This window comes from Rhinoderma darwinii, chromosome 3 (assembly GCF_050947455.1).
Source record: "Rhinoderma darwinii isolate aRhiDar2 chromosome 3, aRhiDar2.hap1, whole genome shotgun sequence".
NCBI classification, from domain to species: domain Eukaryota; kingdom Metazoa; phylum Chordata; class Amphibia; order Anura; family Rhinodermatidae; genus Rhinoderma; species Rhinoderma darwinii.
The window spans coordinates 398,521,921-398,594,009 of NC_134689.1; the positions used below are offsets into that span (position 1 = coordinate 398,521,921).

The window sequence follows — 72,089 nt, forward strand, 5'->3', positions numbered from 1 at the left end:
CGGCTCCTGATCCTCTTATTACCCTGTAACATCTTATTACAGTAACCCGGCTCCTGATCCTCTTATTACCCTGTAACATCTTATTACAGTAACCCGGCTCCTGAGCCTCTTATTACCCTGTAACATCTTATTACAGTAACCCGGCTCCTGATCCTCTTATTACCCTGTAACATCTTATTACAGTAACCCGGCCCCTCATCCTCTTATTACCCTGTAACATCTTATTACAGTAACCCGGCTCCTGATCCTCTTATTAGCCTGTAACATCTTATTACAGTAACCCGGCTCCTGATCCTCTTATTACCCTGTAACATCTTATTACAGTAACCCGGCTCCTGATCCTCTTATTACCCTGTAACATCTTATTACAGTAACCCGGCTCCTGATCCTCTTATTACCCTGTAACATCTTATTACAGTAACCCGGCTCCTGATCCTCTTATTACCCTGTAACATCTTATTACAGTAACCCGGCCCCACATCCTCTTATTACCCTGTAACATCTTATTACAGTAACCCGGCTCCTGAGCCTCTTATTACCCTGTAACATCTTATTACAGTAACCCGGCTCCTGATCCTCTTATTACCCTGTAACATCTTATTACAGTAACCCGGCTCCTGATCCTCTTATTACCCTGTAACATCTTATTACAGTAACCCGGCTCCTGATCCTCTTATTACCCTGTAACATCTTATTACAGTAACCCGGCCCCTCATCCTCTTATTACCCTGTAACATCTTATTACAGTAACCCGGCTCCTGAGCCTCTTATTACCCTGTAACATCTTATTACAGTAACCCGGCTCCTGATCCTCTTATTACCTCTGTAACATCTTATTACAGTAACCCGGCTCCTGATCCTCTTATTACCCCTGTAACATCTTATTACAGTAACCCGGCTCCTGATCCTCTTATTACCCTGTAACATCTTATTACAGTAACCCGGCTCCTGATCCTCTTATTACCCTGTAACATCTTATTACAGTAACCCGGCTCCTGATCCTCTTATTACCCTGTAACATCTTATTACAGTAACCCGGCTCCTGATCCTCTTATTACCCTGTAACATCTTATTACAGTAACCCGGCTCCTGATCCTCTTATTACCCTGTAACATCTTATTACAGTAACCCGGCTCCTGAGCCTCTTATTACCCTGTAACATCTTATTACAGTAACCCGGCTCCTGATCCTCTTATTACCCTGTAACATCTTATTACAGTAACCCGGCTCCTGATCCTCTTATTACCTTGTAACATCTTATTATAGTAACCCGGCTCCTGATCCTCTTATTACCTTGTAACATCTTATTATAGTAACCCGGCTCCTGATCCTCTTATTACCCTGTAACATCTTATTATAGTAACCCGGCTCCTGATCCTCTTATTACCCTGTAACATCTTATTACAGTAACCCGGCTCCTGATCCTCTTATTACCCTGTAATATCTTATTACAGTAACCCGGCTCCTGATCCTCTTATTACCCTGTAACATCTTATTACAGTAACCCGGCTCCTGATCCTCTTATTACCCTGTAACCTCTTATTACAGTAACCCGGCTCCTGATCCTCTTATTACCCCTGTAACATCTTATTACAGTAACCCGGCTCCTGATCCTCTTATTACCCTGTAACATCTTATTACAGTAACCCGCCTCCTGAGCCTCTTATTACCCGTGTAACATCTTATTACAGTAACCCGGCTCCTGATCCTCTTATTACCCTGTAACATCTTATTACAGTAACCCGGCTCCTGATCCTCTTATTACCCTGTAACATCTTATTACAGTAACCCGGCTCCTGAGCCTCTTATTACCCCTGTAACATCTTATTACAGTAACCCGGCTCCTGAGCCTCTTATTACCCTGTAACATCTTATTACAGTAACCCGGCTCCTGAGCCTCTTATTACCCTGTAACATCTTACTGCAGTAACCCGGCTCCTGATCCTCTTATTACCCTGTAACATCTTATTACAGTAACCCGGCTCCTGATCCTCTTATTACTCCTGTAACATCTTATTACAGTAACCCGGCTCCTGATCCTCTTATTACCATGTAACATCTTATTACAGTAACCCGGCTCCTGATCCTCTTATTACCCCTGTAACATCTTATTACAGTAACCCGGCTCCTGATCCTCTTATTACCATGTAACATCTTATTACAGTAACCCGGCTCCTGAGCCTCTTATTACCCTGTAACATCTTACTGCAGTAACCCGGCTCCTGATCCTCTTATTACCCTGTAACATCTTACTGCAGTAACCCGGCTCCTGATCCTCTTATTACCCTGTAACATCTTATTACAGTAACCCGGCTCCTGATCCTCTTATTACTCCTGTAACATCTTATTACAGTAACCCGGCTCCTGATCCTCTTATTACCATGTAACATCTTATTACAGTAACCCGGCTCCTGATCCTCTTATTACCCTGTAACATCTTATTACAGTAACCCGGCTCCTGATCCTCTTATTACCCTGTAACATCTTATTACAGTAACCCGGCTCCTGATCCTCTTATTACCCTGTAACATCTTATTACAGTAACCCGGCTCCTGATCCTCTTATTACCCTGTAACATCTTATTACAGTAACCCGGCTCCTGATCCTCTTATTACCCCTGTAACATCTTATTACAGTAACCCGGCTCCTGATCCTCTTATTACCATGTAACATCTTATTACAGTAACCCGGCTCCTGATCCTCTTATTACCCTGTAACATCTTATTACAGTAACCCGGCTCCTGATCCTCTTATTACCCTGTAACATCTTATTACAGTAACCCGGCTCCTGATCCTCTTATTACCCTGTAACATCTTACTGCAGTAACCCGGCTCCTGATCCTCTTATTACACTGTAACATCTTATTGCAGTAACCCGACTCCTGATCCTCTTATTACCCTGTAACATCTTATTACAGTAACCCGGCTCCTGATCCTCTTATTACCCCTGTAACATCTTATTACAGTAACCCGACTCCTGATCCTCTTATTACCCTGTAACATCTTATTACAGTAACCCGGCTACTGATCCTCTTATTACCCTGTAACATCTTATTACAGTAACCCTGCTCCTGATCCTCTTATTACCCTGTAACATCTTATTACAGTAACCCGGCTCCTGATCCTCTTATTACCCTGTAACATCTTATTACAGTAACCCGGCTCCTGATCCTCTTATTACCCCTGTAACATCTTATTACAGTAACCCGGCTCCAGATCCTCTTATTACCCTGTAACATCTTATTACAGTAACCCGGCTCCTGATCCTCTTATTACCCTGTAACATCTTATTACAGTAACCCGGCTCCTAATCCTCTTATTACCCTGTAACATCTTATTACAGTAACCCGGCTCCTGAACCCCTTATCCCTGTAACATCTTATTACAGTAACCCGGCTCCTGATCCTCTTATTACCCCTGTAACATCTTATTACAGTAACCCGGCTCCTGATCCTCTTATTACCCCTGTAACATCTTATTACAGTAACCCGGCTCCTGATCCTCTTATTACCCTGTAACATCTTATTACAGTAACCCGGCTCCTGATTCTCTTATTACCCAGTAACATCTTATTACAGTAACCCGGCTCCTGAGCCTCTTATTACCCTGTAACATCTTATTACAGTAACCCGGCTCCTGATCCTCTTATTACCCCTGTAACATCTTATTACAGTAACCCGGCTCCTGAGCCTCTTATTATCCTGTAACATCTTATTACAGTAACCCAGCTCCTGATCCTCTTATTACCCCTGTAACATCTTATTACAGTAACCCGGCTCCTGATCCTCTTATTACCCTGTAACACCTTATTACAGTAACCCAGCTCCTGATCCTCTTATTACCCTGTAACATCTTATTACAGTAACCCGGCTCCTGATCCTCTTATTACCCCTGTAACATCTTATTACAGTAACCCGGCTCCTGAGCCTCTTATTATCCTGTAACATCTTATTACAGTAACCCGGCTCCTGATCCTCTTATTACCCTGTAACATCTTATTACAGTAACCCGGCTCCTGATCCTCTTATTACCCCTGTAACATCTTATTACAGTAACCCGACTCCTGATCCTATTATTACCCTGTAACATCTTATTACAGTAACCCGGCTCCTGATCCTCTTATTACCCTGTAACATCTTATTACAGTAACCCGGCTCCTGATCCTCTTATTACCCTGTAACATCTTATTGCAGTAACCCGGCTCCTGATCCTCTTATTACCCTGTAACATCTTACTGCAGTAACCCGGCTCCTGATCCTCTTATTACCCTGTAACATCTTATTACAGTAACCCGGCTCCTGGTCCTCTTATTACCCTGTAACATCTTATTACAGTAACCCGGCTCCTGAGCCTCTTATTACCCTGTAACATCTTATTACAGTAACCCGGCTCCTGATCCTCTTATTACCCCTGTAACATCTTATTACAGTAACCCGGCTCCTGATCCTCTTATTACCCCTGTAACATCTTATTACAGTAACCCGGCTCCTGATCCTCTTATTACCCTGTAACATCTTATTACAGTAACCCGGCTCCTGATTCTCTTATTACCCAGTAACATCTTATTACAGTAACCCGGCTCCTGAGCCTCTTATTACCCTGTAACATCTTATTACAGTAACCCGGCTCCTGAGCCTCTTATTACCCTGTAACATCTTATTACAGTAACCCGGCTCCTGGTCCTCTTATTACCCTGTAACATCTTATTACAGTAACCCGGCTCCTGATCCTCTTATTACCCTGTAACATCTTATTACAGTAACCCGGCTCCTGAGCCTCTTATTACCCAGTAACATCTTATTACAGTAACCCGGCTCCTGAGCCTCTTACTACCCTGTAACATCTTATTACAGTAACCCGGCTCCTGGTCCTCTTATTACCCTGTAACATCTTATTATAGTAACCCGGCTCCTGATCCTCTTATTACCCTGTAACATCTTATTACAGTAACCCGGCTCCTGATCCTCTTATTACCCTGTAACATCTTATTACAGTAACCCGGCTCCTGAGCCTCTTATTACACTGTAACATCTTATTACAGTAACCCGGCTCCTGATCCTCTTATTACCCTGTAACATCTTATTACAGTAACCCGGCTCCTGAGCCTCTTATTACCCTGTAACATCTTATTACAGTAACCCGGCTCCTGGTCCTCTTATTACCCTGTAACATCTTATTACAGTAACCCGGCTCCTGAGCCTCTTATTACCCAGTAACATCTTATTACAGTAACCCGGCTCCTGAGCCTCTTATTACCCTGTAACATCTTATTACAGTAACCCGGCTCCTGGTCCTCTTATTACCCTGTAACATCTTATTACAGTAACCCGGCTCCTGATCCTCTTATTACCCTGTAACATCTTATTACAGTAACCCGGCTCCTGATCCTCTTATTACCCTGTAACATCTTATTACAGTAACCCGGCTCCTGATCCTCTTATTACCCTGTAACATCTTATTACAGTAACCCGGCTCCTGATCCTCTTATTGCCCTGTAACATCTTATTACAGTAACCCGGCTCCTGATCCTCTTATTACCCTGTAACATCTTATTACAGTAACCCGGCTCCTGATCCTCTTATTACCCTGTAACATCTTATTACAGTAACCCGGCTCCTGAGCCTCTTATTACCCTGTAACATCTTATTACAGTAACCCGGCTCCTGATCCTCTTATTACCCTGTAACATCTTATTACAGTAACCCGGCCCCTCATCCTCTTATTACCCTGTAACATCTTATTACAGTAACCCGGCTCCTGAGCCTCTTATTAGCCTGTAACATCTTATTACAGTAACCCGGCTCCTGATCCTCTTATTACCCTGTAACATCTTATTACAGTAACCCGGCTCCTGATCCTCTTATTACCCTGTAACATCTTATTACAGTAACCCGGCTCCTGATCCTCTTATCACCCTGTAACATCTTATTACAGTAACCCGGCTCCTGATCCTCTTATTACCCTGTAACATCTTATTACAGTAACCCGGCCCCACATCCTCTTATTACCCTGTAACATCTTATTACAGTAACCCGGCTCCTGAGCCTCTTATTAACCTGTAACATCTTATTACAGTAACCCGGCTCCTGATCCTCTTATTACCCTGTAACATCTTATTACAGTAACCCGGCTCCTGATCCTCTTATTACCCTGTAACATCTTATTACAGTAACCCGGCTCCTAATCCTCTTATTACCCTGTAACATCTTATTACAGTAACCCGGCCCCTCATCCTCTTATTACCCTGTAACATCTTATTACAGTAACCCGGCTCCTGAGCCTCTTATTACCCTGTAACATCTTATTACAGTAACCCGGCTCCTGATCCTCTTATTACCTCTGTAACATCTTATTACAGTAACCCGGCTCCTGATCCTCTTATTACCCCTGTAACATCTTATTACAGTAACCCGGCTCCTGATCCTCTTATTACCCTGTAACATCTTATTACAGTAACCCGGCTCCTGATCCTCTTATTACCCTGTAACATCTTATTACAGTAACCCGGCTCCTGATCCTCTTATTACCCTGTAACATCTTATTACAGTAACCCGGCTCCTGATCCTCTTATTACCCTGTAACATCTTATTACAGTAACCCGGCTCCTGATCCTCTTATTACCCTGTAACATCTTATTACAGTAACCCGGCTCCTGAGCCTCTTATTACCCTGTAACATCTTATTACAGTAACCCGGCTCCTGATCCTCTTATTACCCTGTAACATCTTATTACAGTAACCCGGCTCCTGATCCTCTTATTACCTTGTAACATCTTATTATAGTAACCCGGCTCCTGATCCTCTTATTACCTTGTAACATCTTATTATAGTAACCCGGCTCCTGATCCTCTTATTACCCTGTAACATCTTATTACAGTAACCCGCCTCCTGAGCCTCTTATTACCCGTGTAACATCTTATTACAGTAACCCGGCTCCTGATCCTCTTATTACCCTGTAACATCTTATTACAGTAACCCGGCTCCTGATCCTCTTATTACCCTGTAACATCTTATTACAGTAACCCGGCTCCTGAGCCTCTTATTACCCCTGTAACATCTTATTACAGTAACCCGGCTCCTGAGCCTCTTATTACCCTGTAACATCTTATTACAGTAACCCGGCTCCTGATCCTCTTATTACCCTGTAACATCTTATTACAGTAACCCGGCTCCTGAGCCTCTTATTACCCTGTAACATCTTACTGCAGTAACCCGGCTCCTGATCCTCTTATTACCCTGTAACATCTTATTACAGTAACCCGGCTCCTGATCCTCTTATTACCCTGTAACATCTTATTACAGTAACCCGTCTCCTGATCCTCTTATTACCCTGTAACATCTTATTACAGTAACCCGGCTCCTGATCCTCTTATTACCCTGTAACATCTTATTACAGTAACCCGGCTCCTGATCCTCTTATTACCCTGTAACATCTTATTACAGTAACACGGCTCCTGAGCCTCTTATTACCCCTGTAACATCTTATTACAGTAACCCGGCTCCTGATCCTCTTATTACCCTGTAACATCTTATTACAGTCACCCGGCTCCTGATCCTCTTATTACCCCTGTAACATCTTATTACAGTAACCCGGCTCCTGATCCTCTTATTACCATGTAACATCTTATTACAGTAACCCGGCTCCTGATCCTCTTATTACCCTGTAACATCTTATTACAGTAACCCGGCTCCTGATCCTCTTATTACCCTGTAACATCTTACTACAGTAACCCGACTCCTGATCATCTTATTACCCTGTAACATCTTATTACTGTAACCCGGCTCCTGATCCTCTTATTACCCTGTAACATCTTATTACAGTAACCCGGCTCCTGATCCTCTTAGTACCCTGTAACATCTTATTACAGTAACCCGGCTCCTGATCCTCTTATTACCCTGTAACATGTTATTACAGTAACCCGGCTCCTGATCCTCTTATTACCCCTGTAACATCTTATTACAGTAACCCGGCTCCTGATCCTCTTATTACCCCTGTAACATCTTATTATAGTAACCCGGCTCCTGATCCTCTTATTATCCTGTAACATCTTATTACAGTAACCCTGCTCCTGATCCTCTTATTACCCTGTAACGTCTTATTAGAGTAACCCGGCTCCTGACCCTCTTATTACCATGTAACATCTTATTACAGTAACCCGGCTCCTGATCCTCTTATTACCCTGTAACATCATATCACAATAACCCGGCTCCTGATCCTCTTATTACCCCTGTAACATCTTATTACAGTAACCCGGCTCCTGATCCTCTTATTACCCTGTAACATCATATCACAGTAACCTGGCTCCTGAGCCTCTTATTACCCCTGTAACATCTTATTACAGTAACCCGGCTCCTGATCCTCTTATTACCCTGTAACATCTTATTACAGTAACCCGGTTCCTGATCCTCTTATTACCCATGTAACATCTTATTACAGTAACCCGGCTCCTGATCCTCTTATTACCCCTGTAACATCTTATTACAGTAACCCGGCTCCTGATCCTCTTATTACCCCTGTAACATCTTATTACAGTAACCCGGCTCCTGATCCTCTTATTACCCTGTAACACCTTATTACAGTAACCCGGCTCCTGAGCCTCTTATTACCCTGTAACATCTTATTACAGTAACCCGACTCCTGAGCCTCTTATTACCCCTGTAACATCTTATTACAGTAACCCGGCTCCTGATCCTCTTATTACCCAGTAACATCTTATTACAGTAACCCGGCTCCTGATCCTCTTATTACCCTGTAACATCTTATTACAGTAACCCGTCTCCTAATCCTCTTATTACCCTGTAACATCTTATTACAGTAACCCGGCTCCTGATCCTCTTATTACCCTGTAACATCTTATTACAGTAACCCGGCTCCTGATCCTCTTATTACCCTGTAACATCTTATTACAGTAACACGGCTCCTGAGCCTCTTATTACCCCTGTAACATCTTATTACAGTAACCCGGCTCCTGATCCTCTTATTACCCTGTAACATCTTATTACAGTCACCCGGCTCCTGATCCTCTTATTACCCCTGTAACATCTTATTACAGTAACCCGGCTCCTGATCCTCTTATTACCATGTAACATCTTATTACAGTAACCCGGCTCCTGATCCTCTTATTACCCTGTAACATCTTATTACAGTAACCCGGCTCCTGATCCTCTTATTACCCTGTAACATCTTACTACAGTAACCCGACTCCTGATCATCTTATTACCCTGTAACATCTTATTACTGTAACCCGGCTCCTGATCCTCTTATTACCCTGTAACATCTTATTACAGTAACCCGGCTCCTGATCCTCTTAGTACCCTGTAACATCTTATTACAGTAACCCGGCTCCTGATCCTCTTATTACCCTGTAACATCTTATTACAGTAACCCGGCTCCTGATCCTCTTATTACCCCTGTAACATCTTATTACAGTAACCCGGCTCCTGATCCTCTTATTACCCTGTAACATCTTATTACAGTAACCCGGCTCCTGATCCTCTTATTACCCTGTAACATCTTATTACAGTAACCCGACTTCTGATTCTCTTATTACCCTGTAACATCTTATTACAGTAACCCGGCTCCTGATCCTCTTATTACCCTGTAACATGTTATTACAGTAACCTGGCTCCTGATTCTCTTATTCACCTGTAACATCTTATTACAGTAACCCGGCCCCTGATCCTCTTATTACAGTAACCCGGCTCCTGATCCTCTTATTACCCCTGTAACATCTTATTACAGTAACCCGGCTCCTGATCCTCTTATTACCCCTGTAACATCTTATTACAGTAACCCGGCTCCTGATCCTCTTATTACCCTGTAACACCTTATTACAGTAACCCGACTCCTGATCCTCTTATTACCCTGTAACATCTTATTACAGTAACCCGGCTCCTGATCCTCTTATTACCCCTGTAACATCTTATTACAGTAACCCGACTCCTGATCCTCTTATTACCCTGTAACATCTTATTACAGTAACCCGGCTCCTGATCCTCTTATTACCCTGTAACATCTTATTACAGTAACCCGGCTCCTGATCCTCTTATTACCCTGTAACATCTTATTACAGTAACCCGGCTCCTGATCCTCTTATTACCCCTGTAACATCTTATTACAGTAACCCGACTCCTGATCCTCTTATTACCCTGTAACATCTTATTACAGTAACCCGGCTTCTGATCCTCTTATTACCCTGTAACATCTTATTACAGTAACCCGGCTCCTGATCCTCTTATTACCCTGTAACATCTTACTGCAGTAACCCGGCTCCTGATCCTCTTATTACACTGTAACATCTTATTGCAGTAACCCGACTCCTGATCCTCTTATTACCCTGTAACATCTTATTACAGTAACCCGGCTCCTGATCCTCTTATTACCCCTGTAACATCTTATTACAGTAACCCGACTCCTGATCCTCTTATTACCCTGTAACATCTTATTACAGTAACCCGGCTACTGATCCTCTTATTACCCTGTAACATCTTATTACAGTAACCCTGCTCCTGATCCTCTTATTACCCTGTAACATCTTATTACAGTAACCCGGCTCCTGATCCTCTTATTACCCTGTAACATCTTATTACAGTAACCCGGCTCCTGATCCTCTTATTACCCCTGTAACATCTTATTACAGTAACCCGGCTCCTGATCCTCTTATTACCCTGTAATATCTTATTACAGTAACCCGGCTCCTGATCCTCTTATTACCCTGTAACATCTTATTACAGTAACCCGGCACCTGAGCCTCTTATTACCCCTGTAACATCTTATTACAGTAACCCGGCTCCTGAACCCCTTATCCCTGTAACATCTTATTACAGTAACCCGGCTCCTGATCCTCTTATTACCCCTGTAACATCTTATTACAGTAACCCGGCTCCTGATCCTCTTATTACCCCTGTAACATCTTATTACAGTAACCCGGCTCCTGATCCTCTTATTACCCTGTAACATCTTATTACAGTAACCCGGCTCCTGATTCTCTTATTACCCAGTAACATCTTATTACAGTAACCCGGCTCCTGAGCCTCTTATTACCCTGTAACATCTTATTACAGTAACCCGGCTCCTGATCCTCTTATTACCCCTGTAACATCTTATTACAGTAACCCGGCTCCTGAGCCTCTTATTATCCTGTAACATCTTATTACAGTAACCCAGCTCCTGATCCTCTTATTACCCCTGTAACATCTTATTAAAGTAACCCGGCTCCTGATCCTCTTATTACCCTGTAACACCTTATTACAGTAACCCGGCTCCTGATCCTCTTATTACCCTGTAACATCTTATTACAGTAACCCGGCTCCTGATCCTCTTATTACCCCTGTAACATCTTATTACAGTAACCCGGCTCCTGAGCCTCTTATTATCCTGTAACATCTTATTACAGTAACCCGGCTCCTGATCCTCTTATTACCCTGTAACATCTTATTACAGTAACCCGGCTCCTGATCCTCTTATTACCCCTGTAACATCTTATTACTGTAACCCGACTCCTGATCCTCTTATTACCCTGTAACATCTTATTACAGTAACCCGGCTCCTGATCCTCTTATTACCCTGTAACATCTTATTACAGTAACCCGGCTCCTGATCCTCTTATTACCCTGTAACATCTTATTGCAGTAACCCGGCTCCTGATCCTCTTATTACCCTGTAACATCTTACTGCAGTAACCCGGCTCCAGATCCTCTTATTACACTGTAACATCTTATTGCAGTAACCCGACTCCTGATCCTCTTATTACCCTGTAACATCTTATTACAGTAACCCGGCTCCTGGTCCTCTTATTACCCTGTAACATCTTATTACAGTAACCCGGCTCCTGAGCCTCTTATTACCCTGTAACATCTTATTACAGTAACCCGGCTCCTGATCCTCTTATTACCCCTGTAACATCTTATTACAGTAACCCGGCTCCTGATCCTCTTATTACCCCTGTAACATCTTATTACAGTAACCCGGCTCCTGATCCTCTTATTACCCTGTAACATCTTATTACAGTAACCCGGCTCCTGATTCTCTTATTACCCAGTAACATCTTATTACAGTAACCCGGCTCCTGAGCCTCTTATTACCCTGTAACATCTTATTACAGTAACCCGGCTCCTGAGCCTCTTATTACCCCTGTAACATCTTATTACAGTAACCCGGCTCCTGAGCCTCTTATTATCCTGTAACATCTTATTACAGTAACCCAGCTCCTGATCCTCTTATTACCCCTGTAACATCTTATTACAGTAACCCGGCTCCTGATCCTCTTATTACCCTGTAACACCTTATTACAGTAACCCGGCTCCTGATCCTCTTATTACCCTGTAACATCTTATTACAGTAACCCGGCTCCTGATCCTCTTATTACCCCTGTAACATCTTATTACAGTAACCCGGCTCCTGATCCTCTTATTACCCTGTAACATCTTATTACAGTAACCCGGCTCCTGATCCTCTTATTACCCTGTAACATCTTATCACAGTAACCCGGCTCCTGAGCCTCTTATTATCCTGTAACATCTTATTACAGTAACCCGGCTCCTGAGCCTCTTATTACCCTGTAACATCTTATTACAGTAACCCGGCTCCTGGTCCTCTTATTACCCTGTAACATCTTATTACAGTAACCCGGCTCCTGAGCCTCTTATTACCCAGTAACATCTTATTACAGTAACCCGGCTCCTGAGCCTCTTATTACCCTGTAACATCTTATTACAGTAACCCGGCTCCTGGTCCTCTTATTACCCTGTAACATCTTATTACAGTAACCCGGCTCCTGATCCTCTTATTACCCTGTAACATCTTATTACAGTAACCCGGCTCCTGAGCCTCTTATTACCCAGTAACATCTTATTACAGTAACCCGGCTCCTGAGCCTCTTACTACCCTGTAACATCTTATTACAGTAACCCGGCTCCTGGTCCTCTTATTACCCTGTAACATCTTATTATAGTAACCCGGCTCCTGATCCTCTTATTACCCTGTAACATCTTATTACAGTAACCCGGCTCCTGATCCTCTTATTACCCTGTAACATCTTATTACAGTAACCCGGCTCCTGAGCCTCTTATTACACTGTAACATCTTATTACAGTAACCCGGCTCCTGATCCTCTTATTACCCTGTAACATCTTATTACAGTAACCCGGCTCCTGAGCCTCTTATTACCCTGTAACATCTTATTACAGTAACCCGGCTCCTGGTCCTCTTATTACCCTGTAACATCTTATTACAGTAACCCGGCTCCTGAGCCTCTTATTACCCAGTAACATCTTATTACAGTAACCCGGCTCCTGAGCCTCTTATTACCCTGTAACATCTTATTACAGTAACCCGGCTCCTGGTCCTCTTATTACCCTGTAACATCTTATTACAGTAACCCGGCTCCTGATCCTCTTATTACCCTGTAACATCTTATTACAGTAACCCGGCTCCTGATCCTCTTATTACCCTGTAACATCTTATTACAGTAACCCGGCTCCTGATCCTCTTATTACCCTGTAACATCTTATTACAGTAACCCGGCTCCTGATCCTCTTATTACCCCTGTAACATCTTATTACAGTAACCCGGCTCCTGATCCTCTTATTACCCTGTAACATCTTATTACAGTAACCCGGCTCCTGATCCTCTTATTACCCTGTAACATCTTATTACAGTAACCCGGCTCCTGAGCCTCTTATTACCCTGTAACATCTTATTACAGTAACCCGGCTCCTGATCCTCTTATTACCCTGTAACATCTTATTACAGTAACCCGGCCCCTCATCCTCTTATTACCCTGTAACATCTTATTACAGTAACCCGGCTCCTGATCCTCTTATTAGCCTGTAACATCTTATTACAGTAACCCGGCTCCTGATCCTCTTATTACCCTGTAACATCTTATTACAGTAACCCGGCTCCTGATCCTCTTATTACCCTGTAACATCTTATTACAGTAACCCGGCTCCTGATCCTCTTATTACCCTGTAACATCTTATTACAGTAACCCGGCTCCTGATCCTCTTATTACCCTGTAACATCTTATTACAGTAACCCGGCCCCACATCCTCTTATTACCCTGTAACATCTTATTACAGTAACCCGGCTCCTGAGCCTCTTATTACCCTGTAACATCTTATTACAGTAACCCGGCTCCTGATCCTCTTATTACCCTGTAACATCTTATTACAGTAACCCGGCTCCTGATCCTCTTATTACCCTGTAACATCTTATTACAGTAACCCGGCTCCTGATCCTCTTATTACCCTGTAACATCTTATTACAGTAACCCGGCCCCTCATCCTCTTATTACCCTGTAACATCTTATTACAGTAACCCGGCTCCTGAGCCTCTTATTACCCTGTAACATCTTATTACAGTAACCCGGCTCCTGATCCTCTTATTACCTCTGTAACATCTTATTACAGTAACCCGGCTCCTGATCCTCTTATTACCCCTGTAACATCTTATTACAGTAACCCGGCTCCTGATCCTCTTATTACCCTGTAACATCTTATTACAGTAACCCGGCTCCTGATCCTCTTATTACCCTGTAACATCTTATTACAGTAACCCGGCTCCTGATCCTCTTATTACCCTGTAACATCTTATTACAGTAACCCGGCTCCTGATCCTCTTATTACCCTGTAACATCTTATTACAGTAACCCGGCTCCTGATCCTCTTATTACCCTGTAACATCTTATTACAGTAACCCGGCTCCTGAGCCTCTTATTACCCTGTAACATCTTATTACAGTAACCCGGCTCCTGATCCTCTTATTACCCTGTAACATCTTATTACTGTAACCCGGCTCCTGATCCTCTTATTACCTTGTAACATCTTATTATAGTAACCCGGCTCCTGATCCTCTTATTACCTTGTAACATCTTATTATAGTAACCCGGCTCCTGATCCTCTTATTACCCTGTAACATCTTATTATAGTAACCCGGCTCCTGATCCTCTTATTACCCTGTAATATCTTATTACAGTAACCCGGCTCCTGATCCTCTTATTACCCTGTAACATCTTATTACAGTAACCCGGCTCCTGATCCTCTTATTACCCTGTAACCTCTTATTACAGTAACCCGGCTCCTGATCCTCTTATTACCCCTGTAACATCTTATTACAGTAACCCGGCTCCTGATCCTCTTATTACCCTGTAACATCTTATTACAGTAACCCGCCTCCTGAGCCTCTTATTACCCGTGTAACATCTTATTACAGTAACCCGGCTCCTGATCCTCTTATTACCCTGTAACATCTTATTACAGTAACCCGGCTCCTGATCCTCTTATTACCCTGTAACATCTTATTACAGTAACCCGGCTCCTGAGCCTCTTATTACCCCTGTAACATCTTATTACAGTAACCCGGCTCCTGAGCCTCTTATTACCCTGTAACATCTTATTACAGTAACCCGGCTCCTGATCCTCTTATTACCCTGTAACATCTTATTACAGTAACCCGGCTCCTGAGCCTCTTATTACCCTGTAACATCTTACTGCAGTAACCCGGCTCCTGATCCTCTTATTACCCTGTAACATCTTATTACAGTAACCCGGCTCCTGATCCTCTTATTACTCCTGTAACATCTTATTACAGTAACCCGGCTCCTGATCCTCTTATTACCATGTAACATCTTATTACAGTAACCCGGCTCCTGATCCTCTTATTACCCCTGTAACATCTTATTACAGTAACCCGGCTCCTGATCCTCTTATTACCATGTAACATCTTATTACAGTAACCCGGCTCCTGAGCCTCTTATTACCCTGTAACATCTTACTGCAGTAACCCGGCTCCTGATCCTCTTATTACCCTGTAACATCTTACTGCAGTAACCCGGCTCCTGATCCTCTTATTACCCTGTAACATCTTATTACAGTAACCCGGCTCCTGATCCTCTTATTACTCCTGTAACATCTTATTACAGTAACCCGGCTCCTGATCCTCTTATTACCATGTAACATCTTATTACAGTAACCCGGCTCCTGATGTTCTTATTACCCTGTGTCATCTTATTACAGTAACCCGGCTCCTGATCCTCTTATTACCCTGTAACATCTTATTACAGTAACCCGGCTCCTGATCCTCTTATTACCCTGTAACATCTTATTACAGTAACCCGGCTCCTGATCCTCTTATTACCCTGTAACATCTTATTACAGTAACCCGGCTCCTGATCCTCTTATTACCCTGTAACATCTTATTACAGTAACCCGGCTCCTGATCCTCTTATTACCCCTGTAACATCTTATTACAGTAACCCGGCTCCTGATCCTCTTATTACCCCTGTAACATCTTATTACAGTAACCCGGCCCCTGATCCTCTTATTACCATGTAACATCTTATTACAGTAACCCGGCTCCTGATCCTCTTATTACCATGTAACATCTTATTACAGTAACCCGGCTCCTGATCCTCTTATTACCCTGTAACATCTTATTACAGTAACCCGGCTCCTGATCCTCTTATTACCCTGTAACATCTTATTACAGTAACCCGGCTCCTGATCCTCTTATTACCCTGTAACATCCTATAACACTAAGCCAAAATCTGAAAATGTTACTGTAAATCCGCGCTTTATCATTTTCTTAGTTTCTTGCTTCAGTTTTGCATAATGATAGAATCTCGGTTGAGTTTACAATAATCTTTGAGCTTTTGAAAACAAGAGAAATCTGCCATTGTTTTGTGGTCTGGGAAAAGCATGAGAGGGGTCAGAGGAAGTGACATTCCACCCTACCACACCACCCTCTCCTGAGTCTGCAAAATTCAGACAAGGGGGGGAGCAGGATGTAAGAGGAAGGCTTCCAGCTTAGTAGGATAGAGGGAGGAAAAGTGAGACAAGTAAAAAACAGGGATCAAAGGTAACGGGGACATCATCTACATTTCCTTCCAAACACCGGCTCACACAGCTGCGTCTCTGTGGGGTGTAAGTGTGGGGTACGCATTGCCGACATTAACCCTTGTCATGGATGTTTATTAACTTCCTTTCAAACCTTACCAAATTCTGGCGGGTGATGTTGGGAAGTGAGGCGATGAGGTGAGGAAAGAGTCTATGTGTATAATTTGTGGTGAGTCCCTCTCATATGCAATAACTGTACTATTTATGACTTTACATATAAGGTTATAATAGGGTATTCATCGTAGTCTTTGCAGGGTTTAGTAGCTCATTTGTGTGTGTTTGCTAAGATCCATATCCGCAACCCTGCTCTTGTACAATTGCACCTGTTGTTACAGAAATGCACTTCTATTTGTGACCCAAAATGGTAGATACCGAACTGCAAAATATTGGTCTTTCTGATGGGTGGTGATGGAAAGTAATCGTTTCAGGTTTTTGACCCACAAGTCATTTCATAGGACAGAATTTTCCCACCACAGACACTGATCATATATTGAATACCACTGGGACCCCACCAATGACTTGAGCAATGGCTTGAGCATTTGGGTCTGTCTTGCAGTTGATACACACCCCCAGGTTAGGAGTGGTACTGCGTTCTAGGCATCAGTGGGAGTTTTGGTGGTGAGACCACCATAAGTGATCCTACTGGTATGCTAGAGATGTCTATGGTAGCAAAAATAAAGTATTATTAAGTTGAAGGATCTATAGAGCACTATTTGGGAATAGAAATGTATTTAGTACAAAAGTTTAATATTTTAGTACAAAATGTATTTTGTAAATACAAAAATGTAAATATCACAAAACTAAATTTACTGTCATAAAATATTATGTGCCACAGAATTTTTATCTGTTTTACAAAAAAAAAAAAAAAGTGATACTTTACGGGTCACAAAATTGTATTGTGTGATTTTTTTTTGTGGTATTGTGTTTTTAGTATACATTTTGTTCAGTTGTTTGTTTGTTTTTTGTGCTGAATGTAAACCATCACCTCCTCTATTTGTCTGCATTCGTTTTGTTGCATGAGAAAGATCATATGAGAACGTTTGGAAGACATTGGGAGAGGGCAATGTCTTCCAAATGTATGGCTTGCTATATGTTTCCTTTACATACTACAGAGACGTGCAAAGGAAGCTGCCCATGATCAAGTGTTCCTATAATGAGTCCTTCACTAAGCCTTCAAACAAGGCAGGAAATACTTCCGTATGGGAAGTAAGTGAATCAAACTCAGTCCATATAAAGAGAAGCTGAAGCCGGCTGTAGAGATTTATTTTTTTGCTTTTTTACACTACTAGTCCAGTCAAATGTAATGCAAATTTCCTGTACTGTTTCTAAGCCGCAACAATATATTATGTGCAAAAAGATCTCTGCTACAAAAATTATTTTATCCTGTATCACAAAATAACATTTTGTGCTACAAAATAGTAATGTGTATTAAAATGTGGTATTTGTATAGTATACATATAGGATAGTATTCTGAGACACATAATTGAATAATCATATATACTTTTATGCGGAAGAATCAATAGCAAGAGGTTTAGCATAGGGGGTGCGAAATAACATCTGAGTGGGCCCCAACCCAGTGGGCCCCCCAATGCATGTTTACAACCACATCTGGCGGGGTCAGGCTTATAGCGTCGTTTGCTGTGCTACACTTTCTGTAAACTTACATGGAAGTGAATGGATGTTACAGAAACAGTGTAGCTTAAAGGGAACCTGTCATCAGCATTTCACCTATTGAACTTATGGATTCACCTGGATTAAACTGTATCTGCGTCCTGAGGATGCAGATACAGTTGAAACAGGGACATGCCACCGCTGGGGAACTTGGACCACCCTTTTCCCGCCCGCCCTCGCACTAGCTACGCCTCTGCGTTTATGTGCTTCTGCTGGTAATGCTGACATCTCTGGAAAAAATTGTAAGGATTAATTTATGGAGTACTAGCTAAGTGAGATTGAGCCCCATATGTACAGTACCAAAGAGCAAACGAAATATACACTCTAGCATAAACCAAAAATTGGTGGGTGCTATCCTCAGAGGAATCTTGACAAAAAACCTCAAGCAAGCATCAGACCACGATCCAAAGGAAGAGGCAGCACTCCAGTAGTATAGAAAAATCTCAAAATTGATTCACCCAACATACAGGCAACGTTTCACCTTCCCATTGAAGGCTTGACAATGCCTTCAATGGGAAGGTGAAACGTTGCCTGTATGTTGGGTGAATACATTTTTAGATTTTTCTATACTACTGGAGTGCTGCCTCTTCCTTTGGATCGTGATATGTACAGTACCAAATAACAGAAATATCAGGCACTGTGCATAGTATATAACACTAGACTGTCAAAGGTATATGCCGCCAACAATCAAAGACTATATTCCGCCACCTACAAAAGACTGGACACCATGTGCATTGTATAATCTATTTGGCAAGTAGGAAGGAATACATTTTGTCTATAATATTAAGAAGTTCTGAAGCTTTTAAAACTCCTGGTAATGTGCTGGTCACACTTTAGATTAGCAGCTTACTGGAAGCAAAGATGGCTTGTTGATTGGAATACCCTGGATCCACTGTTTTCATCGGGCAAGCCACATTTTTACGCATGAACAACGGGCATCGATGCCTCCTCTATAAGGTAAGCATGTTACATAAGTACATTTGATGCAGCCTCTATACAAACTAGGAATAAAGGGTGAATCTACTGAAGGCCCTCTGGCAATAGCCATTGGCATATAACCTTTGTACCCGGGGACTAAGCTCAGTATTTCATGGATGTAAAAGCTGGATGATAGACAAATGGGTCAAAGAATAGTGTTGCCTAAATTAAAGGGAAACAAACAAGTGGATCCTTGACCAAATTAAGAAGAACCTTCCAAAGATAACCAGACTGAAGTTGTATATCCACCTGGACAAACTATGAATTGACCCAACTTAAGGGGAAAAGGGTGAAGAGGAAGGAGGAAGACCACCACGATGGATGGAGGAAAGCAACGAAATCATGAAGAAGTTATTGAAGTTATCCTGAAACATGGGCATACCTATAAAGGGTGCAGAGATAGCAGTCACACGCAGGCCCTGGTACCTAAGAGCGAGAAGATACACCAGGATTATAAATGGCACATGGTAGGTGGGGGGCCTGTTACAGATTTTGCATTATGGCCCAGGAGCTTCAAGTTAGGCCTCTGTTCCAAGATATGGCCCGTTTGTGCATCACTTTACCCCATTCTATACCCATAATGGTGGAGGAGGTATGGACTTTTGGGCTGTATAGAAAACGTACAAACTTGTCACTGTGCAAAAAGCCTTTACAGGTATTGAAAATGAACAATCTTAAAAATTTAGGCATGGGAAACAGATATCTATCGGTAAGTATCTGATGCCTTCATAGAGACTTGCCAAATTTTTGTGCCGCTTGCCCAGAGTGGGTGACAGAGAGAAACAGAGATCTCAACCAACATGCAGAAGTTCCAGCACTGTGACAGAGAAACCTGGTGGCCCAGACAAGACCGGACATTGAGGAGAAATAATATTCATAGGGGAACCAAGATTCGTAAGTGACCTGAAGGTAACTGATAATAATAATGAGATCATGCGCTGGGTCTCTGTTTTATTTGTTTGATGATTCGAGAACCATTTGAGAGTGTTGAGACAACTATTACCAGGAGTAACGGCAATTTTTTTTCCACCATTGAATGACCAGGTAGCTCTCTTCATCCCTTATTACAATTAAGAGCAGATAATAAGAGGAATGTATCTGCACGACACCTTGTAAGTCTGTAATTCTGTACTCAAAGACTCTGCAGCTACTAGCAGTCTCTCTGTTTTTTCTAGAAAGCCAAAATGTTTGGTGATCTCGGCTCACGTAGCAGTCTGTCTCTGGACCTTGACATGAGTTGGGGGATTGTCTTACAAGCGTATCGCTGCCTCACAAATGATGATGAAGATTCCAGATACAAGGTGAATGTCTAGTTTCTCAGCATTGTAATTAAAGTTGTGTACCTTCCATAGTCATAGTCAAGTACTTGCTGCACGCAACCCTAACTAGAAGTACCAGTATGTTAGCCAATTTATGAGTTGACCAGTCCATGATGTTATGGAGAATTGTGGCAAACTTGCCAAGAGTATCACAGACACTACTCTACCCATTAGGTTCATAGTTGTATTGCAATGGTTCCTTCAATAAGTCTACAGTGTGTTGCACACATCTAGTTGAACGTTGTCCTGAAGGTCATATGTGGTAAGAAGCCCTTCCAACACTTGAGACACCATCTGTTCTGAGACATACAGATGTGCCGTCAGCATATTGGATCTCCAATTCTTACTGACTCCTATGAATGATTAGTCTTTTTCCACACTAAAGTCCTCTGTGCTAAAAAGGACACTGGCTCAGTTGGGGTTGAAGGATCAAGAAGAATTTAGAGACTTTTTGAAGGGTTGCAAGCAATAAAAAGATGATCATGCATGGTTCAGTTCTCGGCTCCCTCATGGCACTGGTCCAATACATGGGCAACTTTAAGGTAGGGTAATATGAAATATACACTAAAGAGGATATGGCATAATGACAGACATATTTAGACAAGGGCATCTACTGGAGGCCCTAATAGGTACAAACCTGTGGGAGATCAGGGTGGGCAAAAGACACCGCGTGATATGTTAAAGGCCATGTGTCCTAAAATAATGGTTGTAATGGCAATAATGGTTGCCTTAACTAGACAAGCCCTTTAATTGCCTTACTATGTGTGTGTGTGAGAGATAGTAAGATTGTGAGCCCTTGGGTACAGGGACGGATGTTATTAACTATAATCTGTGTACAGCGCCTCGGAATATCTTGATGCCATATTAATAGCAAGTAATAAAATACAGCTATTGAAACCGACTCTAATCATAGCCGTATGAATACTCCCATTAGACTCATACAAGTACTCCCATTAGAGGAGTACAGGTATCTCTGTGCACATCAGTACTCCTGCCCCAGAGACGCTTATCACCCCCAGCCACCATTGATATGAGTCTGCCGTCATGCCTGGCTGGTCTGTATGATCTGTACAGTACATTTATTCACAGTGTGACTTTGGTTTTGCTTTGAATTTCCGTGTTTTGGCAACAAATAGGATGAGATTCTTGTGTATACATAAAATAGAGCAGAATTCGGACGTCATCAATCACAATAGCAGCCATCATATCTCCAGTGGTACAGAAGAAGTGATATGTCCTTTTTAAGATGTTGGATTGTTGCTGTTGTTTTTTTTTGCGGGGACGGGTATGTTGTTGGTGGTCATGATAAACTCAGTTACAAATAAAGGAGATGACCATTTTATTTTAGGATGTTTATCGGATGGCTTACTGAAGAAATGCTGGTGGGCACCTCCATTAAATGTCTCTCTGATCCCCTGATTGGTGGGACTAAGGATTGAACACACTGTAAATTGTTGCCCCTGAGCCCTTTTGGCCATTCAGAGGCACTTAGAAAGCTTCAGCTAGAATGAGAAAAAATGTAAGCCCTTTTGGCAATTCTGATTGGCTGACAGGGATCGGCATACTATAAAACCGTGTAAAGCCGCAAAGAGACAACATCTTAAATGGGTTTTCTGGGGTGTTGACAGGCATTAGATAGGTGGGGGTCCATTCACTTGAATCGGACGGATATGCGGAGAGCTGCAGTACCAAGCACAGCCACTACAAAATGTACGGCGCTGTCCCTGGTAAACAATGAGGTGCCCCTTCACAGCTGATTATCGGGAGTTTCGGGAGTCGAACTCCATCAATCTTATATTGATGGCCTATCCTAAGGACCTCTTTAAGCCAGTCATACACATTAAATAGCTGTCAGTTATGGGGAGAGGAAGACACGCTGCTGTCAGAGACCACTCATGGGATAGGCATGCTGACTTCTGCCACCAGGGGACAGTCGGCAGGCCCTTATGCACATTAGCTTGTTTTCTGATCCTGAATGTGGTGGTACTACAAGTTCCAAAACCCTTGTCAGCGCCTTAGCACCATGGTACATATAGCTACAACACAGGAACTATAAATGTTATGCATGAGTATTATTGGCATCAATAATGATAATAATGTTAATATATATCTACAATAAAATTCCTTTAATCCGGCATCAATGGGACCTGATAGGTGGAGAATTATCAGATATACTGGATTACTGGACTGCTTCTCTTTTTATGAAATTCTGCATTATATTGCAGTTCTGCGGCAGATTAAAGGAATACATATGTGAAATTTTTATACACACACGTATATATTATGCACTCACAAATTAAGGTAATAATAGGTTATTATTATCGTCTCCGCACCCTCCCCCACATTACGTGTGTTTAGAGTTAACTATTCCACTAGAACTCTGTAACCTTGTAGTGAACTTTGTGATATGAGAGAAGCACCGTCCTCCTTCTCTCTTTCCTTGCTACGTCTCCTCTGTCCTCTTCCTCTACCCTCCTATGATATCCTATGTCCTCCTGTCCATAACTAGTTTCCCTCTGCTCCGCTCTCAGGATCCCCCAGCGTTGTCTATGATCTCCCTTCTTCTCCCTTCCTTATCTACTACCCCTATGTTCTCCTCTACTCTCTCCTCCCAACTTCCCAGTTCTCTCCTCCCCATTCTCCTCCCTTCTCTCTTTCTCTGGAGGGCTGGGATTTAATCCCTTGATGATATCAGTCTGAGGATTTCAAAAGAAAGAAACTTTCCACAACAAGGCTGACCACAGCTAAGGAGAGAGGGGACGTCAAGGGCAGCAAGAAAGCGAGAGAGAAAAAGTATTGTAGAAGTTTTCTGCTGGAGACATTGCGAAAGACAAAGGTTGGAATACAGGTGCAATCTGGAAGACTGCGGAGAATACGGATCATTCAGAAGACAAAAAAAAAAAAAAACAAGACCAGGAAAAGTCAACGTGACGGAAGAATAGAGAAGAGAAGACAATTAGCAAGTGACACTAACGAAAGTAGACATGGAGGAACTGCTTAGTATCAGAGGCAATGCAAGGATCTAGTCTTTGGATACAGACAAGGATCAGTTTGGAGATCATGGGATCCATAGACATTATGTGAGGTCAAGAAGGATCAGTTGTGTCTTCTCCTAGACATCTTCTTCTCGAACTAACCTGGATTTATGGGTGGTGATATCTCTGGCAAGAAGAGTCTACAAAGGAGTATAATATTGTGTGGGATCAATAATCATTAGCCAAAAATTTCCATAGGATTAATTTTTGAACTACAGAGGAGAAGTGGATTTACTATCTTGCTCTACAGTTTGTGTGGTCTCGCTTCGACCTGTCATCTCTGGCCGTCTCTTCTTGTTTGTCTGATCTAAACCTGTCTCATATCCCCCACCCCTTCCCAATCTTTCCTTAACTGCCAGGATGGCTCCACCAGGGCAGGTGACACCATATTCTTATACTTTGTGTCTCTTGTTGTGACGTTACGTCCGAAAGGAGATATTAAAAACCCAAATGTCAGACGAAGAGCAATTTCCCGGGACAAAGCCCACTCGTGCCATGGGCAAGGAGATCACTATGGTACAGTGTAGCGTTTTATCACTTTGGTATTCTGTATGAATAGATGGTGGCCCTCAGAGCTAGCGCTGGATGGCTTTTAACTTATTTTTCCTTTTTTTTTCTTCTATAAATGAAGTATATAATCTCAGATGAGATTCATATCGATATAGTCCTATGGCATGATTGCCGGTTTACATTGGCCTGCACAGGAAATTGATATTGGCCATAATGGCAGGCGACCGAAAACATTTTTGAATCATGTCCTGTTAAGTTGCCGACTGGTGGAACGGTTCTCCAGTGGTCAAATATGGAGGAGATAGGGCTATTATCGATTTTATATCTAATTCTGTTTTTTAGTTCTTTGCTATCATGTTAACTAACAATATGTGTATAATTGTGGATTTTTGTGTATAATTTATCTACTGTGAAATCACTGCTTATTCATTGCTGTAGTCGGGGTGTACATTGAGGAATCGGGGCCACACAACAAATATAACGATGGGGCACCTTTTTTGTGCTTACACACACCACCACAAACCATCCTTGGGCAGGAGAAACTTGTGTGTCCACCATAAATGAAAGACTGGTGGTGTATCCCTCTGAATGGTTCCCCTCTATGCCGACATTTCAGGGACTGCAGAGGGGAACCCGTTTATGTCCACAACATCCATGATGAAGTGGAATGAGATCCCATTACAATCCTGCCCCTGAGGATGTATACCTTGTATGGCCTTAGTGGAGCCACGGTCCCAGCCCCCACAGATCTCGGATCGGCTGGATCATCATCTATAAATCTGATAATGTTTCCTGGATTAAGTATTGATATTAGGAACATTTTTTACCAAAGAAAGCGCTTTTCCTTTAGGTTGTTCCTTAAAGTTCACTTGTCATAAGACAAGTGCACGTTACAGAGGGACACCTTCATGATATCCCTAAAGAGTTAAACTTACATACACTTAGAGTGCCCACTGTGCAGCCCCCAGAACTTGAGTTTTAGGGCGCTGTCATTTTCTTCCACCATAATGGGGGAACTTGAAGCTCCTGGGCCCCATTGCAAAATCTATAACCACCCACTATGTACCATTTATAACACTGGTGTCTTCTTATGTGGCAGTAAGGCCTTTGGACCCCCTCAGGCTCCATGGCCCAGGCGCAACTGCTACCTCTCCTCCCCATATAGTTACACCCCTGCATGTCTGCAGCACTCCTCAAAAGTCCCTGACAAGCAGGGCCCTCACCTGAGACTTGACCTCATCGTTCAAATTAGGTGAATAGCAGATACAGCTCAAGGAACCCCAGAATTCAAGTTTTGGGGGCTGTACATTATGATTATCCTGAGTTACAGTCTGTATTGTGGTTCACAATTCTGCAGGCTTCAGAGCTGAAATCTCTCACTACTGGGAAGTGTTGTCTTTTCACCAGAAACTGTACAGTAACCTGATGTAGTAAAAAACTAACGTCTCCCTAGGAGAAAAGCTTGTGCGTCTGACAACAAGCTTGCAGGCTGTTTCCAATTACAACTTTCATAATGGTGAATGCAGCTCTGGAATAAAATACTTGTAATAGAAGTAATGTAATGTTTAGACATCGTGATTCAATTATTTATGTAGATTATATCTGTATATAAATTCTAAAGTGGTGTTTAGACACGGACATCTGCCTTAACGCTCTAAGGATATCATGTATCTCTATTTAAAGTGAACCGTCTCATAGGAAGTTTCACTCTAAAGGGGTTATCTAGTTAGGAAATCCCATTTCATACACCCTTTTAGGGAATTCTGAGTTAATAGGGGGGCTCCCCCATTCAGGACCCTCATACCTTGGCCAGGTTGGAGAGCAGTTACAAAGAGCGTTTCTCTCTCTGGAGGACCTGTCTTGTCCTGTATTACACAGATAACACATTGATATGAACAGGTACTGTGTAATACTTAATTTCTCCTGTGGCGGCGCTGCAGAGAAAAAGAACACTTACTGCCTGGTTTTTCCCACAGATTACAGACTGCAGGGGTTCCAGCAGGAAGACACTCTGTGATCTGCATTTTGTTGATAAGAGAATACAGCTAGAGAAATCACTGAGGTATGAGGCTTGTGGTGCATTTTACTTTAAAGGGGTTGTCCACTTTGGACAAACTCTTTTTTGTTAGAAGAATTACAGAAAATAAGATGATCACAGGGTATCCTGCTGCTAGGACCCCAGTGATCAGCTGTAATCTGTGGGGGAACCTGGCAGCACATGTTCAATTTTCCTGTACCGCCACCACAGGTGACTTGAAGCAATGCACTGTTCCTGCTAAAATCAATGAGCTAGCCATGTAATATATAGACGTGCTTGGTCCTCCAGAGAATCAGAGAGATAGAGACACCCACAGGCTAATAGATGAGGGTACTGAACGGACTCTATTAATGAATGACAGCCATAGGTGACAATTTATGGTGAAGGAAATATGATGAGCTTTCTTAAAGGATTTTTACACAAACTCCATGTATCATCTATTCACACCGATCACTAGCGCCTAGGTTCTCAGTGTCCCATTCCTCCTCACTAGCAATTTACACAGTGAGAAAGAGTTTTAGTGAGTGCTTTTACTCGGCTGTTTCCATAACCCACAAAGAGTTGTATGGAGTTGTATTTAGCATGGACCCCTGTACTAGCGATCAGTGGAGCCCCCTCTGGTTAGGTGATAAACATGGTAGAATTGAGCGCGTAGAGGAGAAAGAGGGTGACATGAGTAAGGACTGGCGTGTTGAGTCCTGGAATTAACTGGCGTGTTGAGTCCTAGAATGGACTGGTGTGTTGAGTCCTGGAATGGACTGGCATGTTGAGTCCTGGAATGGACTTGTGTTTTGAGTCCTGGAATGGTCTGGCATGTTCAGTCCTGGAATGGACTGATTTATTTAATATATAATTTGGTGTATGCATCTGGGCCTGGTGAGTTAATAGGGCGTCCTAGAGATAGAACAGAAGGAGGAGGAGGAGGAGGGGGACCTGACCAAACCGGACAAGTGACTTTAGATTTGGAAAGATGAGGAGAATTAACTGTTTAATCACCTGGTGAGAACGAAGACCTTATTATTACAGAGGAGGGATGAAGCCTATCATAGAATTATTTGTCCACACAACATGACATGACAGACCGGTTGTATAGAAATAAAGCCTCCGGCCGGATATTCACCCTGAACTTGTTCTCTTCCCTTCTCAGAATCCTCAGCAGGAATGGGGGGAGGAGGTGGAAGAAGGAGCAATCTATGGAGTGACCCTGAGGAGAGTGAGGACAGAGAGCCCCTCCGGAGACTTCCTGGTAATAAGGGGGGGGGGGGGGGCACCGTGTCTCTCATTCAATTCCTAAACTCTTTATTGTTTGTCTCTTCTTCTTGTATATCCTCCCTGTACCCCTCTGTACTAATTCATATATCCGGCCTGTACCCCTTTGGAATTAATGTATATCCACCCTGTACCCCTTTATAATTCAAGTATATCTGGCCTGTACCCTTTATAATTCATGTATATTCGGCCTGTACCCCCTTTATAATTCCTGTATATCCGGCCTGTACCCCCTTTATATTTCATGTATATCTGGCCTGCACCCCTTTATAATTCATGTATATCCGGCCTGTACTTTTTTGTAATTCATGTATATTCTTCCAGCCTGTACCCCTTTTTTACTTTCTGTATACCCTTTCTGTACACCTCTATGCTTCATGTATATTCTACCTGTATTCACTTATACTTGCGTATTTTGCATATACCATTTATTTTTCATGTATGCCTTTTCTGCACTCCTTTATACTTCCTGTATTAACCCCTTCATATTTCATGTATTTACTTTATCTCTAAAGTATATCGTGTTTGCACCCCGATCCTGTCTGTACTCCTTAATACTTAATGCATATTCTGCCTGTACCGCTCATTTTTCATGTATACACGTTTTATACCCTTTATACTTCACAGGTATATCTCATATACCCCTATATAATACCTGTACTATATTTTACTGCATGTATATCCTGCCTGTACCATTTCATAGTTCGTGTATATCCGGTTTGTACCATTTTATGCTTCATGTATATCCTGTCTGTACCCCATTTCACCTTTTGTACATCCTTCCTGTACAGTTTTCCGATTTTCGTTAATCCTGCTGACTGTTTCCCTATATACTTGATATCTGCACAACACACATAAAACCTAATATGATGTGAGACTTCCAGGTGTGATGTCACCCCTCGCCCTCTGTCTTGTCATCTGTCCACATTTCTACATACAATATATCCTGTAATGAATGGCAGTGACACGCGGCATCTGGTGGAGATCCAGCTGTTAGGCCTGACATAAAACCCAGATGTGCCGGATCCGGGCAAAAGTCGTCTGAGGCATACATGACCCGGAGATCAAACAGAACTGGCAATGACCGGAAATATTTGGTTGGTTTAAATTGGCTCTTAACCTAAGGCCGAATTCAGACGACTGTAGTGTACGTCAGTGTGACGGCTGTTAAAACAACGGCCGTCACACGGACACATGTATTTCAATGGGGCCGTTCACACGGCCGTTGTTTCAACGGACCGTGTGAAGGGTACGTTGAAAAATAGAACGTGTCCTATTTTCTACCGTTTTCACAGATCCTTTGATACACTCAAGTCTATGGTGATCTGTGAAAACGGAGCCGCACGGACCCACTCGGACGTGAAAACCAGCCGTTTTTCACGTACGAATTTGCACTTGTTCATGTGAACCTGGCCTTAAATTAAGATTTATATGCACAATGCAAATTCCAGCTATAATCACACCCGATACGTGCTGGATTAATAGATATTCTGGATTATCGGATGGGAAAAGAAACATATGTAAAACTCAGTTGACTTTTTGCTGGACTGAATGCCGGATTAAAGGCATTTTTACTATATATATATGAGATTAAGGAGTTTGTACAGGATTAGAAAAACATGGCTGATTTCTTCCAAAAACAGCACCACACCTGTCCGGAGGTTGTGTGTGGTATTGCATCTCAATTCCATTCAGTTTAATGTAGCTGAGCTGCAATACCAGACGCAAACCTTGGATAGGTGTGGCACTGTTTTTAGAAGAAAGCTGCTATGTTTTTCAAAACTTGTACTGCCTCTTTAAATGAGTGGTTTATTCTCTCTTGATTTCACCCAGGATCCATAAACAGCTCACATCAATGTGTCAATGAAAAACGGGCACCCCTCATTTCTGTTTTTTTATTTTTTATCTCATTACTATAAGTGATACCTGATCCCCCCCTGCTCACATTTATTCTGCTTTTCTGGTCTTTCCTGACTTTTATCTGTTCTTCCATCCACCACCGCTGTGGTTCCTCCTCCCTCCGGCCTTCATTCCTCCTTATTATCCCAACACTTGTCACCCACTTTCACTTCCTTAATACAAACCTGTAATTATTTTTGCATAAATCAGCAGTTAATGTGAATTCATGGAACTGTGTAATAAATCTTATTAAGGAAAAGTGAAAATGTCCTCATTTTATAGCATCCAGTAGTTTTCCCTGCCCACAGACTCTCTGTAGATGTCAAGAAACTTATAAGGGTATGTTCACACGGCAAACTAAAAACGGCTGTAAAATACGGAGCTGTTTTCAGGGGAAAAGCGTTTTTTGATGCGTTTTTTACGTACGTTTTTGGAGCTGTTTTTCTATCGAGACAATGAAAAACGGCTCCAAAAATGGCTCAAGAAGTGACCTGCACTTCTATTTACAGGGCGTTTTTTTTATGCACTGTTTCTACAAACAGATGCGTAAAAAAAGCTACGTCGGAACGAAACGCCGTTTTTCCTTTTCGAAATCCATGGGCAGATGTTTGGAGGAGTAGCGGAATGAAAACCGCCTGAAAATAAGCCGTGTGAACATACCCTAATAGATAATCAGAGGTGCAGCTAGGCTTTCCTTCGACCGGGGGCAAAGATTTAGTGTGGCAACCCCCCCATACCTAATATTGTCCCCCTTCCCCATAACATGTAAATGAACATATAAAATATATATCTGACAGTAAAGCATAAATACTACACTATACCAGACCCCACAATAAATTTAGACCCAAAAATTAATCCAGAACTCAGACAGCAGCCCAGATCCCCAAATAAATCAAGACCTGACCCCCAAATTTATTCAGACTCAACCCCAGACTAGACAGCTAAATAAATTCAGACCCCAGACCAGAACTCAAAGTTATTTCAAACCCCGGACCAGAGCCCTATATTAATTCAGACCCCAGAGCCCCTAAATTAATTCAGATGCCAGACCACCGCTGGTACCCCCACCGATCCATTCCAGGGAGCCCCATAGGAATGTAGCGTTACTGCGCATGCTTGGCCACTGCTATATTAATTTCTATGGGGGTGCCGAATATAGCTCTTGGCAGCCCCATAGAGATAAATGGTCGAGCATGCGCACTGCCGTTCTATTCCTATGGGGCTCCCAGGAACGGCATAGTAATCCATTCTCGTGATCGGTAGGAGTCCCAGCGGTCGGACCCCATCGATCAGATATTTATCACCTATCCTGTGGATAGGTGATAAATATTGATTATGGGAAAACCCCTTTAATTTAGACCCCAGACCAGACAAAAACAAAAATTCATAGCCCAGACCATACTGAGCTCGCTCCTAGATCCTTTTCAGCTCTGAGCGCTACTGCACTGGGCCTTGACACCGTCCAGCGCCCGGAGCTATAGAGGAGACAGGAGTGAGGAGGGTAAGTATACCGGCCATTATCTGCTGGATTAATCAATAGGTCATGAATGATTTTTTTAAAACGAGGTGGGGGCCAATTTATATTCTGCAACTGGGGCAAGGGCCTCGGTAGCCACGTCTACTCTAATATCCTGCAGATAATTCCTCCAAGATACTTGTTCCGAGAAACATTCCAAGTTATTTAACAATCCCAAAAGTAAAACCCAGCACATGCATTCATTGCTGATTTCAGATTATCAACAGGACAGGTTCCATTAGATCAAAGTGTCCATAAGATGACAGCAAAAATACGCCACTATTTCTTAAAGGGTACATGTCATCTGGACAGGCCCCCTTTACATGACACCATCTGAACAATTAAAGTTGATCTAGTTGGTTAAAATTTCGGAAAAACTATCTGTTTCTTAGGCGTCATCGTTAGAGAAAAGTTGGTCATGTGATCCTTTTCCGGGTCACAGAGGGGAGGGTCATATGTGGTAAATGTTCATTTTTACCCCTCTTTCAGAGCTTATTTGATAAGTGAAAATTTTGTAATGCTGAAGTACCCTTGTGATAACTCCGGAGGCGCACTAATTTTTCTCCACTCCGTCTGTGGTGGGTAAACATATTTTGTTCACACTGGCAGAATTTACATACAAAGGGAACTTTAAATGAAGAGGTTCTTTAAATAGAGTACATGCCGTAGAACCCACTGGTGCTGGTTAAGGGCCCATTTCCAGAGCATGAGGTGCACCATAAATCAATACCTATACCAAGTTTATAGATCTCAGCCTATCTTCTTAATTTTAAATTGTTTTTGTTCTCCTGTCTTGACCTGTTGGCTCATTTTCTACTTGTTTAACCTACTCCAATTGCCCTTAGGACATCCCATCATCTCCTGGTTATGTCCATTATAAGACGTGTAAGGTCCGCAGCCTCCGTGCTGGGACTTTAGAGAAGCTGGTGGAGAACCTCCTGGTGGAGTATCAGGGAAGTGATCTGGGCTATGTGCCAACCTTCTTGACCACCTACCGTGCCTTTACCTCACCTGAAAAGGTCCTGGAGCTTCTATTAGACAGGTGATGGCAAAAAAGACTGTTCTTTTTTTCTCAGGACATTTTTCTTAGTCCTTCTTATCTTACCTGAGATGTCCTTCTTGCATCCATATCATTTTTTATATTGTCTTCTTAATTCTCTGTCATTGGGTAGGTTGGGTAAATCCAAGTGACATCATAACAACATTGTATAAGGATAACAATATAGATAAATAAAGATGAGCACCAAAAAGACGAGAAGTACCGGCTAGGGTACTATATCACGTATGATCCCAACCTCTCTTCCCTCCTTCACCATTCTGACTTATTGTTAAAGTTCTACAAAGATGGAGGCCACAGAAAGCAGAAGTATTTTCCATAAATCCCACATATTTACAGGTTTGCCCTACCCAGTTGTGATATTTTTGCTAGTAGGCCCGTCAACTGAGACTTGGCACCTGGTTACCTAGCTAAACACCAAGAAGGTTGTCAGTAAGGATCATTCACACCTTATCAGTGTTGGACTGTGGTTCCTTGAACCCACCCAAAAAAATTATACTGAGGGGCCACCCTCCGTCTATACAGATCATGTGCTGGTCCACTTGCATCATAGTATAGTCAATAAGGTCCAATAGGTTATTTGTAAACCAACCCAGAAGAAATTGACCATAGGGGCAGGTGATGGGCTCCAAAGTTAGCTCCAAATGGGGTTGTCCAACTGTACGTTTGAGGCCCATTATTGTGTCAGAATCTGACCCCCTAGAATCTTGTGGGCCAATCAGATCCACCTAGTGGTTTCTATATGTCTTTGCATGAACCACAGAACACTACCCCTAATGGTTTTGTATCAAGTATTTTACCCTTGACTTGGACCTAATCCCACTTCCCAATTCGAGTTTCTTAGATTTATAAATCCAATTTTGTGATCCACCCGCCATATATATACATTGGGCAGAACCAATTGCAGTGTTGGTATTTGCTTTGAATCAATGTGAATTAATGGCTGGCAGATTGGCCAAATTGGCTACTTGGGTGGATTACCCATCTCTAGATCTTGACAGATTGGTGAAACGCATTGGGTCTTCTTGTGTATCAACACTGCCTTAGTGGAAAAACGTATCAAAGAGAAGAGGCAGCACTCCAGATGGAAGATATCAAAAAGCGTTTTTTATTCACCCATATGTGAAAAGGTTGGCAGCTTTTTGACATCTTCCATCTGGAGTGCTGCCTCTTCTCTTTGATTCGTTTACATTTGAGGGATTCACAAGTCGGATTCCTGGAGGCTGGCAACCAATCGACCCGTGTGAGGTCTAGGCTTACTGTGCTGCTCTTATCTTCAATTTTAGATTAGTGAAAAACGTGATATTGTATCCTAAGGGAACCATTGTCCACGTATATTTTAGAAAATTTAATCTGAATAATTTCTTCTTTAGGCGTCTTGAAAAGGTTGGTGACAAGGAACCTGCAACGCTTGGCAGTCCAGTCCCAGACACTCTATCTGTCCAGAGGTGAGTGGCACATATATTTTGTACACTTATACCACACAAGGTTTCGTCAATTTTTACCTGTAGGAAAAGTTTGGGAGTTTTCCTAATGGGGTAATGCACCCTAAAATTATCTCCTAACATCATAGCGATCACTAACGATCCTCAAGCTCAAAGGGTCTGCCTTACCCAAAACACTTCAGGCACAAACCATTCAAGCCAGGGCTGAATTAAGGTTGAAGAGGCCACTTGGCAAAAAATTTGGTAGGAGGCCCTGTCCCACCACTTGGACCTGGATCCCACCTGAGTTATGAAACAGATGAGTCAGTGACCCCCCTAGACTTCAACATAGAGAGCATGGCCACCTATAAATTTCTTCTCAACTGGATTAGATCACTGGACAGCCGTCAGGGAAGGTGGGTGGTAGAGCTCCGCTCGGTCCCAAGGTGGTGGTACCCTATGTGCCTTCCCTATAATCAGGTCCGGGTTCAGCTTGTAGATGTCAAAAAAGCTATTTCTTGTCCCAGAAACTGAAGCCAGGTGGAGTCTGGAGCACAACTAAGCTTCATATTGGTTCAGGAGCACAGGAAGGTCAGAGGTACATTTTAGAAATTGACCGGGAAAAAAACAAAATAACCAAATGAGAAAGTTGTGTTCCCTTCATCTTAGAGTGGTACGTGGTGTCCTCCAGACCTGGTTAGAAAGACACCCTCAAGACTTCCGAGATTCTCCACAGTGTTTGCAGTTCATCTCCTCTTACCTAAGTCAAGACAGTCGGGAAAACCCCAGCCAGCTCCTTCGCCTCATAAAGAGCTTAGAAGAAGAAGGAGATCAGGATTCTTCACCAAAAGGTGAGACCAACCTCCTAATACAAAATTCATATATCTCAGACAGAGGCGTAACTTGAAGATCCTGGGCCCCAATTCAAAATCTATAACAGGGCCCCCACCTACCATATATCATTTGTAATAATGGTGTCTTCTTATGTGGCTGAGGGGAATTTGGGCCTCCTCAGGCTCTAGGGCCTGGGTGCGACTGCTACTTCTGCACCCCCTATAGCTATGCCCCCAATGTCAGAATCTCTTCTATAATACTGACTTTTTCTACTTATTCAGATTGGAGATCTATCACTCGACCAGCAGAGGGCGACTGTAACACCTCCGGAAATGCCACATCTTTATTATCATACCAACCCCAGGAAGTGGCAGAACAACTTACATTGATAGATGTGGTAAGTACATACTATATGCGTATTACCGCTACATGAGTTGTTTACATACAGCATACTTGTAGATGGGCAAATCACGACATGGTCAAACCGAATTGGCCACAAATTTTGCCCTTAGAGGCTTATTTAGTGCTGGTCTTATATTACAAAGTATTTTAATAAACTTTATAAAAGAAAAATCTTTAAATGTACATATGCCATTCTCCGTAGAGAAAGATATGGGATCCCTCACTGATTGTTAGAGACCTTAGGGCTCATACATAGGAATTATCTTATATAACAGCTCATCCCTTATCTTTCTCCAGGATCTGTTCCAGAAGTTGCAGTCTTGTCATTGTCTTGGGAGTATTTGGTCTCAACGTGACAAAAAGGAGAACAGACATGTTGCACCAAGCGTCCGAGCCACCGTAGCCCAGTTCAATGCAGTAACAGCCTGTGTGACCGCGTCCGTCCTGAGCGACATCCAGATGAAGCCACAGATGAGAGTGAAAGTGCTGGAGAAGTGGATCTGTATCGCACAGGTGTGACCAATGTACAAGGAACAGGGTGACATGAAAGGAGCTATGTGACATATTCTGCTCCTCCCACCACAGGGGGGCACAGTCAGGATGGAGGAGCTATGTGACATATTCTGCTCCTCCCACCACAGGGGGGCACAGTCAGGAGGGAGGAGCTATGTGACATATTCTGCTCCTCCCACCACAGGGGGGCACAGTCAGGAGGGAGGAGCTATGTGACATGGGGTCTGTTTCTCCCACCACAGAGGGGCACAGTCAGGAGGGAGGAGCTATGTGACATGAGGTCTGTTACTCCCACCACAGGGGGGCACAGTCAGGAGGGATGAGCTATCTGACATGAGGTCTGTTTCTCCCAACACAGGGGGGCACAGTCAGGAAGGAGGCGCTATGTGACATATTCTGCTCCTCCCACCACAGGATGACAGAGACATGAGGGTGGAGCTATGTGACATATTATTCTCCTCCCACCACAGGGTGACATAGAGAGAAGGGAGGAGCTATGTGACATGGCATCTGCTCCTCCCACCACAGGGTGACATAGACAAGAGGGAGAAACTATGTGGCATGATTCTGTCCCTCCCACCACAGGGTGACACAGACAGGAGGGAGGAGCTATGTAACATGGAATTGCTCCTCCCACCACAGAGTGACGCAGACAGGAGGGAGGAGCTATGTGACATGGAATTGCTCCTCCCACCACAGGGTGACACAGACAGGAGGGAGGAGCTATATGACATGGAGTCTACTCCTCCCACAACAGGGTTACAGACAGGAGGGAGGAGCTATGTGACATGGAGTCTCCTCCCAGCACAGCGTGACACAGACAAGAGGGAGAAACTATGTGTCATGAGTCTGTCCATCCCACCACAGGGAGACACAGACAGGAGGGAGGATCTATGTGACATGGAATTGCTCCTCCCACCACAGGGTGACACAGACAGGAGGGAGGAGCTATGTGACATGGAGTCTCTTCTCAGCACATGGTGACACAGACAGGAGGGAGGAGCTATGTCACATGGAGTCTCTTCTCAGCACAGGGTGACACAGACAGGAGGGAGGAGCTATGTGACATGGAGTCTCCTCTCAGCACATAGTGACACAGACAGGAGGGAGGAGCTATGTGACATGGAGTCTCCTCTCAGCACATAGTGACACAGACAGGAGGGAGGAGCTATGTGACATGGAGTCTTTTCTTTTCCAGTACTGCAGATTTCTACGTAACTTCTCCTCACTTAGAGCCATATTGTCGGCCCTTCAGTCAAATTCGATCTACCGCTTGAAGAGAACATGGGCGGCAGTGAGCAGGTAATTACTGGGGCACTGCCACTTATACATTGCTGAGTGTGCACTTACTAAGATTAAAGTGAATTTATATGAATTAACCCTCCAGCATGGATAACTATAATTTACAGAATTAGAGAAGAATTCCAACAAGTTCTATCTAAAAACACATTAATAAATAAAGAGATAAAAAAAAATGTAAAATATACTGAGTTATACGCAGTGGATTTTACAGACCATGACATTTGCAACAACTTCTGCGCCGGTTTCCCCATGTCAACACTTCCTGCCCCTCTTCTCTAGTGATTAAGGGAGGCTAGATCTCAGAAACCAATCAGATTCTACTTTGCTAGAAAAATGACAGCATTTGATTGGTTGCTATGGGAAATTGCTGTGCAATTTTTCTGTGCTAGAGTCCCAGTGTCCTTATGGCAACACTGAGCTGCCAGAGCAAGGGGATGGAAGTGTTGCCATGGGAAAACAACTGTAGAAGCTTCCCACTTTTTATTTCTTAAAGAAGCAGTAGACATGTTTTTAGGACTGCATCTATAGAGAACCATTAGGCACTACCTGCACTTTAAGACAATGATTCGGTAAAGATCCAAGTACGATTAGGTTAGTTGCAGATTCACCAAAGCCTCCAGCTGGTTAAAGCCCCCTTTCTAAGTTTGTGCAGATCTTCCCCCCTCTAGGAGAGTTAAGTTGTCACATGACTGTGTGACGTAAGTGGGAGGAGTCTGACACATTTGTTACTGTTGGAATATAGGTGTCAAAGAGATCCACAAGCTGCTACATTGTAGAAACCATACTGTAACAGCAAATACTGTACAAAGAGCACAAAGCCTTTACAATGTACAGGGGAGGAACACATACAAACACTTCTTAATATTGATTTCGGACTGGAGTTTTCCTTTAAGACGTCATTTTCGACTTAAAGGGACCGAGACTGCCTTTGAGGTAGAGTCCTTTTTGCTCATCTGTAATCCATTCCTTCTCTCCTGCAGAGACAATCTGAACATCTTTCACAAATTATCAGCCATTTTCTCAGATGAAAATAACCACGAGATCAGCCGGGAAATCTTGACCAAGGTAAATCTATATATACATATATACAGATGGCTACGGCTTTTACGATTCATTGCCTAAGCTGCATTAAAGGGTTGTCTGAGGCTAAATAGAGGATCTGTGTTTTTTCCCCCAGGAATAGCGCCTCTCATGGGCTGTGTTTGGTATTGCAACTAGCTAGTTCAGGCGGACTCAACACATGAGTGGCCGCATAGAGTGTTAGAATAGCTGAACCCGTCGCAATTATTTATTCAATTCACTCTAAAGGTGGTCATACAAAGTGGACTAATATTGGCCGAACTCTTCGATTTCAGTGGGACCGACCGACTATCTAATGTGTTTCTCAGGTTTGCCCATGCAAATCCACTTAGGCAATATTCACTCTACCATTATGGTTTCATTCATAACAGAGCTGTGACATAAACATTTTTTGGATGGATCCTGACGGATCTCATATATTTATAATGAGCTTCTTCAGTGCTCTGGTACAGCATAGTCTATTGGATGTCCTTTTATTAAAAAAAACAGAGCACTGGCAAACTCTGATATAAGTCAATAGTATTCATTGGCCAATCAGCAGCCAGTTAAATGTATCCTTTACTCCCTGTGCCAGTCTCACCAGTCATAGATCAGCACTGGAGGGGAGAAGTCGGCCGGAGAGTTTATCTATATATATATATATATACACAGTAAATTATTCTTCTCATGTTTTCTTTCCTCACTTTTTACAACAGGATGAGATACCGCTTCGCAGGACAAACAGTGCACGTAATGAGCCCCGCCCACTTCAGAGGTCAGCGTCGCAGGTCCGCTCCACGGTAGGTCGGAGAAATAACACAGCTCTTACACGGTTGGCTGCTGTTCAATTCTGGTGTGACATGGAAATTAGTAACTAGTCTTGTTGTATAATATTAACTCTTAGCGACAGCTTTATATGCCCTGTGAGAGAGCCAAAGTTCACACAGGGCAGCTGCACATTAAAAATTACACCTGTGTCAGTAAATTGTATAAGGTTCCAATAGTCCGCCACACCCAGGGCCACATGATGCTGGACTATCATAATTTCTGTACTAAGATTCTGAAAAAAGAAAGAGAAATCTAACATGTTCCTGAGCCCAGGAGCTTGCACTCTAATTCTCTCTTTTTCACGTGCACGTGTGGGTTAGAAATTCCGTGGACCATGAGAAAATTTAATGTCCATACTTCTCATAGCAGCAGCTGAGAAACAAAGCAGATAAGTTTAAGGGGTTCTCCGCTTTGGACAATCCCTACTTGTTAGACGGGTCCCTTGTCAAGGAGCAGATCACAAAGTGTCCCCCTGTTGGGACCCCCAGCGATGAGTTGTAATCTGTGGGGAAACCTGGCACTAAGTGTTAAATTTCCCTGCAGCGCCTCCACAGGAGAAATGAAGTATTACACAGTGTCCATTCATATCATTGAGTTGTCTGTGTAATGCAGGACAGGTCCTCCAGAGAGAGAAAGGCGCTCTCTGCTCTGGCCAAGAGATGAGGATCCTGAACAGAGTACCCCTCCCCCTCTATATGTCTTATAACGGCATCTGTTACGCTGGTTCGTGTCATGAAAAGGCAGGAACAGTCAAGTCAATATCTAGCGTATGGTCAGCTTTAGGTATATTTGGCCACCAATATGGCCTCCATTTCCTGTTTGCCTAACTTAGATATGCAGCAATAGAGGAGCAGGAGACACATCACTGAATACCTAAGCAATTTTGTCATTTAGGATTGAGGGAAAGATGGGTAATGGTATGGCCATATTAATTGCCACCCACCGTTACCAGAAACCGAGATAACTAGGAAATATTTGAATAATTATTTTTTTTATGAACATGGACTTATATGTACTGTGAATTTTTCCGACTTTAGGGTTAAATGCTCTTTAAAGGCTATGTCCACCTTCGCAACCATGTCTTTTTTTATTGTTCCATTGCCTCTAAAATGAAGCAACGTTGTAAAGGCTCTTGATTAAAAATTTGCTTCCGTATTAGATCTACAGCTCCTAAACTGACGTATGCGTCTCCAAGCTGAGAGACTACAAACAAACCCTGTCTTGTCTGATCCTACAATCCTGCTAACCTACCAAATGTATGTTAATAAGTAGGGGAGAGATGGAGGTGAGTATGACTGCAGAATCAGACTACACAGTTTTTGTTTGTAGTCTGTTACCATGGAGACATACACTACCGTTCAAAAGTTTTGGGTCACCCAGACAATTTTGTGTTTTCCATGAAAACTCACACTTATATTTATCAAATGAGTTGCAAAATGACTAGAAAATATAGTCAAGACATTGACAAGGTTAGAAATAATGATTTTTATTTGAAATAATAATTTTCTCCTTCAAACTTTGCTTTCGTCATAGAATCCTCCATTTGCAGCAATTACAGCATTGCAGACCTTTGGCATTCTAGCTGTTAATTTGCTGAGGTAATCGGGAGAAATTTCATTCCATGCTTCCAGAAGCCCCTCCCACAAGTTGGATTGGCTTAATGGGCACTTCTTGCGTACCATACGGTCAAGCTGCTCCCACAACAGCTCTATGGGGTTGAGATCTGGTGACTGCGCTGGCCACTCCATTACAGATAGAATACCAGCTGCCGGCTTCTTCCCTAAATAGTTCTTGCATAATTTGGAGGTGTGCTTTGGGTCATTGTCCTGTTGTAGGATGAAATTGGCTCCAATCAAGCGCTGTCCACAGGGTATGGCATGGCGTTGCAAAATGGAGTGATAGCCTTCCTTATTCAAAATCCCTTTTACCTTGTACAAATCTCCCACTTTACCAGCACCAAAGCAACCCCAGACCATCACATTACCTCCACCATGCTTGACAGATGGCGTCAGGCACTCTTCCAGCATCTTTTCAGTTCTTCTGCGTCTCACAAATGTTCTTCTGTGTGATCCAAACACCTCAAACTTTGATTCGTCTGTCCATAACACTTTTTTCCAATCTTCCTCTGTCCAATGTCTGTGTGCTTTTGCCCATATTAATCTTTTCCTTTTATTAGCCAGTCTCAGATATGGCTTTTTCTTTGCCACTCTGCCCTGAAGGCCAGCATCCCGGAGTCGCCTCTTCACTGTAGACGTTGACACTGGCGTTTTGCGGGTACTATTTAATGAAGCTGCCATTTGAGGACCTGTGAGGCGTCTATTTCTCAAACTAGAGACTCTAATGTACTTGTCTTGTTGCTCAGTTGTGCAGCGGGGCCTCCCACTTCTCTTTCTACTCTGGTTAGAGCCTGTTTGTGCTGTCCTCTGAAGGGAGTAGTACACACCGTTGTAGGAAATCTTCTGTTTCTTGGCAATTTCTCGCATGGAATAGCCTTCATTCCTAAGAACAAGAATAGACACATGAAAGCTCTCTTTTTCTAGCCATTTTGAGAGTTTAATCGAACCCACAAATGTAATGCTCCAGATTCTCAACTAGCTCAAAGGAAGGTCAGTTTTATAGCTCCTCTAAACAGCAAAACTGTTTACAGCGGTGCTAACATAATTGCACAAGGGTTTTCAAGTGTTTTCTAATCATCCATTAGCCTTCTAACACAGTTAGCAAACACAATGTACCATTAGAACACTGGAGTGATGGTTGCTGGAAATGGGCCTCTATACACCTATGTAGATATTGCATTAAAAACCAGACGTTTGCAGCTAGAATAGTCATTTAGCACATTAACAATGTATAGAGTGTATTTCTGATTAATGTAATGTTATCTTCATTGAAAAAAACTGTGCTTTTCTTTCAAAAATAAGGAAATTTCTAAGTGACCCTAAACTTTTGAACGGTAGTGTATGAGCTGTAGACACAAAATGGTAGGACATTCCTAATCAAGACCATTTGCAAAGCTGCTTAATTTTTTTTTTCAGATGCATTGTGACCATAAAAAAAATTTTGGACTGCGAAGGTGGACGTAGCCTTTAAGAGACTTGGATTTCTTTTACCTATAAGCTGTAATGCTGAATTACACTTTATGACAGTGGAATCAGAGACCAGAAAAAATGATTACACCAAATCCCTCTCTATTCTACCAAGCCATCAGTTTTATATACACCCATCCTATACCCTATCTCTGCAGAACAATGTGTATGACAATCTCACCCATGCTCACCCTTTTCCATTTTTTTTCCCCATAACTGAAATATCTGTTGAAAAATTAAAGCCCATATCTACTGCAATAACTACATACACATAGTTGAATAGGTATTACAGGTTATTTTAGTGTATCCTGTAGGTTGTGAGTATTCAGGATACTTAGCAACCACTTGACTTCCTGTCTGTGTGACCACCATTGGCGTACACGTAGCTGTGTGTACTGTCGTGGTCACAGGAAGTTATATCTGTTCTACAATAAACGGGCAGTGCCAAAATCTATCCAACACTGTAGAGCAGTGGTCTCCAACACGTTGCTCTCTGGCTATTGAAAAACTACAACACCCAGCATGCTCTGGCAGGTTAAAGTCCAGTGCTGTAACGTATTTTGGCACAATGAGTAGGAAGTTCTATGGGGGTTGGTATTCCAAGAACGTAGCTCCCGGTCTCTGATCAGACCATTTCCTTGCCCCTACGTTATATCAGCCAGTTCTTCCGAGGCTCCTTATCTCAGTAATCTAATCAGATTTAACATCTTGAGAAATATGTCTCCACCTTACGTTGCACTGTGGACTTCACCTGTTCCTCTTCCCCCTTGCGTTGTGAGCTCGCTGTGCCTCACACTCATGGTACCACCAGAATACCCCCTTAATCATGCTAACTGCCCCACACTAATGGAACCATCAGAGTTCCCCCATTAATAATGCCACCAGAATGCCCTCATCAGCAGTTCTATCAGGATGATTTGATTAACAGTGCCATAAGGCCCTGTTCACACACAGTTTTTTTCAGACACGGAAAATCAGCGCCAAAAACGTCCGAAATCGCACCCCATTGTTTTTAATGGGAGGCAAAGGCGCCTTCTCCCGGGCGTTTTTTAGCCTCTCGCGGGAAAAAAAGTGACATGTCCTTTCTTGCCACGGTACCGCCTCTGATCTCCCATTGAAATCAATGGGAGGCAGAAAAAACTCATGGCTCTTGATTCCGAGTGTTTTTCGTGGCGTTTTTTGCCCGCGGTCCTTGCAATAGCTTCAATGGTCACGAGCAAAAAAATGCTGCAAAAATCACATGGCAAATTGCGGCTAAAAAGCGTAGGCAGGTCAAAATCTACCCCAAAATTCCTGATGGAATTCGGAGGCAGATTTTTTCTGCCTGCAAAAAAGCTCAGTGTGAACAGGGCCTAACAGTAACAGCCAAAAGACTCCATACTATTGATGGCCACAGGACCTACATAACAATGACAGCCTTAAGACCTACAACAAGAGTGACAGCTACAGGACCCCATAACAGTGACAGCCCCAGGACCCCCAAAACAATGACGGCTGCAGGATCCTCATAACAATGATGCCTGGAGGAGCCTTATAAAAGTGACAGTCCCAAATACCCATAAAAGTGACAGCCACAGGACCCCATAACTGTGATGGCCACAGTACCCCTATAGCATTGATGGCTGCAGTACTCCCATAACAATGACGGCTGCAGGACACTCATAACAAGGACAGCCACAGGACCTTTAGTATCAGTGACAGCCACAAGTAACCATAACAGTGACAACCACAGGACCTCATAACAGTGACAGCCGCAGTACCCATAATAAGTGACAGCCACAGACTTCGGGTAACAACCACAGAACCCCAATAAGTGACAGTCACAGGACCCTCAATAACAGTGACAGTAACATTGTACCAGTAAAAAATTCAGCCTCAAGGCTTGTAGATCTTGGCAGGCCTTGGCGGATGTAACAGTGTGGTACAAGTGGTGCCAGCTTGGCGGATTCAATGCTGGAGTGCCTTACTTGTATTATCTTCTCATGCTCTTCTGCATGAGTGGGAGGCATCCAAAACAAGTCTGCAAACTATAGAGAATTATATAGCAAATATGACTACTTCTGTATATGTATAGAACTTACATAAATACATTTATTCAAGTGGTTGCTAGGGCAACATGAACTAATAAACCCTACAGTATACACAACGAGGGCTGTAAGAAGTCAGATAAATCTGTAAATATCTATATCTCTGATAAAGCGCTCAAAATCCCCTGTATAGTCATGGAGTTAAATGATGCTATTCTGTGTGCCTGCATCCGCCACTAGGGGGAGCTTAGGAGTTTATTGCATACTGTGTTATTGTTGAGTTCTATGAGTAAATATTATGCAGTAATCGCCCGCGCTCCCTCTAGTGGTGGCTGCAGGCAGCCAGAATTTTATCATTTTACTCTATGGGGAATTTATCAACCTTTCTACGCCAGTTTTCTGTGTTCCAAATTGCGACTTTTTACTTTTTTATGCCACCCTCGCCACTTTTGTGAAAAGGGGTTGGGGATTTGAAAAAGAGGCGGGACACAGCGCCCTGACAAATTCATGCCAAAAAATTGGCATACATTTCAGTGGAAATCTGGCGTAGACTTCACTGTGTGGGGGCTCTTGCCCCTCCAGATTGGACTACCCTCCCATAAGACTACTAACCCCCATCAGAAAATCAAATAATTAAAAAAAATTATACTCAACTTTTCCCCGGGTCCTCTCAGGCTCCCTCAGAATGCTGCGGCTCATACAAGGTCCTGACATCGGGCAGCATCAGGACATTGTATGTGACATAGCACTGATGACGTTGAGGGCTGTGTCGCATATAAGGCTGTGACGCTGCTCGGCGTCAGGACCTTGTATGAGCCGCGCGACATGAGGGAGCCTGAGGGAATCTGGAGGGGAGAAAAGGAGCGGTGAGGTGAGTATATTTATTTTTTATTTTATGTGCAATGGAGGGGGATGAAATGGATGGTGCTCAGCCCAAGAAATTTGACTACAATTGTTGCACGTGTGCATCTTACTCCAGTGGAACAGATAGCTAAGACTGGAGTATGAAATGCCAGTCTATCTGCCCCAATGTCTATACAGGGAAGTTGGAGCTCTGTATTGGAAAAACAGAACACTGACCGCTATAAAGATCTATTAAAAAATAGTCGCAACATTTCGGACCTATTTAGAAAAAAATGGTGTTCAAAGGTGGACATTCCCTTTAAGTCATAGAAATTAAAATAGATCTCAATCATTCTTATTTTAGAGACCAGCTCAAGGGACCGTCCCTTATCTCGGGACGTTTCTAACAGACCTTGTTATGCTGGACACAGCACTTCCTGACTATGTCGAGGTAAGACCGTATTGATTATGTCTATAGTACTCAACCATCCTTCATCCCCTCCTCCGCTTACCTTCTTTCTTCTTCGCAGGGTGGGCTGATAAACTTTGAGAAGAGGAGAAAGGTAAGTCTTGTCCCACACTGAAATATAATACCATGTATACTCACAACCTTCAAGTCCCAAGAGCTCACACTTTACTGTTTCCAGGAGTATGAAGTCTTAGCTAAGGTCCAGAAACTCCAGCTCACGTGTCGTCATTATGTTCTGACGCCAAAGCCGGAAATCTTACAAGCATTTTACACCCATCGTCAGCTGACTGAGGACCAGAGGTGAGGAGCACCAAGTTTTGTTTATCTTTGGTTCAACCTTTCAAGGGACAATGAAAATGTAAAAGTGCTCGGGATGGAGAACCTTCAGTGCCCCTTCAGTCGCCAACCCTACTAAAAGGCCTCAGAGGGTGTTAAAGGCTGTGTCCAATTTCTCCAGTGAATCTAAACTACAAAAAGGTTAAAATGAAGCAACTTTGCATATAGTCTTAATTAACAAAATCCTGCTGTTTTGTGTCTACAGCTCCAAATCAGATTTGTGTCTCCATGATTACAGACTACAAACTAACCCTGTGTAGTCTGATACTGCTTCCATTTGTGCCCTACTTCTAGTATGTGACAGGGTAACACATGACTGCTGGATCAGACTACGCACAGGGTTTATTTGTAGTCTGTAACCATGGAGACACATAGGTCTGCATAGAAACTGTAGATCTTTTATCATATTTCCTATGTTGCCTCCTTTTTTATGCATTGTTGCAATTAACAAAATTGGTTGCAGAAGTGCTCATTCCCCATAAGTTCTGAAAGGGTGCCTGTACTACATGATACTACTAACTCAGGCTTCCCTTAAAAAGGAATTTTCCCCTAAAATTAAAAAAAACAACTGCATGAGCTGAAGTTCTGCGTCCCCTTCATTGTTTGTTTGGGCACATTTGCTTGTGGCTATGTCTGGTACTGAAGCTCAGTCCCATTGAGCTGCTGTGAGCTGCAGTACAGGACACAACCACAACCAAACGTGCGGCGCTGTGCCCTCACCGATCAGATATTAAATGAAAACAATTTGAAGAAGTTAAAACATTTTTTTACAAAAATGAAATATAATGAAAATAATCATAAAATATGACAATATTAAATGCAAAAAAATAATGTATAAATATGACAAAAATACATAATTATATAAATATAAAATAAAGTATGACAACATAAAAAACTAAAATAAAGTAGACAAAAATATTACAAAAGTATGACAAAAATACATCCTAAGGGTAGACCATCAATATTACAAACCTAGAAAACAAGTTTAAATTTCATTGTCACCCAGTTTTTCCAGAAAAAGCCTTTAGGCCCCAAGTACAGGACTGTAAAATCACCCGTAATTACGGGCCCATTCCTTTCTATGGTCGAAGGAAACACCTTCCCGTATGTCTACGGGAGCGTGTCCGTGCCGTAGAAACCGGCCAAAAAAAATAGGACATGTCCTATTTTATTATTTTACGGACTGTGCTCCTATACTTTATATATTATGTTTATATATGATAACTTAGTTCTCTTTATTCTTGCAGTTACAGGATATCTCGTACCATCGAGCCCCCGGCGGATTCCTGCCCAAATTCTCCACGAATCCGCAGGAAACTGACCAAGAGGTTCAGCTCGTAAGTCCCCTGTGTGTGTGGTATGACAAGATTACAATGATCCCATGGCTTGGCGCAGGAGCCTGTAGGCACGGAGCCTTTGGAGTGCCAAGCCACACCCCTTCCACTAGCCACACCCTTTTACTTTTTGTTGCTTTCCTGTGTGCAGCAGTATACAATGTTAATACCATACACAATCATTCCAGCTCAGTTATATCTAATGTCATCTATTTTACAGGTTATTATTAGGCTCGGAAGTGTTCAGTCCTAAGATGAATGGAGACCGAGTATCTCCGTCAGGTTCCTGCAGCAGCTGTGAAATTGATGAAGGGCTCATTGCTGCACTGTGTCCTGCAGAGCCTGTCGCAGCTAAGGTATAATGTAATGTTATACAGTATAAGTTATTACCAGAGGTAAATTACGTTACCAAACACTAACTCACCCCTAAGGCCTCATGCGCACAACCGTGTTCGGTCCATAATATACGGACCACATGTCGGCCGCATCTCCCGGACCGAAAACAGTTCAGGGAGCCGGGCTCCTAGCATCATAGTTATGTATGACGCTAAGTGTCCCGGCCTCCCCGCTGGAATACTGTCCCGTACTGAAACATGTTTTCAGTATGGGACAGTAGTCCCGCGGGGAGACAATGACTCACAGCGTCATACATAACTATGATGCTAGGAGCCCGGCTCCCTGAACTGTGTTCGGCCCGGGAAATGCGGCCGACATGTGGTCCGTATATCATGGACCGAACACGGTCGTATGCATGGGCCTAAATATGTTGATATTCACGCCCTCTCAGACTCTCTTATACCACCCTCTTCCACATCCTCACTCCATGACCCTGAACCTGCCACTGTTTTCTATATCACCACAATTACCTCAGCTCTCAACTTAGCCGCCCTTTTCACACACAAATCTGACAAAATAACTAAAGCAAGCTTCCATAGAGGCAGAGTGACGTTGGAAGAAAACCGGCTCCAGGAAAGACTTGATAACATACTTCCCAACTTCTAATCCGCTCCCACAACAGCTAAACAAGACTATTTCACTATTGTCATATCTTCTCTGTCCAACCTCCCCAAACAATTATTCAACACTTAACTTCCTTCTCCATCCTCTGGTGTCCCCTCTCACATTAACTAGGACTATGCCACATATATCAAACACAAGATCGACAACATTAGAGAAAGCTTCAACCTACAGTCCCTGTGACCCTTCTCCACAACTTCTCAGTGCTCTTCCCCCATAACCTGCTTCTCCACCTTTACTCATGGACAACTCTCCACCCTACTCTCCAAATCACGCCTCAGCACACTTGACCCAGTCTCATCGCTCCTTATCCCTAACCGTACTGCTGTGTTTATCCCAGCCCTAACCCATCTCTTTAATCTATCACTGTCCACTAGCATCTTCCCTTCTTTATTTAAACATGAAAGTGTCACACCTATCCTGAAGAAGCCACCCCTCGACCCATCCCCACTGTCAAGCTATCGCCCCCGTCTCAGGCCTGCTGCCATTTGTTTCAAAATGCCTTGAACAACATGTCCACCTTGAATTGTCCTCCCACTTCTTGTCCAACTTTTCTTTGCCCGTCTACAATCTGGTTTCCGACCTTCCAACTGTACCATAACGGTCAAAACCACAGTGACTAATGATCTTTTTACTACCAGAGCCTCACAACATTACTCTGTGCTCCTCCTCCTAGACCTGTCTTCTGCCTTCTACATTACTTTGTACTCCTCCTAATAGACCTGTCATGCGCCTTCTTCTACATTACTCTGTGCTCCTTCTTCTAGACCTGTCCTCTGTCTTCTACATTACTCTGTGCTCCTTCTTCTAGACCTGTCCTTTGCTTTCTACATTACTCTGTGCTTCTCCTTCTAGACCTGTCATTTGCCTTCTTAGATTACTCTGTGCTCCTTCCCCTAGACCTGTCCTCCACCTGCTACATTACTCTGTGCTCCTTTTTCTAGACCTGTCCTCTGCCTTCTACATTACGCTGTGCTCCACCTTCTAGACCTGTCCTCCGCCTTCTACATTACTCTGTGCTCCTTCTTCTAGACCTGTCCTCTGTTGTCTTCTACATTACTCTGTGTTCCTTCTTCTAGACCTGTCCCTTGCCTTCTACATTACTCTGTGCTCCTTCTTCTAGACCTGTCCTCTGTCTTCTACACTACTCTGTGCTCCTCCTTATAGACCTGTCCTCTGTCTTCTACATTACTTTGTGCTTTTCCTTTTAGACCTGTCCTCTTTCTTCTACATTACTCTGTGCTCCTTCTTCTAGACCTGTCCTCTGCCTTTTACATTACTCTGTGCTCCTCCTTCTAGACCTGTCCTCTGTCTTCTACATTACTCTATGCTTCTAATTCTAGACCTGTCCTCTGTCTTCTACATTAGTGCTCCTCCTTATAGACCTGTCCTCTGTTTTTGACATGGTCAGCCCCTTTCTCCTGTTACAAATTCTCTCATCTCTTGTTATCACAGACTTGGCCCGCTCCTGGATCACCTTATCCCTCACCAACAAAACATTTAGTGTCTCCCATTTCACATCTCGCTCTCCCTCATCTCTCTCTCTCTGTCATAGGATCCCTTCTTTTCTCCATCCATACCTCTATACCTAGGACAGTTCATAAAGTCGAATGACTTTTAGTACCACTTTTATGCTGTTGACACACAAATTGACCTCTCTTGCCCTGATGTTAACTCTCTGCTACCCAGACTTTCAGTGTGTCAATCAGGTATCTTCCCATTCTGTACTAGTCTGTCATTGATTAAGGTGAATTTGTCATCAGTTTTGATCTATGAAATCTTCTGACAGTGCTATATAGAGGACGGGGAGCTCACACTTCACCATGTAAATAGTTTACCTACAAATAACCTTACATACCATCAGTCAACTAGTATACCTCCATATCATCTCATACATCTTATTTAACTAGTATACCTCCATATCATCTCATACATCTCCTTATTTAACTAGTTTACCGCCATATGACCCACATGACCATATAATCAGTATATCTCCATATAACATAACACATCACCATATAATCAGTATACCTCCATATTACATCACGCATCACCATATAACTAGTATACCTCCATTTAACTTCATACACCACCATATGACCAGTATACTTAAATATAAACCTTATACACCACCATATAACAGGTATTTTTCCAAGTAACCTCACACATTACCATATAACCAGCATACCTTCATATAACATCACGTACTTCGATATAACCAATATACTTCCATATAACCTCATGCACCACTATATAACCAGTATATCTCCATATAACCTCATACACCACCATATAACCAGTATATCTCCATAAAACATGACATACCTCCATATAACCAGTATAACTCCATATAACCTCATGCACCACCAAATAACTAATATACCTCCATATAACCTTACAACACCATATAATCAGTATACCTTCGTAAAATATCATATAACCAGTATACCTCCATATAACTAGTATACTTCCATAAAACATTGCATACCTCAATATAACTAGTATACCTCCATATAACCTTACAACACCATATAATCAGTATACCTTCGTAAAATATCATATAACCAGTATACCTCCATATAACTAGTATACTTCCATAAAACATGGCATACCTCCATATAACCAGTATACCTCCATATAACTAGTATACTTCCATAAAACATGGCATACCTTCATATAACCAGTATACCTTTATATAACTTCACACGCCACCATTATATTTCACAATGTGGGTTGATAGCTATTAAAGGGTTGATGCTTCAACGGAATGTATATTTAAGTGATTTATGACCTCCTGCAGGACCGTGGAAGTATGATGGACCCTCTCACTCCACCCAGCACACCGGTCAGAGAAGACGCACCTCGGTCTATTTCATCACCACGCTCCCCAGTCTCCCCCTCGCTCCCTGTATACAACCAGCAGATTGCGGATCTCTGTATTATCCGTGTCAGCATGGAAAATACTCATGGAAACCTGTACAAGAGTATACTGGTAAGACGCACGTCTATCACTAATATCACCTTCATCTCCACCTAATATACAAAAAAATATATGGGAAAGCTGGGTGACAATATGGTTGCCGATACAGCTACCATTGGGGGTGTCATTCAGCTTGGACAGACTTCGCCCAATCTACCTATTTATGCAGCGATACACGCCCTGCTTTAATATTTGCTATTCAGGCCTCCAGACAGCTGGGCACAAGACCTCCTATCTAAATGGCAAGAATAAAGAGGTTTTTGTTTGTTTTTTTATTTTTTTTTATTTCAGCTCACCAGCCAGGATAAATCCCGCGTTGTAATACAGAGAGCTTTGCATAAACACAACATCGAGTCATTTAAACCGGATGATTTTCAGCTGGTCCAGTTATTATCTGAGGGTAAAGGTGAGGATGGATATGTCTCCAGTTTATTTTTTGTTTATAATAATATAGTTTTTATATACTTTTTTTTATCATACTTTATTTTATCTTTATAATATTATGTATTTTTTTCATTGTATATATATATATATTTTAATTATTTTTTTTTAATATTGTTATATTTTTTCTATTTAATATTGTCATATTTTATATCTATTTTTTGTCATATTTTTTATTTACTTTTTTAAATTGTAAACTTTATTTGATATTTATATTATTATGTATTTTTGCCTTTTATCATGTTCTTAAATTTAATAATGTTATATTTTATTACATATTTATTTTCGTCATATTTCAATTGTTTTTTTTATTTGGTCAAATTTTATTTTTTATTTATATTTTGTCCTTTTTATTTATACTTTATTCAATTTGTTTTCATTTTATACTTTATATTATACATATTGGGGAAGATTTACTTGGACGTTTCATACGCCAGTCCAAAAGCAAAATAGGTTGGAGTAAGATGCGCCAATTTATTAGGAGGCGCACACCTCTTAGGCTAGGAGCACACACACATTTTTGGTTCGATTTTTGGCCTCTTTTTTGGGCCAAAGCCACAAGTGGATCCCAAAGGAAGGAAAGGTATAAAGAAAATACTGATGCATCTCCTTTCTTTTGTGTCCACTCCTGTGTTTGGCTAAAAACAACTGTGCCAAAAACTGTACCAAAAAGTACATCAAAACTCTGTGTGTGATCCTGGCCCTAATAAATTTGGGGCATCTTTAGCTATCTAAGTGCCACTGCCAGCAACGAACTGGTGTAGTTTTTTCGCTATAATTTACACCAGTTTCTGGCATAAATTATAGTCAATTTGTTGGGCCAGCGGGTGGGTTGCACCCACTTTTTAGAGTGCCGTTAAAGTAAGAATAGTGGAAAAAAAAGCTCTAAGAAATTCCGCCCATTGTATGTATCTATTTCCTTTTATGTCACTTGGTTCTTAAAAAGCTCCTTTCCTATAATTCATGAATGAATGCCACTAGTATTGATCTATAAGTCTAAATTCTAGGGAAATTTCCCCCCCAAAAAAAAGACATTGGGGACTGTGACGTTTTTAAACATGGCACTAATTTCAAACTTCTTGTAGCATTCTGCATGTGTGCAAGTACAGAAGTTAAAGAGCGGGACCAGTGGGTTTATACTGTGCAGTATCTGGCGCTAGAATATGTTAAAATTACAGGATTTATACATATTTTTATTTTTCCTTTATAAGTTTTAAATGACCCATAACCCAGAATCTGACAGTCCCGAATCAAGTGGTTCTATTGACGCTTAACCACTAACTGTACAGCAGCGAAGCTTAGTCTCGTTGCTTGATGTATTTTGTAGTATCTGAATATTAAAAAAAAATAGAATAATAAAAAAAAAAGTGAAATAAAATTACCATCTGAGTTTGTCTCATTGTCTCGGTCAGTCCGGTAGTTTTGTTTTGATAGGCTACAACTATGTCATGTGACCACATTGACCAATTGCTGCCATGTGACCACATTGACCAATTGCTGCCACGGTATATTACATCTTTATGGACGAGACGTCACTATGGCCTACACAGATTGGACACAGATTGGACAACATGGTCACATGATGTTACTTCACTATGGACGTAGCAATACTGTGGCCAAGTAAATCCAATCGACTGAGACCTACGGGGGCGAACAGAAGTTTTCAGGTTATTTTTTTTATCGGCACAGCCAAAGAAAACTCATGAGAATGTAGCAAATCTACTTAGATGGTGCATATTTAGTAAACCGAACCAGTGTTCATTGGTATCTGTTGGTGTCGCAATATGTTGGATTTCCACCTTATTATTCTTTCTCTCCGATCCATTACAGAACTGACTATCCCGGACACTGCCAACGTATATTACGCCATGAACACTTCTGCCAACTTTGACTTTGTGTTACGGAGGAGAGCTAAAATCAGCTGATTTTCAGACCTGCCAAAGCCCATTACCCCGGGACTGCTGACCCAACTTCCTGAAGAACCATCTCCATTTCTCATGTAGTACAATACCCTGACATGTATATTTATGAAGACGGCGCAGCCTATAACAACTGGAAAGTGAATCTTCTGAACCTGTGTTCCTCCAGATTTTGTTAGCCAATGCTCCCTTACCAAGGCTTATGGCGGTTACCCCTACATCTTATATAGTGATGTGCACCCTAATATTAAAAGTGTCTATTCATCCGAAATAATTTATATAAATAACACTCTAGGTTTCGAAAATATCTGTTACAATTATTTTTGTATATGCACACCTTATATTTATGTTCATGATTTATGGGATGATCCCAGTTTTTATATACTTAAAATGAATGAGCTAACTAGAAAGTTGGTGGTAATTTTGTGGAAAAATGGACATGACACAGTGGATCGGGAGAGTGGTTGTGGCTTTCCGCTTTTCCTTCTTACATTTTGACGCATATGACTTTCTTATTTAAAGGGAAATTCGAGAAAATTATGAAAATAATCCCAACTGTACAAATCCATATTCTTGTACATAGGGGGCAGTATTATAGTAGTTATATTCTAGTCCATAGGTCACAGTATTATAGAAGTTATATTATTGTCTATAGTTTAATATAATAGCTATATCTTGTATTATATTATAATAGCTACATTCTTATCCATAAAGACCAACATTATAATATCTACATTCTTGTCCATAATGGGCAGCATTAGATTTGGTTTTATGTCATTGAAAGATAAAGGATGACCTTGAGAGGACGTCACACTCACTATTCACATTCATATCTGTCCATGAGGTCAGGAGATCTGGAGGCAGTAAGGAACCAATTTCTTTCATTGCCTATGATATTTCAAAGGATTGACCCTGGTGTGGACCGAGCAAAAGAAAATGGTGCATGTGGGGGAGGGACCCATTGTGGGGTGGAGGGTTATACAATAACAGACTGCAAGTAGTTAATTAGATCTGCGTGTTATTTAATATGTGAATATAATTCTCCATTATTATTAACCACTTCTGAGCCAATAAGATGCTTAGGGTATCTGACTGTTTAATGACCAAATACTGGAATGTCTTAAAGTCTCAATTCATTGCAGTAGCTGAATACACCTAGTATAATTAGTAATGCATACGGTTCCTGAATCTATGTTTATTTTTCTTCTTGTAGTTCCTCCTTAGTATATTCTGCGGTTTGAAAGTTCAGGTTTCCTAGCAACCACCTGACTTCCCGTCTAAGTGACCACCATTTAGGTACATGTAAGTTATCACAGGAAATTCGATCTGCTATACAATTGACTGGCTCTCCATGCCACACAGGCTTGTTTTAGAGTCCTTTTATCCAAGCAGTAGGAAAACACATCAGACAAAATAGAAAAAGCAAGCACAGTAATGCATCTAAGGATCTGTGCATTGAGAGGTAGGCACCATGTGTGGCTTGGTGTAGGCCATATCCTGTTGGGTGGATTACGAACCTTTTGCAACTTGTTTATTCTGAAGCTCCATATCAAACTTTTAGTTATGACCAAAGGTGTAATTATTTTTTATCAACCAAACAATGATCACTAATAATGCAATTTTTAAGCTATTGAACAATAAGATGGTCAACCAAAATAACGTGACCACTAACTACTTGAGTCATACAATAAAAAAGCACTTTAATACAAGATCCTGTGTCATTTTTTGTGGGTGGTGTATTGTCAATAATTGTCCTGGGGGACGAAGGAATTTAGGATCATGTTACTGGTGGGATAGTGCAAGGCCAATGTACTTTTTTACTGGCAGGATGTAGGGGCGGTTTACCGGTGGGAGGGTACATAAACTACTGCACTGTCTGAGGGCAAGCAGGGCTAATAAACGTGGTAGGATGGTGGGTCATTCATGGTGTCTTCATGGCTTGGCGAAATCTTCACAGAGAGAGAGAGAGAGAAAATTAGGATGTCAACTCCCACACCTAGTCTTGAATGGTTTTAGTAGAAAAAATGGTCTATAAATTGGTGCTGTGTGGGTAGTGGGTCTACGTGATGTAAGGGAAATGGGATGGAAAAGAGACGCTTTGTACTGTATTAGATAAATGGGTTGCCCACTGTGGACAATCTCTTTTTTTATTAGAAAATTCCCCCTGAAGATAAGATCATCACAGGTTAAGCACTTAAGAAGGGAAAATACATGTCACCATTACATACTAGAGGAGATTAATAATGGGTAAAACTGACAAGGAAAAGGACTTAGGAATATTAGTTGACAGCAAACTTAACTATAGCAACCAATGTCAGGCAGCTGCTGCCAAGGCAAGTAAGATCATGGGGTGCATCAAAAGAGGCCTAGATGCACATGATGAGAACATAGTTCTACCACTTTATAAATCCCTAGTCAGACAGCACATGGGATATTGTGTACAGTTCTGAGCACCTGTGTACAAGAAAGACATAGTAGAGCTTGAGCACGTTCAAAGGCAGGTAACTAAAGTAATAAATGTAATGGTGTGGATGACTGTACCCAGAACGATTATCAAAATTAGGATTATTTAGTTTGGAAAAAAAGATGGCTGAGGGGTGACCTAAGAACTCTGTATAAATATGTCAAAGGTCAATACAGAGATCTCTCTTATGGTCTATTTATACTGGGTAACTGTAACAAGAGGGCGCCCTCTACGTCTAGAGTAAAGAAGGTTCCTACACAAACATAGAAGAAGATTTTTTACTGTAAGAGCATTGAGACTATGGAAAAAGTTGTTATGGTGAATTCACTGAAAGAGTTCAAAGGAGGCTTGGATTCCTTTCTTGAAGATAATAATACAAGTTTACTAGATTACTGTTAATGGGCCATTGATCCAGTAATTTATTCGGATTGCTATATTAGAGTCGGGAAGGAATTTTCCCTAGGATTCGAAAAATCGGCTTTTGCCTCATTGGGGATTTTACCTTCCTCTGGATCATCATTGCAGAATAATAGGCTGAACTGGATGGATATTGTAAAGGATCTGCCAGACACAGCTTCTGTGTCGATGCCCGTGGTTAATCAGTCTGCATCTGTCCCTAGGTCTGATAGAGTGACTCGATATGCTACCACTCAGGCTGGTAGGCTGAGGAGTGGGAGAACCTATCACAGCCTGGCCAGACGGTTCTAGCTCCCGCCCTTGGTCTATTTATACCTTCATTTGTTGTCTGTTCTTTGCCTGTGATTCTTGTGTTTCCTGGCTCTGCTGTTCCTGCTAATACCATTAACCTCTGCTTCACATTGACCCTGCTTGACTGACTATTCTCCTGTTCTGCTTTTGTTACTGCGTACTCTCCAGGTTTGACTCGGCTCGTTCACTACTCTGTTGCTCACAGTGTTTCCGTGGGCAACTGACCCTCTTCCCTTGCTTCTGTGTTCCCTTGTCTGTTTTGTTTGTCGTTCACATAGTGAGCGTAGGGACCGTCGCCAAGTTGTACGCCGTCGCCTAGGACGGACTGTGCAAGTAGGCAGGGATTGAGTGGCGGGTAGATTAGGGCTCACCTGTCCGTCTCCCTACCCCCTCATTACAGATATATGTCTATTTTTGGCCTTACAAACTATGATACTATAATACAGGCAGTCCAGCAGTTGGGACCCCTAGCGATCCACTGTAATCTGTTGAGAAACCCAGCAGCTAGTGTTCCATTTCCCTTGCAGTGCCACCACTGGTGAAATTAAGCATTACACAATTCTCATTAAAACCATGTAGAGTAGTATCCTCCAGAGTGAGACATATAAATAATAGAGGATCATCCTCTATTAAGTTTGTCACCAGATTTTTCACTCCCAAGCTGCTTATACCGCTGGTATGGTATTGTGAAAAGCATTGTCCACAAACCTTTTTAAGATTTCTTGGTTCTATCAAAAAGCTAAAAATGAACTTTAATACTTCCATGAATACTTCCATGAGCCATAAAGAGTCCTCGGTAGCAGGAAGAGTTCAACACTCTTCCCTTTAACGCCTCCCTGTTCTCTCCCCTTTCAACCTCACCGGCAATCTACTGCGTCAGATGCCGCTCGATCCAAATCCCGCACCTGCACCGTGCTGTCAGGCTCCATCAGAGAGGTTGAGAGGGAACAGGGAGACATTAGGAGGAAAAGTGCAGGACTTTTCCCGCTACAGATGTCGCTTTACGGCTACTTGGCATACGTCACGTGGAGGCATTCAAGTTTATTTTTAGCGTTTTGATAGAACCAAGACATCTTATAAAGATTTGTGGGCAATGCTTTTCACAATACCATTCCAGTGGTGTAACCAGCTTGGGAGTCAAACATCTGGTGAGACTCCCCTAAATTCAGAATTTACAAATAATGTATTAAATAATGGGTTTTCTAAACCAGACAACTTCTTACGTATGAAACTGATGGTGGTTTGGAGTCAATTTGGGGGGCATTTTACTGATGGCTGAAGGATTGGTAAGAAAAAGATAAGGAGTGAGTATAAGAATTATTGTACACATTATTGGTACAGGCAGCAACTTATTGGTGGTGTACTGAGATATCTCACTCCCCTTCTGGACCTCAATGCATCAGAGTATATGTTTAGGTTGCAGAAAAACAATGCTGCAACGTCTTAGGCTTGGTTCACACCTTCGTTGTGACATTCTGTTGTTCCGCTCCGTCAGAGGAGCCGAACAGGGGAATAACGGAAGCAACGGTTCCATTGCACATCAGACACCGCCAGCGGCTGATGGAACCCTTTGACTTCAATGGGTTCCGTTGGCTTTCCGTTGGGGTATCCATGATTTTACCAGACACAATGGCTGCTAAGCTCTGGTCTGATAGACACATCCCTGATGGACATTTGGTCATCGATACCAGTTCCACGTATCACACACAATAGAACCATCAAGCATTTCTCTGCACAGTGAGAGGGACAGAAAAGACTTGACTGACTGGTGTACGACCCTCTGGGCTAAAGAACAAGCAGTCTAATAAGAGCTAGTATGGCTGACCATTGATAGCGATCAGATAGCTACTTCGTGTCCCAGAAACAGGAAGGTAGGAGAAGTGTAGGGCACAAACAGCTCAGTTTACAAGAAAAGGACTGTACACAGTTACTGAATATAAGGATTGAGGATCTTGGTTATGTTTTTAGCTTAGGCTATACAATATTTTTTGGTCACCCGTGAGCTGTAGTAAAATTACAGCATTAGCACTGTTGTAACTTAAATTTTTCCTTAAGGCCAGGATCACACACACAGTTTTGATGCAGTTTTTTTCTCAGTTTTTTGAGCCAAAGCCAAAAGTGGATCTAAAAGGAAGGAAAGGTATAAAGAAAAGACTGATGCATCTCCTTTCTTTTGTACCCACTTCTGTGTTTGGCTAAAAAATGGAGCCAAAATCTGCATCAAAAACTGCATCAACTCTGTGTGTGATCCTAGCCTTGAGGCAATAAGGTCAAGTGCGACCATTCAGCAATTTTAAAAGTCCAAACTTGTTGCAAAAAGTTTGAGGTGATGCTATGGTTTTACTGCAACTCTTGGGCAACCAAATGTCGCCGTGTAGCCCTTGCCTTAAAGAAATTTGAACTTGTTGCGGAGAAGGTCGACTAAGCTTAAGATTGTAAAATATTTCTAGAGGCAAATGCTGAGAGCTCCAAGAGCCACAATGTGATATCAAATTTGAAAGTAAACACAGCTTCTTCTATAAAACGGGGCACTTACGACAAATGTAGTCAAGTTATTGGGTAATTAACACTTTCATGACCAGATTTCACAGTTTCGGTATGCTTCAGCTTAACCCAAATTAATTTTATTTTTTTACTACTCTTTATATCTAAATTATTCATAAGAACAATAGAGGCTCTCTTTTAGTTGACTGTTTTAATAAATATTCTGTATATATTTTCAAGAATGAAATAAAAATGTAGAAAAAAATTAAAACAGCGGTATATGCTTCAAATAACTAAATTGATTCTAATTTTCCCATCTTCAGAGTGCTAAACTAACCCTGTCCATTTTGTTTCCGAGCTTGATTTTATGCCAAGGTTCATTTCTGGACACTTTGTTGCATTCGTAGTGGTCCAGGGATACAAAACACAAAATCAGCCCCACAAATGTAGACATCTCAGGGTATTATTTAAGGTGTGTGATATAGACCTGTCGCTATTTTTTCACAATTTTATTAGATGACTGCAGAAATTTGAAAATAAATAAATAAATTGTTCACATATGTGTTTGTTTAGTAGTACTTTTGCATACAGGTTGTTTTACTAGGAAAAATATACAATATTTATTTAGCTCCTGGAACGGATAATGGTGATATGCCATATGTACTCTCTTTCTGCATCCTGACCATCTTAACCCCTTAATGACGCAGCCTTGTTTGGGCCTTAAGAATCAGAGCCCATTTTTCAAATCTGACGTGTCATTTTATGTGGTAATAACTTTGGAATACCTTTATTAATCCAAGCGATTTTAAGATTGTTTTCTCGTGACACATTGTACTTTATGTTAGGCCCCATGCACACGACCGTAAAAAAACCTCCGTTTTTGCGGACCGAAATTGCGGTCCGCAAAAACGGAGCCATTCACTTTCATTTAACGCTGACACCTTTCCGTAGCACTACGGAAGGGTGTCCGTGCCGTGGAAATGTTCCGGGAATTATGGAACATGTCCGTTCTTTTGCATTTTGCGGGCCGTGATTGCGGGCACGGTCATGTGCATGGGGCCTTAGTGGTAAAATTTGGTCGATACATTCAGTGTTTGTGAAAAATAGCAAAATTTAGAGAAAATGTTAAAAAATTAGCATTTTTCTAAATTTAATTGTATCTGGTTGTAAGACAGATTAGTAATACCACACAAAAAAGTTATTAGTTAACATTTCCCATATGTCTACTTAATGTTGGCATCATTTTTTGAACATTCTTTTATTTTTCTTGGACGTTACAAGGCTTAGAATATAAACAGCAATTTCTCATATTTACAAGAAAATTTCAAAAGCCTTTTTTTAGGTACTAGTTCAGTTCTGAAGTGGCTTTGAGGGGCCTATGTATTAGAAACCCCCATAAAACACACCATTTTAAATTTCACCCCTCAAAGTATTCAAAACAGCACTTAACCCTTTAGGCGTTTCACAGGAAATAAAGCAAAGTGGAGGTGAAATTAGCAAATTTCATTTTTCTTGCAGAAATTCCATTTTAATATATTTTTTTCAGTAACACAGAAGGTTTTACCAGAGAAACGCAACTCAATATTTATTTCCCAGTTTCTGCAGTTTTTAGAAATGTCCCACATGTGGCCCTAGTGTGGTACTGGACTAAAGCACCGGCCTCAGAAGCAAAGGAGCACCTAGTGGATTTTGGGTCCTCTTTTCTATTAGAATATGTTTTAGGCACCATGCCAGGTTTGAAGAGGTCTTATGGTGCCAAAACATAGAAAACAACCCCAAAAAGAAGAAATTTTGGAAACTACACCATTTTGACCCCACATTTTTTTCACACAACTAATTTGAATTGGGCTGTAAAATAAAAAAAAAATGAATTTTGTTTCCAATAATATGTCACTTTTGCTCAAAGTTTATTCTTACAAAGAATAAAATACCCTATTTTGTTGCACAATTTCTGTGCAGCAATACCCCATTTGTGGTGATAAACTATGGTTTGGGCCCATGGTAGGACTCAAAAGGGAAGGAGTGCTATGTGTTCTTTGGAGTCCAGATTTAGCTGAATTGGTGTTTGGGTGCCATGTCGCATTTGCAGAGCCCCAGAGGTATCAAAGCAATGGAAACCCACCAGAAGTGACCCCATTTTAAAAACTACACCCCTTAAGGCATTCATCTAGAGGTGTAGTGAGCATTTTGACCCCACAGTTATTGTGTAAAAGGTAATGCTCAGCAGATGGTGCAGAGTGAGATTTGCAATTTTCTAAACATATATGCCATTTCATATATTTAATATATTGTGCCCAGCATGTACCACCGGGATGTATGATAAATTCTTAAATACTCTTTCATACAGTGCCCTGTTTTTTCGGGACACATGTCACATTGGTATATTGTGTTCTTCCTTATCCCCCTCTTGTAGCAGACTTTGCACCTCTTTTGACTCTTTCCCTTCCCACCAGTTTGGGGAACTTCTCCTGGAAAATGTTGCCCTGGTACTATGCATGTGTCACGAAGGGTCTGTGGACCCACTGGGCCGTACCGTGTTGGCGGTAAGGCAGCTGGCCAACAGGGCGCAGGTCTGAGTCTATGGTATATAGGATACCTGTGGCAGCACGGACAGTAGCTTGGCAGGAACTAGGCAGCAGGTGGACGTCAGGCGTGGAGAGGCAGACAAGCGTAGTATCCAGCACAGCACGACAATAGCAAGCACGGCACTAGATCGGGATACAGGTACAGGAACAAGAACACTGGGAGCAGGAAACACTAGGGGACCATTTGCATAGACAGACTAAGGCATACACAACAACGCTCAGGCATAGAACTAGGGGGCTGGACCCCTCTTATAGCCCAGTGTACTCACGGGTCAAAGTTCGTCCATGCGGTACAGGATCCGGCAGAGGTGAGTGGACACGAGTGCTGGCGTCTCCAGAGGAGGAAGCTGCGGCTGTCAGGGGGAGGTTGGAGCTGACAGCCCGCAGCCACGGACATTACAGCATGTGGTCTCGCTTCCATAAGTACTGGGTGCCCCCCCTTCCTGGTCCTTAAAGATTAGGTTCTTGATATCCACCTCTTGAAATTCCAGGAAAGTTCCCTTCTGGTTTGTACATCGACGTAGCATGTACGCATAGTACAATGCCATCTGTATGATGTGCACAGCCAGCTTCTTATACCACACCGCATGGCGCTGTAGGGCTTCAGGACTTGATCTGACAAGTCCAACCTTCCCATGTACCTATTGTAGTACGGGATGCAGTCTGGTTTGGGGGTCTCTGTACTGGTACCTCGTACTGGTTTGGCCATGTATTGTTGTCAATACAAGGACATCTCTCTTGTCCTTGACACACAATATGCTGCTGCTAGAATGTGTCCTGCTCTCACCCCAACGGAGTGTTGCCCAAGCAGAATCTTAGGGAGGCTTCTCAGATTTTTTTTCTAGAAGTGCCGTATGCCCCAGTACTTCTGGGAGGACGCCACTTGAAGAGTGGGACGCTGGTATAAAAATTATCCAGGTAGAGGTGGCAACCCTGGTCCAGCAATGGGTGAACAAAATCCCACACAACTTTTGCGTTAACTCCCAGTAAGCGGGTGCATTCTGGGGGCTGAATACTGCTGTCCTTTCCTTCATATACCCTAAATTTGTAAGTATACCCTGCTCACAGTTTATACGGTTTCCATTGTGGCGGAGTCACTTCTCTCGAGGGGATTCAACTGTGGCGGTGGTCCTGGGGCATCTCCTAGGGGGGTTCCCTCACTGGATGAGGTGGTTGACAAATAAAACAGAGTCTCACCATTGACAAGTCTGTATCGGAGGCAAGAAATAAATATGCCTCTTTGGCAGTATATTTCAGTTTGGACATATTTGTTATGTTTTTTCTCAGTTGTACTTAGACACGTGTAAAATGTATTTGGTATATAGCAAAAATAAATAAAATAAAAATGCTTCCCTAACTGGGAGCAATAGGGTGCTACATAAACTAGCACACATTTTTTTTGTTTTTATAGAATGAGTGGACTTCCCTGACACTAAACCTAACTAGAGCGAGGATTCCTAACACTAAACCTAACTAGATTTTATGTGAACTACCCTGACACTAAACCTAACTACAGCAACGATTCCCTGACACTAAACCTAAATAGATTATTCCGGGCTTCCCTGACGCTAAACCTAACTACGGTGATGGGTGCCTGACACTAAACCTAAGTAGAGCGAGGGTTCCTAACACTAAACCTAACTAGAATTGATGTGAACTTCCCTGATGCTAATCCGAACTATGGCGATGATTCCCTGAGACTAAACCTAACTAGATTATTCCGAGTTCTAAACCTAACTACGGTGACGGATCCCTAACGCTAAACCTAACTACAGTGACGGATTCCTGACACTAAATTCCCTGATGCTATACCTAACTACACTTTTTGACGGTTCCCTGACACTAACTAACTCTGATACTAAACTAACTAGCTGAAATGCTGCAGATAACTATCTAAACTAATTATTTTATATATTCCTCTTCATCAGTAAATTTCCATTGGGACATGTTTGTTATGTTTTTTCTCAGTTGTACTTAGACATGTGTAAAATTTATTTTTTCTCAGCTGTGCATAGACACGTATAAAATGTATTTGGTATACCGCAAAAAAAATGCTTCCCTAACTGGGAGCAATAGGGTGCTACCTAAACTAGCCCAAATGTTTTTTGTTTTTATAGAATGAGTGGACTTCCCTGACACTAAACCTAACTAGGGCGAGGAATCCTAAGACTAAACCTAACTAAATTTTATGTGAACTTCCCTGATACTAAACCTAACTAAACCTATTTAGATTATTCCGAGCTTCCCTGAAGCTAAACCTAACTAGGGCGAGGGTTCCTAACACCAGGGGCGTAGCTAGGGGGGGGGTCAGGCGGGGCATTTGCCCCGGGCGCAAGGGAAGGGGGGGCGCCGAAGTGCAGCTGATCGCTGCTGACAGGCGCCCCGTATGTAGGACACCTGCAGCAGCTTAGGAAGAGCCAGGAAATATAGGGCGTTCTGACTGGGGTCTGTGACAGCCATGGAGTGGACCAGTCCAGTCGCCTGACCTCACGTCAGTGACATGAGGTCAGATGAACTCAGGTCAGGGGACAGGTCCACTCCCGTGCTGCAGCCTTCCAGCATCTGCCTCCACTCTGTGATCTGTGCTCTGCCGAGAAGCAGAGAGGAAGCTCCGCCCACAGCCCGTCCTCACCTGTCAGCAAGGAGACATGGTGAGTGAGTGTCTGTCTGTCTGTCTGTCTGTGTCTCTGTCTGTGTCTCTGTCTGTCTGTGTCTCTGTCTGTCTGTGTGTGTCTCTGTCTGTCTGTGTGTGTCTCTGTCAGTCTGTCTGTGTGTGTCTCTGTCTGTCTGTGTGTGTCTCTGTCTGTGTGTGTCTCTGCATGTGTTTGTCTCTTATATCTAGTACATTATCTGTACTGTGTAGCAGAGCTGAGATTGTAATTTAACATAATGTGTTATCTGTGATTTTACATAGGACTGCAGGGGACACAACTACATTATCAGTACTCAGAGAGTTATGGCTGCTACAGCGGGACGCCACTGAACACTACGGCAGAGCAGGGAGGTATCTCCCAGCTCTGCCATTAAACAAAAGACATGTATCCCCTCTCCACAGGACTGGGGATACATGTGTGATCGCTGGCAGCGATATGGAGAACGGGGGACTGAAAGTCCCCCCCCCAATGTTCTCCATCACAAACCTCGGACTTCCGGGGTCTGTGTCGGCTTCTCCGTAGAAATGAATGGAGCGCCGGTCGTGCTTGTGCGCATGCGTGACCAGCGCTCCTTTCATTTTAATTGAGCTGCCGACACAGACGCCGGAAGTCCGAGGTTAGTCATGGAGAACTTCAGGGGACTTTCAGTCCCCCGTGCTGCCTATCGCTGCCAGCGATCACACAGTCCTGTGGAGAGGGGATACATGTCTTTTGTAGGACACACTGTAGGTCGGATTTTTTTGGGAGAAGGGGCTGTATGGCGTTCCCTACAGGGGGGGGCAGTATGACGTTCTCTACAGGGGGGCTGTATGGCGTTCTCTACAGGGGGGGGCTGTATGGTGTTCCCTGCAGGGGGGGGCTGTATGGTGTTCCCTGCAGGGGGGGCAGTATGGCGTTCTCTACAAGGGGGGCTGTATGGCGTTCTCTACAAGGGGGGCTGTATGGCGTTAGCGCCATACAGCCCCCTCTGTAGATAACGCCATACTGCCCCCCCTCTGTAGATAACGCCATACTGCCCCCCCCTGTAGATAACGCCATACAACCCCCCCCTGCAGGGAACACCATACAGCCCCCCCCCCTGCAGGGAACACCATACAGCCCCCCCCTGTAGAGAACGCCATACAGCCCCCTGTAGAGAACGCCATACAGCCCCCCCTGCAGGGAACGCCATACTGCCCCCCCTGTAGAGAACACCGTACAGCCTCCCCCCTGCAGGGAACGCCATACAGCCCCCCCTGTAGAGAACGCCGTACAACTCCCCCTATAGGGAACGCCATACAGCCCCACATGTAGATAACGCCATACAGACCCCCTGTAGATAACGCCATACAGACCCCCCTGTAGATAACGCCATACAGCCCCCCTGTAGAGAACGCCATATAGCCCCCCTGTAGAGAACGCCATATAGCCCCCCCTGTAGGGAACGCCATACAGCCCCCCCTGCAGGGAACGCCATACTGCCCCCCCTTGTAGGGAACGCCATACAGCGCCCCCCCCCTGTAGAGAATGCCGTACAGCCTCCCCCCTGCAGGGAACGCCATACAGCCCCCCCTGTAGAAAACGCCGTACAGCCCCCCCTATAGGGAACGCCATACAGCCCCCCCTGTAGATAACGCCATACAGCCCCCCCTGTAGATAACGCCATACAGCCCCCCTGTAGATAACGCCATACAGCCCCCCCTGTAGATAACGTCATACAGCCCCCTTTGTAGATATCTACAGGGGGGGGCTATAAAAAAGGCACTATCTAGAAGGGGGGGCTGTGTGTGACACCCAGGGGAGGGGGGCCCCAGTCAAAAGTTTGCTATGGGGCCCAGTCTTTCCTAGTTACGCCCCTGGCGCTATCTGTAGTGTTACATAGGACCGCAGGTAACATCTACTACATTATCTGTACTGTGTAGCAGAGCTGAGATTGTAATTTAGCACAATGTGTTATCTGTGGTGTTACATAGGACTGCAGGGGACTGCAGGGGACACAACTACATTATCAGTACTCAGAGAGTTATCACTGTGTTATCTGTGGTGTTACATAGGACTGCAGGTAACACTACTACATTATCTGTACTCAGAGTTATCACTGTGTTATCTGTGGTGTTACATAGGACTGCAGGTAACACTACTACATGACCTGCCTAGGTAGAGTCGTGTGTTAACCTTAAACCATACTATCCCCCACCCCCATTTAGTAACGACACATGACACCGAGGTTGGATGTGAAATGGCCACAGCAGCCGTTTATTAATTTCACAGTTTTATAAAAACAATTTAAATCCGAAACATTCGGATAACTAGTTAGGAATCCACCAGAGAATTCCTCCTAATAATTCACATGACCCAACATGGGTCAGAATCATAAATAACCATTAAACGTTAACATTAACCCGAGCAGAGGAAGTCCTTGAAGCCCCTTCAGATGTTCCTTTCAAGAACACACCGAATTAGCCATCTGCAAACCACTAATTACCTCCAGCCGTAAACCAGCTCGGAAGCACCGTTCACCTCTGCAGATGGCTCCACCCACTAGAAGTCCACTTCAAGGGGATAACACCCGTTGAAGCCCTCAAGTGATATACCGACCACTAGAAGTCCACTTCAAAGGGATAACACCCGATGAAGCCTTCAAGTGACATACCTTCTACCAGAAGACCACTTCAAAGGGATAACACCCGATGAAGTCTTCAACCATGTACCTTTTTTGGGGGACGCATACCCCCGATGCGACCCCCCCACCATTTTGTACTGACTGGCCTCAAGGACTCCCCCCGCCAGCTGCCATGACAACAGAACCTACTCCGGAAAAAAGAAAAACATGTTAAATAAACACACAAAATAAAACACAACGCTCATATACGGACGTACAGAAGACCTAAGGAGTAACAAAACAAGGGTGGGAGGGTGGGAGCTTTGCTTCTTGTGTACTACTCCTCCCGCTGCTTCCGGCTCAATGCCGAGAAACAGCGGGAAGCGCAGCAACGGCCCCCCCGTCCCCCCTAGCTCCTCCCCGTCCCTCCTTCAGCTTCTTCACCTTTCCCTCACCTCTTAACATTAACCCTTTCCCTACCAGGACGGTCATGTCGGCTTCCCTCAAGCCTGCAGCTGCGTCCAGCCTCTTCTTGACCTGCCTAGGTAGAGTCGTGTGTTAACCTTAAACCATACTATCCCCCACCCCCATTTAGTAACGACACATGACACCGAGGTTGGATGTGAAATGGCCACAGCAGCCGTTTATTAATTTCACAGTTTTATAAAAACAATTTAAATCCGAAACATTCGGATAACTAGTTAGGAATCCACCAGAGAATTCCTCCTAATAATTCACATGACCCAACATGGGTCAGAATCATAAATAACCATTAAACGTTAACATTAACCCGAGCAGAGGAAGTCCTTGAAGCCCCTTCAGATGTTCCTTTCAAGAACACACCGAATTAGCCATCTGCAAACCACTAATTACCTCCAGCCGTAAACCAGCTCGGAAGCACCGTTCACCTCTGCAGATGGCTCCACCCACTAGAAGTCCACTTCAAGGGGATAACACCCGTTGAAGCCCTCAAGTGATATACCGACCACTAGAAGTCCACTTCAAAGGGATAACACCCGATGAAGCCTTCAAGTGACATACCTTCTACCAGAAGACCACTTCAAAGGGATAACACCCGATGAAGTCTTCAACCATGTACCTTTTTTGGGGGACGCATACCCCCGATGCGACCCCCCCACCATTTTGTACTGACTGGCCTCAAGGACTCCCCCCGCCACCGCGAAACAGGCCTTGACCACCTTAAGCCTGTGAGTTCCTCCACACCACCACCGCCCTTTCTATGCCTTCTGCTATAGCCAAGCTCCAAATATCAATGCCAACCTCGGTCAGATGAACCCCGTCACTCCTCCAGAAATTCCCCAATCCTGACTCCAAATCCCTATGCCTCACGCAAATGCCCCCGTTCTTTGCCACAAAACGGGACACCGCCCGGTTAACTTTTATCCGAGCCTTATTGACTCTCTCCACCGATCTAGCTAACCGCCAATGCTTCCTTGGGACTATGTCCGACCACACTACCACCAACTTGGGATAAGATACCCACAAACACAACAAATCATGTTTGATATCCCGCACCAACTCACGAAAAGGGCGGACTCCTAAGTCATTCCCACCCACGTGCAACACTAAAACCTCCGGAACCCTATCAAGCCGCACATATGTCTGGAATTCCGCCAACACCCTGTTCCACGACATACCTCTAAACCCCAGCCAATGCACAACCGCATCCTGTCGCGGAATGCGCAACTGGCGACCATCCGGGCGGACGTCCGCCCTCAAAGCCCCCCAGTGCACGTACGAATGACCCATCAACCACACCAGACAAGGAGGCGAATCTGAAACGGAAAACACAGTTAGGCACCACCATATACATTTGCAAGCATAAACAACAAAATTACAACATATGGGGGCGGACATAGGACTTAAACCTTTTAGACTCCCAACGACCAATACGCCTCACCCCCTCATCATCCAACCCCCAGCGCCCTGCTTCCGTTGCTGCGCCAATCCGGAAGGAATGAGATGAATATGAGCCTGCCGCAACCCCAACCGCCGTCAAACATTTTTTAAAAACAGCTCCAAACTGAAACCTGGACAAGAACGACCCGTCCACATGACATAACAAAGGCAAATCTGGAGACCCCCTGTTTTTTGTAAAACCACGCATGCACTCTACTGGGCACATGACCGACCCCGGGAGAGCGAACAAAACTATCAGTTTTCCCTTCCCTAATTGGTCAGTTTTTGATCTACGCAACCATACCTCCAACCGATCTGCAAAAAGGCTCACCTCCCCAGATCTCAGCCCCCCTGCCTGTTTAGTACTTGGCGACACCAACTCACCTATTCTAAATGCTCCGAAGAACGCCAACGAGAAAGCCAACCGAAACAAATCCATTTCATCTGAAGAACGACATACCGATGCCAATGAACCACCCAACAAGCCCAGCAAAGCAAACGACACCGGCCTTCTACTATCCGCCTCCACCCTACCTCTGCGCAACCCCTTCAAAGCCTGCGATACCAGAAATTCCTTCGATACATCCCGCAAGCCCCGCAACTTAAGCCCAAACGCCACCGCGGATATAAACCGGTTCACCTTCGCTACTGAAAACCCCGCCTCCCAGGCATCCCCTAACCAATACAAAAGTGCCACCAACCTGTCTCTATCCGTATTGACATCACCCAACTCTCTTACCCACTCCTCCCACTGCCTCCAACAAGCAGCATAAGCCCTCCACGTCGTGCCCGCCAAAGACCTTTGTAACAGCTGCTCTACGGGACCGATACCAGATCCCATAGATGATCCGGACACGCCAAACCAATACGTTCCGCTCCCGGAGCCAATTGCCGAAACCGGTCCCACTGCGAGCGAGAAAGAGCATCAGCAACACAATTCCGTACACCCGGGACATGCACCGCCACCACCCACGCGTTCAGCGACAAACACACCAACACTAAATGTCGCAACAATTGAACTACCGGAGGAGAGGACGCCGTGATGTTATTAATGGCAAGCACCACACCCATGTTGTCGCAGTAAAAACGGACCTTCTTATCCCTGAGCCTGTCCCCCCAAATGGTAGCCGCCACCACGATGGGAAACAGCTCGAGCAGGGCCAGATTCCGCGTCAATCCACTGGACACCCAGCTAGCCGGCCATTGACCTGCGCACCACGGACCTCCCCCGTAAGCTCCAAAGCCCCCCGCCCCAGCCGCATCCGTGAAAATATTCAGATCACTCGTATCCTGCGCTGGGGCCATCCATAGCGAGCGACCATTGTACTGGCCCAAGAAGTCATCCCAAACCTGAAGATCAGCTCGGTGCTCCTCCTTGAGCCTCACAAAATGATGCGGCGCCCGCACTCCCGCCGTTGCCGCCGCCAACCTTCTACCAAACACCCTCCCCATCGGCATAATCCGGCAGGCGAAATTCAACTTCCCCAGCAGCGACTGAAGCTCCCTCAACGACATTTTCTTCCTTCTACAAGCCCGTCGCACCTCCAGCCTCAAAGCACCCAGCTTATCCGCCGGGAGCCGACACTCCATTGCCACCGAGTCAATTTCGATTCCCAAGAAACAAATCGTCGCTACCGGGCCCTCCGTTTTTTCCGGCGCCAAAGGGATCCCAAAATCCCTCGCCACCTTCTGCAGGGCATGAAGCAAGTTACCGCAAACCGGCGAACCCCCCGGGCCAACGCACAAAAAATCATCTAAGTAATGGATCAACGAATCGACCCCGGATACTCCCCTCGTTACCCACTCCACGAAGCTACTAAACGCCTCGAAGTATGCACAAGAAAGAGAACACCCCATCGGAAGGCACCGATCCACGTAAAAGGCCCCATTCCAAAAACAGCCCAACAGCCGTTGGCTTTCTGGATGCACCGGCAACAACCTGAACGCCGCCTCGATGTCGGTTTTTGCTAGCAGCGCCCCCGGACCCGCAGCCCGCACTAACCCCACCGCCTTATCGAATGAGGTATAAACTACGGAACACAACTCGTGATCAATCCCGTCGTTTACCGACGAACCTTTGGGATACGATAAATGTTGAATCAAACGAAACTTTCCGGGCTCGCGTTTAGGGACAATACCCAAAGGGGACACAACTAAATCTTTCACCGGCGACTCCACAAATGGCCCCGACATGCGCCCCAACGAAACTTCTTTTAACAACTTTTCCGACACGACTTCCGCATGCACGTAAGCCGATTTTAAATTTCTCCGCGTAACCGGAACCTCATAAGGAGGCGGAGGAATAACAAAACCAACACTAAACCCTTCATAAAGCAACTTAGCCGCCGCCCTATCCGGATACTCATTTAGATAAGGGGCCATCCTTTCCACCCTCACCGGCGACACCCCCTTGACCAGCCCCGTGCTGGTTCCCGGACCTCTTTTTACGCAGACATTTTGCCGCCCCGTGTGATGCACCATTACACTCGGAGCACACGTGCTTGAACTTGCACGTGGCCCCGAACTTACACTGGCCTTCATTGAATTGCCAGCAAAACCCCGCCTTTCCCCCGCCGCTTGTTCCACTCTGACTAGTCTGGCCTCCCTGGCCACCGCTCCCGGGAAAGGGCTGCCTAACCGGAACCGTAACCCGTAACCAGAGAGCAATATCCTTCTGGTCCCACCGAATCGCCGGCCGAACCGCCTTCCGCTGACGGAATTGCTCATCATATCGCAGCCACGCCTGACCCCCATACGCCCTATGAGCCTCCCCAATAGCATCAAAATAACAAAATAACGCCGAACAATTTTCCGGCGCCTTTTCCCCTATCACACTAGCCAATATGGCGAACGCCTGCGACCAATTAACGAACGTCTGCGGGATAAGCCTATACCGCCGCCGTTCCTCCTCGTCCTTTTTACTCTCATCCCGCTTGCTCTTATCCAAATTGAATTTAGCCAGCGGCAAGAGAGAAAAAATTTCAACATATTCATCTTTCCAGATCCGATCACGCACCTCCTGCTTTAAATGCGCCCCCAACGGACCCTCAAAACAAACATACACCTCCCCCCGAGCACGATCGTCCATGCGCACTCGATCGCCGTCCTTCTGTGCCTCAGTCTGCACCGACACCGCGACCGCCTCTCTAACCGCCACCACAGAACGCGCCTGCAACGATCCCACTTCCCTGGGGCCTTCCCAAACTACCGCAGGGGACACTTCCGTTACTACCGGCGCCGCGGCCCTATCCAGGCGCCCCACCAGCTCCCGTAAGCAACCCACTAAATCTGCCAAACCCGCTCCGTCGCGTCCGCCCGCGCCACTACCGGCCCCCGATGCTATGCTAGCAGCCCCCCCGCCGACACCCGACATAAAAATCGCTGGATAAGACAATAAAGGAGTTATACACTCACCGGGCTGCACAGGCGCTGTGTTCCCGTCAGCCGGACCATCCTGACCTCGACGATAGACGTCCAGTTCACCTTCCTCCAGTTCTTCTCTCGCCGACGACTGTCCCTCCCAACGACCTCTTCGGAAAGGGGATGAGGACGCGCTGACCAATGGGCCGGCAACCTGCCGCCCGACCGCCGGGACCCAGACTTCCGACCGGACCTGTTGCCTCGACGTCGCTGCAGATCTAGTCGTCCGTCTAGACGATCCTGACGAAGCCTGCCCCCTGGCCGGAACATCACCA

The 72,089-nt window shown here is 43.6% G+C and overlaps 1 protein-coding gene across 2 annotated transcripts; it reads left to right on the top strand.

The window, feature by feature from the left end:
- The first annotated feature begins 20,723 nt into the window (after positions 1-20,723).
- Positions 20,724-54,691, top strand: RGL3 (ral guanine nucleotide dissociation stimulator like 3). 2 transcript variants are annotated; one of them, XM_075859067.1, is made up of 18 exons: positions 20,724-20,845; positions 27,594-27,692; positions 31,976-32,172; positions 33,561-33,635; positions 34,281-34,462; positions 34,727-34,842; positions 35,145-35,360; positions 36,559-36,662; positions 37,643-37,727; positions 38,438-38,521; positions 44,867-44,953; positions 45,033-45,065; positions 45,150-45,271; positions 46,555-46,644; positions 46,862-46,997; positions 50,459-50,650; positions 50,930-51,044; positions 52,910-54,691. In XM_075859067.1, exons 1-18 carry the CDS (start codon positions 20,729-20,731, stop codon positions 53,002-53,004), a joined length of 2,145 nt encoding a protein of 714 aa, XP_075715182.1. In that variant the 5' UTR covers positions 20,724-20,728; the 3' UTR covers positions 53,005-54,691. The 2 variants fall into 2 exon arrangements, with proteins under 2 accessions (XP_075715182.1, XP_075715183.1); XM_075859068.1 differs by lacking the exon at positions 20,724-20,845 and adding an exon at positions 23,576-24,414.
- Positions 54,692-72,089: the final 17,398 nt, after the last annotated feature.

Coding starts and splice junctions, on each gene's coding strand:
- RGL3 (XM_075859067.1), top strand. CDS start 20,729: ATGTTTGGTGATCTCGGCTCACGTAGCAGTCTGTCTCTGGACCTTGAC. Junction 32,173..33,560: donor CTGGAGCTTCTATTAGACAG/GTGATGGCAAAA, acceptor TTTCTTCTTTAG/GCGTCTTGAAAAGGTTGGTG. Junction 50,651..50,929: donor ACCTGTACAAGAGTATACTG/GTAAGACGCACG, acceptor TTTTTATTTCAG/CTCACCAGCCAGGATAAATC.